General features: G+C 44.9%; 1 protein-coding gene across 1 annotated transcript; it reads left to right on the top strand.

The window, feature by feature from the left end:
• The first annotated feature begins 6,509 nt into the window (after positions 1 to 6,509).
• On the top strand, positions 6,510 to 45,782 carry LOC139266909 (uncharacterized). Its single transcript, XM_070884533.1, has 7 exons — positions 6,510 to 6,580; positions 16,856 to 17,047; positions 36,144 to 36,233; positions 38,350 to 38,432; positions 42,923 to 43,086; positions 43,651 to 43,761; positions 44,829 to 45,782. Exons 2-7 carry the CDS (start codon positions 16,923 to 16,925, stop codon positions 44,922 to 44,924), a joined length of 669 nt encoding a protein of 222 aa, XP_070740634.1. The 5' UTR covers positions 6,510 to 6,580; positions 16,856 to 16,922; the 3' UTR covers positions 44,925 to 45,782.
• The last annotated feature ends 26,307 nt before the right edge of the window (positions 45,783 to 72,089 follow it).

A 72,089-nucleotide genomic window follows, 5' to 3' on the forward strand; every position in this document is an offset into this window, starting at 1 on the left:
GCAATCGGGGTGAGCATTGTCCACATCTACACATCCTTAAGACCACTTAGCTGTGTTGAAGGGCATTGTATGTCCTAGCCAAACCATAGGGGTTTAGTCTGGGAAGGTTCTTTTCTTGTGCACTGTATATTATAGTTAGGCCATAGTAACGTGACACGGCAGGGGCTTGTTGGACAAGCCAGGGTTGTGCTTTTGTACTGTATTGCACCACTGTGTACTGTTTTACTAGTGGTGCAGTTGACTGCCCTAAGTGGAGAAAGTGCATCTGGGAGGGTGCTGTGCACCTCGAGTCTCAAGGCCGAGAGCGTGCAGAAACCAAGTGCAGGCAGCAGAAAGAGCGTACGGCAAACCAGTCCCACCCACCCCTTCCCTCAATGACTATCTGTCCCACCTGTGACAGAATCTGTGGCTCTCGTATTGGACAGTTCAACCACCAAAGAACTCACTTCAGGAGTGGAAGCAAGTCTTCTTCGATTCCGAGGGACTGCCTATGATGATGATGGTGCGGTTAAACTTTATTAAACACTATACTGTTGAGCCTGAAAAACGTTGTCCGTGCCAGATCTATCCATAGTAATCGCTATCGTCCAGAGCTTGTAGTCGGAGGTGTGTTTCAGTACGCCTGAGCAAACCACTTATATAATGCACATGGACTTCAGGAAAACCATTGACAAAATACGTGGGAGATTACAAGAGATTGAGGGTTATGGAATTAGGGAGAGGATAGAAAACTGATTATAAATTGTTTAGAAGGGAGAAAACCGAGCAGGAGTTAAGGTCAGATTTTCAGAGTGGGTTGTGGTGTCCCACGGCATTCAGTTCTTGGGCCATTTCATTTCTAAATCAATAATTTAGTAGAGGTCTGGAGGAACCGGTATTTAAATTTGAAGGCAATATTTAAATAGGAGGTATAGTTAATTATTTGGAAGATCAAAGGTAACTGCAAAGGGATATTGATAAGGTAGGAGAATGGCTAAAAAGTGGCAGATGGAATTCAATGTCAGTAGGCATGAGGTAATGCATTTATGTAAAAAGTAGCCGGAGTAATTATACTTTGAATGGAAGTAGGTCCAGTGCTGTGGAAGAGCAGTATAATTTGGGGGTACAGGTTTACAGAACATTAAAGGCAGTACCTAAGGTTGATAAGGCTGTGAAAAAAATCGAATAGAATTTTATGTTTTATCTTGAGGTATAGAAAATAAAATCTAAGAGGTAATGATGAGCCGAAATAAAATCTTAAGACCTCAGTTGGTGTACTGTGTGGAGTATTATAATCCACAGATTGAGGCTTTAGAGAAAATAGAATACAGAGTTGCTCGGACGGTGTTGTCCAATACATTAGCCATTAGCTACATGTGGTTAATTGGAAATGCAGATGTGGCTAATTGCATTTCTGATGAGTAAATTAAAACTAAGTAATCAATGCCATGTGATCTCAATACTCAGTTGCATGGTGTATGCATCTGTACTTTTAAGATTTTTGTGCATTTGCTGGTAAAATTGTAAGACAAAATGCAGAGTGTGCAAAATAATTATGGATGAGGGAGTCCATTAGGCCTATGTTAATTCATCTATCCAGAAATACCCTAATATACCCCCATTGCAGCATTCAATTGGATCTTAAATGATTCAACAGTTTTCACCTCCATTACCATACCAGAAGTCTATGTTTGATATCAGTCCTAAATTTGTCGTTCACTAGTTTGAACTTGTATCCCTTTGTCCTACACAGAAATTTACTTTAAATGAAACTTCTGGATCTACATTTTTCATAATGTTTACTATCTTATAAATCTTTATAACATGTTTTATGATGTCTCCTTTCAAGGCTGAAAAAGCCACGTTTCTCTATTGATTATGAGGGGGCTTGACAAGGTGGATGCAGAGAGGGTGTTTCCACTGATGGGGGAGACTAGAACTAGAGAGCATGATCTTAGAATAAGGGGCCGCCCATTTAAAACAGAGATGAGGAGAAATTTCTTCTCTGAGGCTTGTAAATCTGTGGAATTCGCTGCCTCAAAGAGCTGTGGAAGCTGGGACATTTGAATAAATTTAAGACAGAAATAGATAGTTTCTTAAACGATAAGGGAATAAGGGGTTATGGGGACCGGGCAGGGAAGTGGAGCTGAGTCCATGATCAGATCAGCCATGATCTTATTGAATGGCGGAGCAGGCTCGAGGGGCCGTATGGCCTACTCCTGCTCCTATTTCTTATGTTCTTATCTTTCCTCATAACTCAGACCTCTGGCACTCGGGAATAGCCTTGTGGCTCTTCTCTGCTCTGCCTCCAAGGCTTGAATGTCATCCTTTGTCTCAGGGACCAGAATTGGACATAGTACTCAAAGTGTGATCTGACTGGAGCACTGTACCGTTTAATCATATATTTTTTTAAACATTGTAATCTGCTTTGGTTATGTAGTTCAACATTCAACTGGCTACGTTGATGCTGTTCTGCATTGGTTGGATATGCTAAGTGTCGAGTCTACTTGTATTTTGAGTATGGATTGAGGTGTAGTTCAGATAATTTAGTCTGTATAGTTAATTTATATAGTTGATCTAATGTATATTTGTTGAATATACTAATGGATCTCCTATTGTGATCAGATGTCATAACCTACGATGTCTTTCTTACCTGTCTAGCATCTTTGTGTGGCTGCTTCTCTTTTCTGTTTTTCTGTCTCTTCTATTCTGCTTCTCTGTTTTTCTCTTTTCTCCCTTTTCATTCTCGTTCTCTCCCCCTCTCTCTTACCTTTTGGGTGACATTGCTTCATAGGAAAAGAAGCAGTCAATGGCAGGTACAGAGATAGATTTGGCCAAGGTCGCAGGCATGAGCTTAGTCACGCCTGCGGTATTCGCATTTGTTATTTATTAGAGGACATACTAGCAGAAGAATTGAACAGGAGTAGAACCCATACAGAACTTCACAAGTGGACATTCAACTTGGATATGATAAAAAAACAAAGTGTGGTTTATCACCCATACCTATAGATATTGCAAATCAGTCAAAGTCACATAAAAATATTGATTAGTGCTACAGAGCAATTATTTCTTATCATCTTATTTACGTGCCATTAACATTACTTTTCCTGAACCAATTGCTTTCCTTGGTGTGACATGTCCATGGTTCCAGCAGCTCAGGAGGCATCCTGGTCCATATAGAATTTGATCATCTCTGTCACATGTCAACTGTCATATTTTGTGATTTTTATTTACTTTTTTGTTTTCACAGAAAGGATTTGGAAATTAGTTATGTTGGTGTTGTTTCAAAACAGTGATTTCAGACAGGTTTAAAACACTACAGGCTGAAGCTACTTCGACAATAAACAAAGGGTATATTTGCTAATAGCCAAGCATTAAAGTTGTGCATTAAAGGTGAGCCACTTTGTGGAATGTCATAACTCACGGTCTACTTCAAACTGACTGTGAAAATCAATCGTCACATTCCACACCTATTAAGCCAGGATGACATTTACGCATTCTGATAACATCAAGAGATGGTTTCACAAAACCTACACTCTAAGGGGGAGGATAGATGGCTGGTATTACTGACAGGCTCAATGGTGAATCATTAAACGGGGAAAACGTTACAGACCCACTAGCTGAAAAACACAAAGCAAAGAAAAGCAACAGAGGTGCAGTCAGTCAGCTCATTAGATCGAGGGAGGTAGTCTGGCCTAATGAGGGGAAACTCTTTCATCTGAAGCCCAGAACCAGTCATAATCAGATGGCTGGTCAGAAAATGACAAGCAAGCCCATTAATATCAATAGTATGCCATTTTTAAAAAATATTTTTCTTGTTCTCAAGGAGTTGATCTCTTGGGACTCTCGAAAGAAAATGTGGTTTATATCTCAGTGAGATTTGATTACAAGTATTACTCTTGTATTTTCACTTGCTCCGTAAAATGGTTAACAATTTGTATCTAACCTTATCTTACTAAAGATTGTCAGTCTGTCTTCAGAAAGATTGGAGAAATGCCCGTTGAGGGCACATGTGAAAGACAGGATATCTCGTTCAAATCACACCCGTTACGATATTGCACAACTAGATATTGGGCAGTACATGCACACTCCTGATTCTTAAGATGCTTGACCCAGTTATGAAATGACCAGAACTGCTGTATCCAAGAGACTAAGGCAGATTTGAACTTGTAATCCCATCAGTCCCTATCAAATGCAGCTGGTCAACGTTTTGAGGGCTCGAGCGGTGCGTCTTCATTAATGGGCAAACATCTATGTGAACTGAGTCCTTGAACATCTCCCACCCAAGTCCTGCTACTAATGGAAATGGTTCTGACCTCTGCATGTGCCAAATTTGGCTCAGTCTTGAAACAGTCTTGCCTAAGCCATAAGGTTGTAGGTTCGAGCCACGCTGCAGAAACTTGAGCACGTAATGTAGGCTGACGCTTCAGTACAGTACTGAGGGAATGTTGTGCTCTCGCGGGTGCCATCTTTTGGGTGAGAGTGAAACCGAGGCCCCGTCTGCTCTCAGGTGGACGTAAAAGATCCAAAGACACTATTTGAATAAGAGCAGGGAAGTTCTCCTGATGTTCTGGCCAACATTTATCTCTCAACCAACACTCCCCAAAATGGCTAGTTATTCCATTGCTGTTTATGGGACCTTGCTTTGCATAGATTAGGTGCCGACTTTCCTTACATTACAACCTTTACTACATTTAAAAAGCACTTAATTGACTGAAGTGCATTGGAATCTCCAGAGTTCATGAATTGTGCTATCTAAATGCAAGTGCTTTTTTAAAAATTTTGCCTACTGTGGATTGGCATTCTTTCAAGAACAGGTAGGATGAATTTGTGCTGATATGACTGCGAGCCTTCCACTTATAGACATTGAAAACGTTACACCATGGTGTAAGCATTTTAATCCCTCAATTCACTGGTCTACGTGTGGTATTTAATCACTAAGGAACTGAAACCCAATTTTATTAGAATTTATGCACTTTACCTTTCTATTTATGGTCTTAGTACAGTTTATGGAAGCAGAATTGAAATGTTGCATTTTTCACCTCATAGTTAAACAGAGGATCTTATCTTGTGCTATCGAACTGTAAATACATTTCTTGCAGCAAAAACTGCTAATTTTGCAAGAAATGTTTGTGGTTTCTATTCTGAAATAACCTGATTGTCACGAGATATTGCCATTCTCTGTAACTATATAGATGGTTTGAACACACACAAAGTTATGTATTAAGCTGAAATATTGATATCGCTGCAAGCACTTAAAGGATGCTGTATTTTGCAACTAGGCTTAAACTAATAATTCACAGAACAAGATTTCAAATCTCACCATGAGAATTGAGAATCTGAAAATAAAAAGCTTGTGTGAAAGTGATCATGAAGCAGTCAGTTTGTTGTAAACTCCAACTGGTTGACTAATGTCTTCTAGAAAAGAAAACCTGCTGTCCTTACCCGGTCTGGCCTATATGTGACTCCAGTCCCACAACAATTTGATTGGCTGAAGTAGCCCACCAAGCCACTCAATCCACTCAGTTGTATCAAACAGCTACAAAAAATCTTCAGCGGTTCAAAAAGGTTCACCACCACTTTCTCATGGCAAATACGGAGGGGCAAATGAATGCCGGCATTGCCAGCAACATCTACATCATGAGAGAGCAATGAACATAAAATTGTAGAAATATCAATGTGCAAGAGGTCATTCGACCTATCATGTCTAAGCTCCCCCACCTGAAGCATCTATAATCTCATTTCCTTGCTCTTTCCCCATATTATTGTATATCTTTTCCCCAGTGTTTACCTAATTCCCCTTAAAGGTTATGGCTAGTTTGGCTTCAATAGAACTTATAATATTCATATGCTCCTAACACTTCCTGCTTTTTTTAAACTATTCTTCCCCGTCATGCTAATGTTGAGTAGCCATTAGAAATTATATTTTACTAATTGCTCTTTCAATCCCTTGTATAATTTTGAACAGTTCTCCTCGGGATCCTACAACGAATGCTATTTCCCTGCAACTGGAGATTCGTGTTTTAACTTGGGGCGAGGAATGAACAGGAACATCAATAAAACATAAGAGTGTACATTTCAGTATTTGGCCGATGAAATCAGTAAACTTCACCTGACGGGCGGACTCCGAATGCACTTATAGTGGGTTACCGAGGCTGTCTGGCTCGGAGTGCGGCATTGGAGACGTGTCTCTCTGACGTGGCTCGGCCCCCCGAACCAGTCGTGGGGCGAAACCATTGGATGAGAAAGGCGGGCGGCAAGGTCGCCACCTGCAGTCTGGGGAACGTGTCGTGCTGCTGGAGAGCGGCTGCGGTGCGCAACGCTGAATCCGAGTCTCACACACACACACACACACTTATTTGCATGAGTGTTCAGTTCCTGTTTAGCCTCCGCTGCGGACGGGAGATGTGGGTTAGTGATGTGATGCAGTGGCACTCGCGGCTCTGACCTGGGACAACTGCCCTGCGCCTGTCGCTGTTGAACTTCAAGCCCCGTGGGGTGCGCCGGATTTAGAGAGTTTTTTTAAAATAAGAGAGTGCTGCAAAGGCTGGACTGACTTTAAAAAAAACAAAATTCACATAATAAAAATATCCAGTGTTTGGTAAGTTGGCTCATTTCATATTCACTGTTCAATTTACCCTTTGCTCCAGGTCCAACTCTTTAGTGTCAGTGTTTACAGTAACTGGCCTTAAAAGTTGGCAGCTGGCTGATTTGAAAGGAGTTCTAAAGTTTTTATAAAGTGTGATTGTTTTTTATAAACTTCAGAAAGATTTTTCAGATAAACTTCTCTGGCACATTTTCTTATGTTTACTTTTATGGTTTCTTGTGATCTGTAATTAAGTTTATATTTGATGGGATTCTAATGAAAATATATGTGATGATCTGCCTTCCGAGACCAGAAATCCGTATCCCAGTTTATTTTGTATTTACAATTATTAGATATATTACATTTTCCATGTTCATGCTTCATTCCAAATAAAGCCCCAACCTCGGTCGTTCGAACCCAGTTCCTCATACTTGTGACTCCGCAGCTCACACACAGCAGGCCATGTTTTGGGATAAATCCCATCGTGTGTGTTGACATAGTAGTTTCAGTGGCCCCGCTACTGCTCCCGCTGTTTGGACCAAGCACCGCTTAACCGCTTTTGGCTGCAAACGAGTTTTCTCCGATTTAGGAGAACGGGCTGTTGTGCTGGTTCACTTACCGGCGCCAGAAAGTAAAAGGCTTTCTCATGAAACTTTTAAAGCAAGCGAGTAAAAGAGCCACCTTCACGTCTATTGCTGAAGCATCATGATGAACGCTCAGAAACAACTTTACTTCCTCCAGTCGCAGCTTGCAAACATGCTAAACTTTTAACACAGGATTATATAATGTATAACACAATATTATATAATATATTATATCATCCTGGAACAGAGAACTCCAAAAGCTCGCCCTCTCTTTTTTAGGCTATTTGAACTTTTAAAACTGGAAAATCATAAAAAGTTTGCATTATTACCTGCCCACATCCCAAAAAAGGCCCCTCCCCATATTTTGCTTTTTTCACTGGCAGACTACTCATTTCTCATTCAGCAGGAGGACAGCGAGGGAACAGTGTTCATTAGGAAACCACTCCATGGCCACAATCAGTGTTGCTTGCACCAGTCGGCTGAGTTTAGATGGACATTGTCAGACTTGCCTCATCCAGCGCTTCTCTTGCTATGGAATGCTTCATTTCTTGGCGCTGCTTCACCAGTCAGTGGGAACAAATCCTTGCAGTTAATTAGATGAGGGAGACTGTATTTAGGGCACACACATCCTTCACTTCAAGACTTAATGGTGTGTTATCGGTCATATTCGATTTGAACCCATAATCTTCTGACTCGGAGCCGAGAGTGCTACCCACTGAGATGATCGAACTGGGTCTCCTAACAAGAGAGTTACACAAACCCTTCCTCGGTTATGACCAGTCTGATTGATGTTCAGTGGTTTAAAAAAAAATCCTACGTCTGATTCTCCCCATTTCTAAGTTGTGTATTGCGCTGTGTTTGAATCTGAGTGATTGCCTCCCATCTGAATATTAAATGTGCATTGTAGAGAAGGATGAGCCATGCCAGTAATCTCAGTGGAAGTGTTATTAAGAAGGAAGATGATGTGAGTAGAAGTTGTGCTGCTGTTTTAGAAAATAAATGGGTGTTAAAAAATGGTTCTCGTCACAGTTCTGTTATCAATTCTATTGAATTGTGGGGGTGAAAAAGTGCAATGATGCACTGTCGAAGTTCAAAAACACCGCTCCGTGGAGTGGGTGGGCGCATATTTAGTTTCTTCCACTCTCTCGAGTTCCTGATCTCTCTCGTGTTGCTCTGGGGAGGTGCTGAGGAAGTCATAAGTATGCATTTCTCGACATGAAAGGAGAGGGGTATAATTTGTTATAGAAACACAAAAAATAGGTGCAGGAGTAGGCCATTCGGCCCTTCGAGCCTGCACCATCATTCAATAAGATCATGGCTGATCATTCACCTCAGTACCCCGTTCCTGCTTTCTCTCCATACCCCTTGATCCCTTTAGCTGTAAGGGCCGTATCTAAGTCCCCCTTGAATATATCCAATGAACTAGCATCAACAACTCTCTGCGGTAGGGATTTTCACAGGTTAGCAACTCTCTGAGTGAAGAAGTTTCTCCTCATCTCAGTCCTAAATGGCTTACCCCTTATCCTTAGACTGTGTCCCCTGGTTCTGGACTTCCCCAACATCATGAACATTCTTCCTGCATCTAACCTGTCCAGTCTCATCAGAATTTTCTATGTTTCTATGAGATCCCCTCTCATCCTTCTAAACTCCAGTGAATACAGGCCCAGTCGATCCAGTCTCTCCTCATATGTCAGTCCTGCCATCTCGGGAATCAGTCTGGTGAACCTTCACTGCACTCCCTTAGTAGCAAGAACGTCCTTCCTCAGATTAGGAGACCAAAACTGAACACAATATTCCAGGTGAGGCCCAACCAAGGCCCTGTACAATTGCAGTAAGACCTCCCTGCTCCTATACCCAAATCCCTTAGCTATGAAGGTCAACATGCCATTCGCCGCCTGCTGTACCTGCATGCCAACTTTCAATGACTGATGAACAATGACACCCAGGTCTCATTGCAACTCCTCTTTTCCTAACCTGCCGCCATTCAGATAATATTCTGCCTTCGTGTTTTTGCCCCCAAAGTGGATAACCTCACATTTATCCACATTATACTGCATCTGCCATGCATTTGCCCACTCACTTAACCTGTCCAAGTCACCCTGCAGCCTCTTGGTGTCCTCCTCACAGCTCACACTGCCACCTAGCTTAGTGTCATCTGCAAACATGGAGATATTACACTCAATTCCTTTGTCTAAATCATTGATGTATATTGTAAATAGCTGGGATCCCAGCACTGAGCCCTGTGGCAGCCCACTAGTCACTGCCTGCCATTCTGAAAAGGACCCTGACTCTCTGCTTCCTGTCTGCCAACCAGTTCTCTATCCACGTCAGTACATTACCCCCAATACCATGTGCTTTAATTTTGCACACCAAACTCTTGTGTGGGACCTTGTCAAAAGCCTTTTGAAAGTCCAAATACACCACATCCACTGGTTCTCCCTTGTCCACTCTACTAGTTATATCCTCAAAAAATTCCAGAAGATTTGTCAAGCATGATTTCCCTTTCATAAATCCATGCTGACTTGGACCGATCCTGTCACTGCTTTCCAAATGCGCTGCTATTTCATCTTTAATAATTGATTCCAACATTTTCCCCACTACTGATGTCAGGCTAACCAGTCTATAAATACCCGTTTTCTCTCTCCCTCCTTTTTTTTAAAAAGTGGTGTTACATTAGCTACCCTCCAGTACATAGGAACTGATCCAGAGTCGATAGACTGTTGGAAAATGATCACCAGTTCATCCACTATTTCTAGGGCCACTTCCTTAACTACTCAGGGATGCAGACGATCAGGCCCTGGGGATTTATCAGCCTTCAATCCCATCCATTTTCCTAACACTATTTCACAGTAAGGATTTCCTTCAGTAACTCCTTCTGACTAGGCCCTCGGTCCCCTAATACTTCCGGAAGGTTATTTGTGTCTTCCTTCGTGAAGACAGAACCAAAGTATTTGTTCAACTGCCATTTCTTTGTTCCCCATTATAAATTCACCTGAATCTGACTGCAAGGGATCTGCGTTTGTCTTCACTAATCTTTTTCTCTTCACATATCTATAGAAGCTTTTGCAGTCAGTTTTTATGTTCCCAGCAAGCTTCCTCTTATACTCTATTTTCCCCCTCCTAATTAAACCCTTTGTCCTCCTCTGCTGAATTCTAAATTTCTCTCAGTCCTTAGGTTTGCTGCTTTTTCTGGCCAATTTATATGCCCCTTCCTTGGATTTAACACTATCCTTAATTTCCCTTGTTAACCACGGTTGAGCCACCTTCCCCGTTTTATTTTTACTCCAGACAGGGATGTAAAATAGTTGAAGTTCATCCATGTGATCTTTAAATGTTTGCCATTGCTTATCCACCGTCAACCCTTTAGGTATCACTCGCCAGTCTATTCTAGCCAATTCATGTCTCATACCATCGAAGTTACCTTTCCTTAAGTTCTGGACCCTAGTTTCTGAATTAACAGTGTCATTCTCCATCGTAATAAAGAATTCTACCATATTATGGTCACTCTTGCCCAAGGGGCCTCGCACAACAAGATTGCTAATTAGTCCTTTCTCATTACACATCACCCAGTCTAGGATGGCCAGCCCTCTAGTAGGTCCCTCGACATATTGGTCGAGAAAACCATCCCTAATACACTCCAGGAAATTCTCCTCCACCGTATTGCTACCAGTTTGGTTAGCCCAATCTATATGTAGATAAAAGTCACCCATGATAACTGCTGTTCCTTTATTGCACGCATCCCTAATTTCTTGTTTGATGCTGTCCCCAACCTCACTACTACTGTTTGGTGGTCTGTATACAACTCCCACAAGCGTTTTCTGTCCTTTGGTATTCCGCAGCTCCACCCATACAGATTCCACATCATCCAATCTAATATCCTTCCTTACTATTGCGTTACTTTCCTCTTTAACCAGCAATGCTACCCCACCTCCTTTTCCTTTCTGTCTATCCTTCCTGAATGTTGAATATCCCTGGATGTTGAGTTCGCAGCCTTGATCACCCTGGAGCTATGTCTCCGTGATGCCAATTATATCTTATTCATTAATTGCTGCCTGTGCAGTTAATTCGTCCACCTTATTACAAATACTCCTCGCATTGAGGCACAGAGCCTTTTTCTTGGATTACTCTTCTACACCTGCCTGTTGATTCTTATCAGTACTAGTGGAGACCTACCAGTAGACTGGGAGAAAAAAATATGGGGAATAGTGTGTGTTTACACAAATTACTGAATTGTTGCAAACTACGAAGAGAGACCATAAAACTGACCAGTCACAATTCAAACAATAGTTTAAAGTTTGCATATCAGCAAGGAGCAAACATTTCTATGTGCCCTTTTAAAAGTTTTCATTAAATACAGTATTTGAATCGATTATTTAAAACCCAGTATCCATTCATTCTTTTTATTGCCTTATCCACTTGAAGTGCTACTTTTAATGTCCTGCTCTTTCGCAACACCCAGCTCTCCTCCATTCAAAGTATAATTATTACTTTTATTTTTTTACTAAAATATACCACCTCACATTTACTGACATTGAAATCCATCTGTAATTTTTCTGTTATTTCTAAGACCTTATCAGTATAGTTGCAGCTTCCTTTCTGCAAATTATTTATGCTTCCTATTTTAGTATTGTCTGCAAATTTGGATACCACTTCTAGCCCCAAATACAAATCATTGATGTACACAGTCAACAGAAGTGTTTCTAAAATAGAGCCTGATGACACTCTGCTACCAACTTCTAACCATTCTGAGAAACTGCCCTTAAACCCACAATAACTGATTTTAACTCAGCAGCATGAGACCCATGAGATTTTAACTCTTGTGCCTCATCTAAATGTGGGAAGGTGGACTACACTTCAAAAGCACCTCATTGGCTGCAAAGCGTTTTTTGATATCCTGAGAACATGAAAGACACTGTATAAATGCAAGTCCTTTCTTATTTCTTTCTTTATTAAAATGCTAAGCTCTTTTAATTTTAACATGATATTTCTGCTCTCTTAATGGGTCCGTGGGTAAATGCATATTCTGGTGTAGTGCTGAGACACCCAGATCAAGAAGACATCACTATCTATTACCTGTAGTGCTGAGTTGGACAAGTGAATCTTAGCTGGGGCTGTGGTGGAAACTGTATGGTCGGCCTTGGTGTCACTGAGCTAGAGAGGTGATCTTATCAAAACATATAAGATAATGAGGGTGGACAAGGTGAATGCAGAGAGGATATTTCCACTCATAGGGGAAACTAAAACTAGGGGACATAGTCTCAGAATAAGGGGCCGCCCATTACAACTGAGATGAGGAGGAATTTCTTCTCTGAGGGTTGTAAATCTGTGGAATTCTCTGCCCCAGAGCTATGGAGGCTGGGTCATTGAATATATTTAAGGTGGAGATAGACAGATTTTTGAGCAATAAGGGAATAAAGGGTTATGGGGAGCGGGCAGGGAAGTGGAGCTGAGTCCATGATCAGATCAGCCATGATCTTATTAAATGACGGAGCAGGCTCGAAGGGCAGGGTGGCCTACTCCTGCTCCTATTTCTTTTGTTCTTATCATGCATGGCTCCGCTCCTAATTGCTATTCAGTTGTCCTGGCTGAAAAGCATGCAGATGTGGACATTGGTATAGAAACATAGAAACATAGAAAATAGGTGCAGGAGCAGGCCATTCAGCCCTTCTAGCCTGCACCGCCATTCAATGAGTTCATGGCTGAACATGAAACTTCAGTACCCCCTTCCTGCTTTCTCGCCATAACCCTTGATCCCCCGAGTAGTAAGGACTTCATCTAACTCCCTTTTGAATATATTTAGTGAATTGGCCTCAACTACTTTCTGTGGTAGAGAATTCCACAGGTTCACCACTCTCTGGGTGAAGAAGTTTCTCCTCATCTCGGTCCTAAATGGCTTACCCCTTATCCTCAGACTGTGACCCCTGGTTCTGGACTTCCCCAACATTGGGAACATTCTTTCTGCATCTAACCTGTCTAAACCCGTCAGAATTTTAAACGTTTCTATGAGGTCCCCTCTCATTCTTCTGAACTCCAGTGAATACAAGCCCAATTGATCCAATCTTTCTTGATAGGTCAGTCCCGCCATCCCGGGAATCAGTCTGGTGAACCTTCGCTGCACTCCCTCAATAGCAAGAATGTCCTTCCTCAAGTTAGGAGACCAAAACTGTACACAATACTCCAGGTGTGGCCTCACCAAGGCCCTGTACAACTGTAGCAACACCTCCCTGCCCCTGTATTCAAATCCCCTCGCTATGAAGGCCAACATGCCATTTGCTTTCTTAACCGCCTGCTGTACCTGCATGCCAACCTTCAATGACTGATGTACCATGACACCCAGGTCTCGTTGCACCTTCCCTTTTCCTAATCTGTCACCATTCAGATAATAGTCTGTCTCTCTGTTTTTACCACCAAAGTGGATAACCTCACATTTATCCACATTATACTTCATCTGCCATGCATTTGCCCACTCACCTAACCTATCCAAGTCACTCTGCAGCCTAATAGCATCCTCCTCGCAGCTCACACTGCCACCCAACTTAGTATCATCCGCAAATTTGGAGATACTGCATTTAATCCCCTCGTCTAAATCATTAATGTACAATGTAAACAGCTGGGGCCCCAGCACAGAACCTTGCGGCACTCCACTAGTCACTGCCTGCCATTCTGAAAAGTACCCGTTTACTCCTACTCTTTGCTTCCTGTCTGACAACCAGTTCTCAATCCACGTCAGCACACTACCCCCAATCCCATGTGCTTTAACTTTGCACATTAATCTCTTGTGTGGGACCTTGTCGAAAGCCTTCTGAAAGTCCAAATATACCACATCAACTGGTTCTCCTTTGTCCACTTTACTGGAAACATCCTCAAAAAATTCCAGAAGATTTGTCAAGCATGATTTCCCTTTCACAAATCCATGCTGACTTGGACCTATCATGTCACCATTTTCCAGATGCACTGCTATGACATCCTTAATAATTGATTCCATCATTTTACCCACTACTGAGGTCAGGCTGACCGGTCTATAATTCCCTGTTTTCTCTCTCCCTCCTTTTTTAAAAAGTGGGGTTACATTGGCTACCCTCCACTCCATAGGAACTGATCCAGAGTCAATGGAATGTTGGAAAATGACTGTCAATGCATCCGCTATTTCCAAGGCCACCTCCTTAAGTACTCTAGGATGCAGGCCATCAGGCCCTGGGGATTTATCTGCCTTCAATCCCATCAATTTCCCCAACACAATTTCCCGACTAATAAAGATTTCCCTCAGTTCCTCTTCCTTACTAGACCCTCTGACCCCTTTTATATCCGGAAGGTTGTTTGTATCCTCCTTAGTGAATACCGAACCAAAGTACTTGTTCAATTGATCCGCCATTTCTTTGTTCCCCGTTATGACTTCCCCTGATTCTGACTGCAGGGGACCTACGTTTGTCTTCACCAACCTTTTTCTCTTTACATACCTATAGAAACTTTTGCAATCCGCCTTAATGTTCCCTGCAAGCTTCTTCTCGTACTCCATTTTCCCTGTCCTAATCAAACCCTTTGTCCTCCTCTGCTGAGTTCTAAATTTCTCCCAGTCCCCAGGTTCGCTGCTATTTCTGGCCAATTTGTATGCCACTTCCTTGGCTTTAATACTATCCCTGATTTCCCTAGATAGCCACGGTTGAGCCACCTTCCCCTTTTTATTTTTACGCCAGACAGGAATGTACAATTGTTGTACTTCATCCATGCGGTCTCTAAATGTCTGCCATTGCCCATCCACAGTCAACCCCCTAAGTATCATTCGCCAATCTATCCTAGCCAAATCTCGCCTCATACCTTCAAAGTTACCCTTCTTTAAGTTCTGGACCATGGTCTCTGAATTTACTGTTTCATTCTCCATCCTAATGCAGAATTCCACCATATTATGGTCACTCTTCCCCAAGGGGCCTCGCACAATGAGATTGCTAATTAATCCTCTCTCATTACACAACACCCAGTCTAAGATGGCCTCCCCCCTAGTTGGTTCCTCAACATATTGGTCTAGAAAACCATCCCTTATGCACTCCAGGAAATCCTCCTCCACCGTATTGCTTCCAGTTTGGCTAGCCCAATCTATGTGCATATTAAAGTCACCCATTATAACTGCTACACCTTTATTGCATGCACCCCTAATTTCCTGTTTGATGCCCTCCCCAACATCCCTATTACTGTTTGGACTATATTGAGATCGAGGAAGCACCTCGGGTCCTTTTTCTATGTTAAAAGCACCATATAAATGCAAGTTGTTATTATATTGAACTTGTCTGTAATGTTTAATACAGTTGAATAACCTGTAGGCACATACCGTCTAGGTTTATTTATGAAGTACGGCTATTTGGGCAAGATTTTACAGGGCTGCCAACACTCGTGGAAATTTAAGATTGGGATGGAATGAGGAAGAATAAAGTTATTTGTTGCATGGTTACCAAAATATAAAACTACTTGGCCGATGAGCAGCAATTTTCTCCAATTAAATATTGGGAAGACCGAAGCCTTTGTTTTCGGTCCATGCCACAAACTCCGTTCCCTAGCCACTGACTCCATCCCTCTCCCCAGCGTCTGTCTGAGGCTGAACCAGACTGTTTGCATCCTTGGTGTCATATTTGACCTGAAATGAGCTTTCGACCACATATCTGCAGCATAATTAAGACCGCCTAATTCCACCACCGTAACATCGCCCATCTCCACCCTTTCCTCAGCTCATCCGCTGCTGAAGCCCTCATACATGCCTTTGTTATCTCTAGACTTGATTATTCCAACGCATTCCTGGCTGGCCTCCCATATTCTACCCTACGTAAACTAGAGGTGATCCAAAACTTGGGTGCCCGTGTCCTAACTCGCACCAAGTCCCGCTCAGCCATCACCCCTGTGCTCGCTGACCTACATTGGCTTCCGGAAGCAACGTCTCGATTTCAAAATTTTCATCCTTGTTTTCAAATCCCTCCATGGCCTTGCCCATCCTATCTCTGTAATCTCCAGCTCCACAATCCCCAAGATGCCTGCACTCCTCTAATTCTGTCTTCTTGTGCATCCCTGATTATAATCGCCCAACCATTGGTGGCCATGCCTTCTGTTGCATAGGCCCCAATCTCTGGAACTTCAGCTCTCCTCTTTCAAGATGCTCCTTAAAATATACCACTTGGACCAAGCTTTTGGTCACCTGTGCTAATTTCTACTAATGTGGCTCAGTGTCAAATATTTATCTCTTAATACTCCTGCGAAGCACCATTTCACTGTTAAAGGTGCTATATAAATATATATATTGTTGTTGTTTCCATACTCCAATAACTGATTTACGCAATTGTATTGCTCTGTGTTGCTATCAGATATCAATACCCTAACATTGGGAACACTAAAACTCACAGGTTGAGTCACACCCAGCTACCTGGAAAAAAAGTCACGACACAACTGCTTTATCAATGCGCTATGATGCACCTCAATATAAGGCCCTTCATTTCTCGACAATTTTTAACATTTATTTATTTTGTTCATTTCCACAACACTTGTTTATGCCCATTTTGTATAAGTAGAACACCCAATGGGAGCTCATTGCCAGGTATTATATGGCTGAGTCTACTCGGTTGCTTAAAATAGTATCATGCTTGAAACCTGTGGTATCCTCTACATAATGTGAATTTCAAAAAAACATGTGCCATGTATTCAATAATATTTTGTTTTCAATTAACAGCAGTGCCAGTTGGTTATCTTCAATTCCTCCATACTGTTAATGAAAGGATAAGGAAGTTAACACTGGGATGCCTCAACTAACTGTAGCTGCTGCTCTGCAGATTGGTTTATTAATATCTGCACTTCCTGCACAGTATTTTTTATCCCGATGGTCTGGCAGTAATTCTACCCAGCGCATCCAAGCATCAAGAAGGTACTGTTGCACATTCATTTTCATATGGTTGGGGTATTTTTTTAGCAACATATGTCACTGCTGGGAAAGTGTCAGCACCAAACACTCCCAAGTCAGGCATAACCAGGTGAAAAGGCAATGTACCAACTCTCTGTGTCTGTGTTGGTTCTCGGGATACACTACAGTCAAATTTTATAGCTTCCAAAATGTGTTTTCAATCAAAATTGCTGCGGCCAGGCTTTCACCTTGCCACTGCTATTAACTGATGCAACGCTTGGTACTCTGGATTTAATGGCTCTTAAATGATTTGGTCCGCCCCAATATTCAGCAGAGTAACTTTTGAAAAGCAAAACATATGTACTTTGCTGCTGGGCCTTAGAAAATTCTGGCTGTGCTCTGATGTACTTACTGCCTTCCCACGATCCGCTAATTTTATCAGGTGTTGCATGGTTTTTATTATTTGACCATGGGTCAGTGCTTGGTGACCAGTGGGGATGGCTAAAGGACAAAAAGCAGCAAGGTCGTTCACCACTGGGACACAAAGGAACTGAACACATTCAACACTGCCTGTTTTTCTGGACACATTTACATGGAATCCTAGAATGATACAGCACAGGAGGCCATTTGGTCCATCTGCCTGTGCCAGCTCTTTGGGAGAGTGATCCAATTAATCTCATTCTCTTGCTCTTACCCCATAGCCCTGTAAATATTTTCCCTTCAAATATTTATCCAATTTTCTTTTGAATGCTACAATTGAATCTGCTTCCTCCATCCTTTCAGGCAGTACATTCCAGATCATAACAAGTCTCTGTGTTTAAAAAAAGCAATTTCCTCATGTCGGCTCCGGTTCTTTTGCCGATCACCTTAAATCTGTGTCCTCTGGTTACTAACCCTGGAAACAGTTTCTCCTTATTTACTCTCTCAAAATCATTTATGATTTTGAACAGCTCTATCAAATCTCCTCTTGACCTTCTCTGCTCTGAGGAGGACAAACCCCAGCTTCTGTAGTCTCTCCACATAACTGAAGGCCCTCATCCCTGGACACATTGTAGTAAATCTCTTGTATCATAACAAACACACATAGAAACATACAAAATAGGTGCAGCAGTCGACCATGCACCGCCATTCAATAAGATCATGGCTGATCATTCCCTCAGTACCCCTTTCCTGCTTTCTCTCCATACCCCTTGATCCCTTCAGCTGTAAGGGCCATATCCAGCTCCCTCTTGAATATATCCAATGAACTGGCATCAACAACTCTCTGCGATAGGGAATTCAGTCGTAAATGGCCTACCCCTTATCCTAAGACGGTGTCCCCTGGTTCTGGACTTCCCCAACATCGGGAACATTCTTCCCGCATCTAACCTGTCCAGTCCCATCAGAATCTTATATGTTTCCATGAGATTTCCTCTCATCCTTCTAAACTCCAATGTATAAAGGCCCAGTTGATCCATTCTCTCCTCATATGTCAGTCCAGCCGTCCCTGGAATCAGTTTGGTGACTCTTCGCTGCACTCCCTCATTAGCAAGAACGTCCTTCCTCAGATTAGGAGACCAAAACTGAACACAATATTCCAGGTGAGGCCTCAGCAAGGCCTTGTACAACTGCAGTAAGACCTCCCTGCTCCTATACTCAAATCCCCTAGCTATGAAGGCCAACATACCATTTGCCTTCTTCACCGCCTGCTGTACCTGCATGCCAACGTTCAATGACTGATGAACCATGACACCCAGGTCTCATTGCACCTCCCCTTTTCCTAATCTGCCGCCATTCAGATAATATTCTGCCTTCATGTTTTTGCCCCCAATGTGGATAACCTCACATTTATCCACATTATACTGCATCTGCCATGTATTTGCCCGCTCACCTAACCTGTCCAAGTCACCCTGCAGTCTCTTAGCATCCTCCTCACAGCTCACAGCGCCACCCAGTTTAGTGTCATCTGCAAACTTGGAGATATTAGGCTCAATTCCTTCATCTAAATCATTAATGTATATTGTAAAGAGCTGGGGTCCCAGCACTGAGCCCTGCGGCACCCCCACTAGTCACTGCCTGCCATTCTGAAAAGGACCCGTTTATCCCGACTCTCTGCTTCCTGTCTGCCAACCAGTTCTCTATCCACATCAGTACATTACCCCCAATACCACGTGCTTTGATTTTGCACACCAATCCCTTGTGTGGGACCTTGTCAAAAGCCTTTTGAAAGTCCAAATACACCATATCCACTGGTTCTCCCTTGTCCACTCTACTAGTTACATTCTCAAAAAATTCCAGAAGATTTATCAAGCATGTTTTCCCTTTCATAAATCTATGCTGACTTGGAGCGATCCTGTCACTGCTTTCCAAATGCGCTGCTACTTCATCTTTAATAATTGATTCCAACATTTTCCCCACTACTGATGTCAGGCTAACCAGTCTATAATTACCCGCTTTCTCTCTCCCTCCCTTTTTAAAAAGTGGTGTTACATTAGCTACCCTCCAGTCCATATGAACTGATCCAGAGTCGATAGACTGTTGGAAAATGATCACCAATGCATCCACTATTTCTATGGCCACTTCCTTAATTACTCTGGGATGCAGACGATCAGACCCCGGGGACTTATCGGCCTTCAATCCCATCAATTTCCCTAACACAATTTCCCACCTAATAAGGATATCCTTCAGCTCCTCCTTCTCACTAGACCCTCGGTCCCCTAGTACTTCCGGAAGGTTATTTGTGTCTTCCTTCGTGAAGACAGAACCAAAGTATTTGTTCAACTGGTCTGCCATTTTTTTGTTCCCCATTATAAATTCACCTGAATTTAACTGCAAGGGACCTATGTTTGTCTTCACTAATCTTTTTTTCTTCACATAGCTATAGAAGCTTTTGCAGTCAGTGTTTATGTTCCCGGCAAGCTTCCTCTCATACTTTATTTCCCCCCTTCTAATTAAACCCTTTGTCCTCCTCTGCTGAATTCTAAATTTCTCCCAGTCCTCAGGTTTGCTGCTTTTTCTGGCCAATTTATTTGCCTCTTCCTTGGATTTAACACTATCCCTAATTTCCCTTGTTAGCCACGGTTGAGCCACCTTCCCCGTTTTATTTTTACTCCAGACAGGGATGTACAATTGTTGAAGTTCATCCATGTGATCTTAAATGTTTGCCATTGCCTATCCACCGTCAACCCTTTAGGTATCATTTGCCAGTCTATTCTAGCTAATTCATGCCTCATACCATCGAAGTTACCTTTCCTTAAATTCAGGAATTAACTGTGTCACTCTCATCTTAATAAAGAATTCTACCATATTATGGTCACTCTTCTCCAAGGGGCCTCGCACAACAAGATTGCTAATTAATCCTTTCTCATTACACATCACCCAGTCTAGGATGGCCAGCCCTCTAGTTGGTTCCTCGACATATTGGTCTAGAAAACCATCCCTAATACACTCCAGGAAATCCTCCTCCACCGTATTGCTACCAGTTTGGATAGCCCAATCTATATGCCCATGATAACTGCTGTACCTTTTTTGCACGTGTCCCTAATTTCTTATTTGATGGTGTCCCCAACCTCACTACTACTGTTTGGTGGTCTGTACACAACTCCCACTAGAGTTTTCTGCCCTTTGGTATTCCACAGCTTCACCCATACCGATTCCACATCATGCAAGCTAATGTCCTTCCTTATTATTGCGTTAATTTCCTCTTTAACCAGCAACGCTACCCCACATCCTTTTCCTTTCTGTCTATCCTTCCTGAATGTTGAATACCCCTGGATGTTGGGTTCCCAGCCTTGGTCACCCTGGAGCCATGTCTCCGTGATGCCAATTATATCATACTCACTAATTCCTGCCTGTGCAGTTAATTCGTCCACCTTATTACGAATACTCCTCGCATTGAGGCACAAAGCCTTCAGGCTTGTCTTTTTAACACACTTTGCCCTTTTGGAATTTTGCTGTAACATGGCCCTTTTTGATTTTTGCCTTGGGTTTCTCTGCCCTCCACTTTTACTTTTTATCTTTCTATCTTTTGCTTCTGCCCCATTCTACTTCCCTCTGTCTCCCTGCATAGGTTCCTATCCCCCTGCCATATTAGTCTAACTCCTCCCCAGCAGCACGAGCAAACACTCCCCCTCAGACATTGGTTCCGGTCCTGCCCAGGTGCAGACCGTCCGGTTTGTACTGGTCCCACCTCCCCCAGAACCGGTTCCAATGTCCCAGGAATTTGAATCCCTCCCTTCTGCACCACTCCTCAAACCACGTATTCATCTGAGCTATCCTGTGATTCCTACTCTGACTAGCACATGGCACTGGTAGCAATCCTGAGATTACTACCATTGAGGTCCAATTTTTAATTTAACTCCTAGCTCCCTAAATTCATCTTGTAGGACCTCATCCTGTTTTTTTACCTATATCGTTGGTACCTATATGCACCATGACAACTGGGTGTTCACTCTCCCGCTCCAAAATGTCCTGCAACCGCTCCGAAACAGCCTTGACTCTTGCACCAGGGAGAACATAACATCCTGGACTCTTGGTTGTGGCCGCAGAAACGTCTATCTATTCCCCTTACAATAGAATCCCCTACCACTGTTGCTCTCCCACTCTTTTTCCTGCCCTCTTGTGCAGCAGAGCCACCCACGGTTCATGGACTTGGCTCCTGCTGCCTTCCCCGATGAGTTATCCCCCCCAACAATACCCAAAACGGTGTATCTGTTTTGGAGGGGGATGACCGCAGGGGACCTCTGCACTACCTTCCTTCCATTGCTCTTCCTGTTGGTCATCTATTCCCTATCTGTCTGTGTAACCTTTACCTGCGGTCTGACCAACTCACTAAACGTGCTATTCACGATCATATCTTCCCTAGTAAATCTCCTCCACCCTCTCAAAGGGCTTGACATTCTTCCTAATGTGTGGTGCCCAGGATTGAACACACTGTCCTGGATTTTTCTGCAATGATAATGGTGAGGCTATCAATGCTCGCCGTTATTACAGGGTAAATCTAATAGCAACTTCAGGCGTCCGCACATAGAATAGTTAAAGCACGGGAAAAAGCCATTCAGCCTGTCGAGCCCGTGCCGACTCTCAGATAGTCCCACTCCCCTGCCCTTTTCCCGTAGCCCTGCAAATTTGTTTCCTTCAGATACTTATCCAACTTCCTTTTGAAAGATGAAATTGAGTCTGCCTCCACCACCCTTTCAGGCAGTGCATTCGAGATCTTAACCACTCGTTGCGTAAAAAAGCTTTTTCTTACGTCGCCTTTGGTTCTTTCGCTAATCACCTTAAATCTGTGTCCTCTGGTTCTCGACCCTTCTGCCAATGGGAACAGTTTCTCTCTATATACTCTGTCCAGATCCCTCATGATGTTGAACACCTCTATCAAATCACCTCTCAATCTTCTCTGCTCCAAGGAGAACAACCCCAGCTTTTCCAATCTGTCCAAGTAACTGAAGTCCCTCATTCCTGGAATCATTCTCGTGAATCTTTTCTGCACCTTCTCAATGCCTTCATATCCTTCCTAAAGTGTAGTGCCCAGAATTGCACCACAATTAGAGGAATATAGAAAGTTAAGAAGCAAAATTAAAAAGGATATTAGGAATGCTAAGAGAGAGCACGAGAAATTCTTGGCCAGTAAAATTAAGGACAACCCTAAGATGTTCTATAAATATTAAGAGTAAGAGGGTAACTAAAGAAAGGGTAAGGCCTATTAGAGACCATGAGGGTAATTTTTGTGTGGAAGCGGAAGATGTTGGTTGGGTTCTTAACGAATACTTTGCATCTGTTTTCAAAAAGGAAAGGGGCAATGCAGATACTGCTATCGAGGAGGAGTGTGATATTCTGGATGAAATAAATATAGTGAGAGAGGAAGTGTTAAGGGGTTTAGCAGCTTTGAAAGTAGATAAGTCCCCAGGCCCGGATGAAATGCATCCCAGGCTGTTGAGCGCAGTAAAAGAGGAAATAGCAGAGGCCTTGACCATCATTTTCCAGTCCTCTTTGGATCTGAGCATGGTGCCAGAGGATTGGAGGACTGCTAATGTAGTATCCTTGTTTAAGAAGGGAGAAAGGGATAGGCCGAGTAATTACATGCCTGTCAGCATGGGAAAATTATTGGAAAAAATCCTGAAAGACATCTGCATTTGAAAAGGCAAGGATTAATTAGGGACAGTCAGCACGGATTTAAGGGAAGATCTTGTCTGACTAACCTGATTGAATTTTTTGAGGCGGTAACGATGAAGGTAGTGCGTATGATGTAGTATATATGGACTTTAGCAAAGCTTTTGATAAGGTCCCACATGGTAGACTGGTCATGAAGGTTAAAGCCCATGGGATACAGGGCAAAGTGTCAAGTTGGATCCAAAATTGGCTTGGAGGTAGGAAGCAAAGGGTAATAATTGATGCACGTTTTTATGACTGGAAGGATGTTTCCAGTGTGATTCTGCAGGGCTCAGTACTGGGTCCCTTGCTTTTTGTGGTATATATCAACGATTTAGATTTGAATATAGGGAGTATGATTAAGAAGTTTGCAGACAACACTAAAATTGGCTGTGTGGTTGATAATAAAGGGAAAAGTCATGGGCTGCAGGAGGATATCAATCTACTAGGCAGAGCAGTGGCAACTGGAACTTAATTCAGAGAAGTGTGAGGTGATGCACTTTGGGAGGGCTAATAAGGAGAGGGTATACACATTAAGCGGTTGGCTACTTAATAGTGTAGATGAACAAAGGGACCTTGGAATGCTTGTCCACAGATTCCTGAAAGTAACAGGCCAGGTGGATAAGATGGTGAAGAAGGCATTGGCCGAGGCATAGAATTTAAGAGCAGGGAGGTTATGCTTAACTGGTATAATACTTTGGTTAGGCCACAGCTGGAGTATTGCATGCAGTTCTGGTTACCGTATTATAGGAAGGACGTGATTGCACTAGAGAGTCCAGAGTGTTTAAAAAAAACAAGCCTGAAGGCTCTGTGTCTCAATGCGAGGAGAATTCGTAATAAGGTGGATGAATTAACTGCGCAGATAGCTGTTAACGGATATGATGTAATTGGGATTACGGAGACATGGCTCAAAAGTGACCAAGGCTGCGAACTCAACATTCAGGGGTATTCAATATTCAAGAAGGATAGACAGAAAGGAAAGAAAGTGGGGTAGCATTGCTGGTTAAAGAGTAGATTTTCGCAATAGTAAGAAAGGACATTAGCTTGGATGATGTGGAATCTGTATGGGTAGAGCTGCGGAATACCAAAGGGCAGAAAACGCTAGTGGGAGTTGTGTACAGATCACCAAACCGTAGTAGTGAGGTTGGGGATGACATCAAACAGGAAATTAGGGATGCGTGTAATAAAGGTACAGCAGTTATCATGGATGACTTTAATCTACATATAGATTGGGCTAACCAAACTGGTAGCAATACGGTGGAGGAGGATTTCCTAGAGTGTATAAGAGATGGTTTTCTAGACCAATATGTCGAGGAACCAACTAGAGCTGGCCATCCTAGACTGGGTGTTGTGTAATGAGAGGATTAATTAGCAATCTTGTTGTGCAAGGCCCCTTGGGGAAGAGTGACCATAATATAGTAGAATCCTTTATTAAGATGGAGAGTGACACAGTTAATTCAGAGATTCGGGTCCTGAACTTAAAGAAAGGTAACTTCGATGGTATGAGACGTGAATTGGCTAGGATAGACTGGTGAATGATACTTAAAGGGTTGACGGTGGATAGGCAATGGCAGAAATTTAAAGATCACATGGAAGAACTTCAACAATTGTAGGTCCCTGTCTGGCATAAAAATAAAACGGGGAAGTTGGCTCAACCATGGCTAACAAGGGAAATTAGGGATAGTGTTAAATCCAAGGAAGAGGCATATAAATTGGCCAGAAAAAGCAGCAAACCTGAGGACTGGGAGAAATTTAGAATTCAGCAGAGGAGGACAAAGGGTTTAATTTGGTGGGGGAAAATAGAGTTTGAGAGTAAGCATGCAGGGAACATAAAAACTGACTGCAAAAGCTTCTATAGATATGTGAAGAGAAAAAGATCAGTGAAGACTAATGTCAGAATCAGGTGAATTTATAATGGGGAACAAAGAAATGGCAGACCAGTTGAACAAATACTTTGGTTCTGTCTTCATGAAGGAAGATACCAATAACCTTCCAGAAATACTAGGGGACCGAGGGTCTCGCGAGAAGGAGGAACTGAAGGAAATCCTTATTAGTCAGGAAATTCTTATTAGTCAGGAAATTATGTCAGAAAAATTGATGGGATTGAAGGTCGATAAATCCCTGGGGCCTGATAGTCTGCATCCCAGAGTACTTAAGGAAGTGGCCCTAGAATTAGCGGATGTATTGGTGGTCATTTTCCAAAATTCTGGATCAGTTCCTATGGATTGGAGGGTAGCTAAAGTAACCTCACTTTTTAAAAAAGGAGGGAGGGAGAAAACAGGGAATTATAAACTGGTTAGCCTGACATCGGTAGTGGGGAAAATGTTGGAATCAATTATTAAAGATATAATAGCAGCGCATTTGGAAAGCAGTGACAGGATCTGTCCAAGTCAGCATGGATTTATGAAAGGGAAATCATGCTTGACAAATCTTCTAGAATTTTTTGAGGATGTAACTAGTAGAGTGGACAAGGGAGAACCAGTGGATGTGGTGTATTTGGACTTTCAAAAGGCTTTTGACAAGGTCCCACACAAGAGATTAGTGTGCAAAATTAAAGCTCATGGTATTGGGGGTAATGTACTGACGTGGATAGAGAACTGGTTGGCAGACAGGAAGCAAAGAGTAGGAATAAACGGGTCCTTTTCAGAATGGCAGGCAGTGACTAGTGGGGTACCACAAGGTTCAGTGCTGGGACCCCAGCTGTTTACAATATACATTAATGATTTAGATGAAGGAATTGAGTGTAATATCTTCAAGTTTGCAGATGACACTAAGCTGGGTGACATTGTGAGCTGTGAGGAGGATGCTAAGAGGCTGCAGGGTGACTTGGACAGGTTAGGTGATTGGGCAAATGCATGGCAGATGCAGTATAATATAGATAAATGTGAGCTTTTCCACTTTGGTGGCAAAAACAGGAAGGCAGAATATTATCTGAATGGTGACAGATTAGGAAAAGGGGAGGTGCAATGAGACCTGGGTGTCATGGTACATCAGTCATTTAAAGTTGGCATGCAGGTACAGCAGGCGGTGAATAAGGCAAATGGCATGTTGGCCTTCGTAGCTAGGGCATTTGAGTATAGGAACAGGGAGGTCTTACTGCAGTTGTACAGGACCTTGGTGAGGCCACACATTGAATATTGTGTACCGTTTTGGTCTCCTAATCTGAGGAAGGACATTCTTGCTATTGAGGGAGTGCAGCGAAGGTTCACCAGACTGATTCACGGGATGGCAGGACTGACATATGAAGAAAGACTGGATCGACTAGGCTAATATTCACTGGAATTTAGAAGAATGAGAGGGGATCTCATAGAAACATATAAAATTCTGATGGGATTGGACAGGTTAGATGCAGGAAGAATGATCCCGATGTTGGGGATGTCCAGAACCAGGGGTTAAGAATAAGGGGTAAGCCATTTAGGACCGAGATGAGGAGAAACTTCTTCACTCAGAGAGTTGTGAACCTGTGGAATTCTCTACCACAGAAAGTTGTTGAGGCCAGTTCGTTAGATATATTCAAAAGGGAGTTAGATGTGGCCCTTATTGCTAAAGGGATCAAGGGGTATGGAGAGAAAGCAGGAATGGTGTACTGAAGTTGCATGATCAGCCATGATCATATTGAATGGTGGTGCAGGCTCGAAGGGCCGAATAGCCTATTCCTGCACCTATTCTCTATGTTTCTTTGAGAGGGTGCAGAGGAGATTTACTAGGATGCTGCCTGGAATGGAGAATCTTAGTTATAAGGACAGATTGGTAGGCTGGGTTTGTTCTCATTGGAACAGAGGAGGTCGAGAGGAGACCTCACTGAGGTGTACAAAATATTGAGGGGCTTGGACATAGTAGATAGTAAGGGTCTATTTCCATTGGTGGAGGGGGTCTATTATGAGGGGGCATAGTTTTAAAGTGGTTGGTGGAAGGTTTAGAGGGGATTTGAGGGGGGAGCTTCTTTACGCAGTGGGTTGTGGGGATCTGGAACTCGCTGCCTGGAAGAGTGGTGGATGCAGAAATCCTAATCACTTTTAAGAGATGGTTGGATGGGCACTTAAAGTGCAATAACCTGCAGAGTTACGGACCTAGAGCTGGTATTTGGGATTAGACTGGATGACCTTTTGTTGGACGGAGCAGATATAATGGTAAGCTCTGCAGGGAATAGAATACGACCAGGGTGATCTCCTGGACTAATTTCGATCGCCTGGACGGGTCGGAGAGGAATTTTCCCAGATTTTTTCTCCCTAAATTGGCCTGGGTTTTTATCTGTTTTTTGCCTCTCCCAGGAGATCACATGGCTCCAGTTGGGGTGGGGTGTAGAATGTTTTACTATAAGGGGTGTCGCAGTTGTGGTGAGTTGGGCTGGGTGCTCTTTGCCTTTCCGTCATTGTTCATAGGTTTATATGTAACCTTTAGGGCTGCTGACCAAGGGCCGTGTGGCTCTGTGTCGTCTGGCATGGACACGATGGGCCGAAATGGCCTCCTCCTGCGCTGTAAATTTCTATGTTTCTTACTCCAGTTGGGGCTAAACCAGTGTTTTATAAAGGTTCATCATAATTTCCACACTTTTGTACTCTATACCTCTATTTATGTAAGTTAAATACGAAAATTCAGAAGTTGCTGCCAGAGATGTCCTGCTCCTCCATAGAGTGTGTTGTTGCAGTCATGGCTGATAGACTTGACATTGAAATCACTGTGATGTCATGTACTTAGGGTAATTACCCACTAGTTCCACACTAAAGATGGCTGAAAAAGTTAGGGCTGGTTCATTTCGGAGCAAGTGAGTTTTTGAGTTTTTAATTACTGCTGAACAACCTTTCTGGCCGTGAATAAATAATTTTCCAAGAGTGGAGTATCATTCTCAGAAGAAAATTAATCTTGCATATTTTAAAAAAAAAACACAAAATTAAAATAATTTTTTTTTAAATTCTGTTTGTCTCTTTTATGTTTTCCCCTCAATTCCATCCATATTTTCCAATTTTTATCACTTTCTGTACATAATTTAAATCTAATTTATATTTCTTGCTTTATGCTTCCTAATTAGGACTCTGTGGGGTCCAAATTGCCCCTTTCTAAAAGGCCCATTAGCGCCTCCGCCGTCGGTTAGGTGCGAACAGGGTGATAATGCCTTTTTGGCCGGGGGCAGGTGGTGGAAACGACCGCCCCTGGGATGGCGGTGGCGAAAGTGTTTTTTTGCCCGAGCGGCAGCGCACTCAGCGATGACATCATCACCGTGCATGCTGACTGTTTTATGCCCCGCAGGAGCAAGGTTGGTGTGGGTCGATGCCACCGACAGGTTTGTGGGTCACAGAGCTGGGGTGCCCCATGTGCCCTTAAAGGGGAGGGCCTTGTGTCGCGGCCGCCATCTTTTTTTTTGCAACCGACTGCAGTCGGCCTGATAATGGCGGCCACTGGTTCAGCCGGGCAACCAACTGGTTCAGCCTGGTACACCCTCTTGGGTGCCGGGCCACTAGCTCGGCCGAAACCCTCCCTGATGGCACAGTGGGTGCCTGAAAAGTGGCTGCAGAATTCACAGCGGCCCTCCCCTTTAAGGCAAATTACGATACCACCCCGCAGATTTTTTTGATTCAAAGACCGCAATTCCAGGACATTTAGTTCAAATTGTGCCAGGGCAATTTCGCCCCCCTGCATGTCTTTGTGAGGATTATTCAATCTGATTGGTTGAAGAGCCTCGCTGTTGCTTTACCTGTTCACAAATGCCACAGATCCCATGTCAAGGGGCGGCATACTGGAACATCTCCGCTGACAAGCCCGCGAAAAGTCTGTGGGCAGTGGTACGCAAAGTGAACGTCGGAATCCATTCCTTTGCTGCTGAGAGCAAAATCCGGGCCAGTACTCCAGCTGAGGCCTCATCAACCCGCTCCTTCACTTTATCAAAGAATTCGATCAAGTTAGTCAAACATGATATTGTAATTAACAAATCTGTGCTGACTTTCATTTATTAGCTCATACTTTAACAATCGCTAATTAATTTTGTCTCTGATAATTGTCTCTAATAGTTTCCCCACCACTGACGTTAGATGGATTGGCCTGTGGTTGCCGGGTTAATCCCCCTCCCCCTTTTCGAACAGTGGTGTAACATTTGCAATCCTCCAATCCTCTGGTACCACTCCCATATACAAGGAGGATTGGAAGATTGTGTCCTGAGCCTCCGCAATTTCCATCCTTACTTCCCACAGTAATCTAGGATGCATCCCATCCGGACCCGATGACTTTTCTACTTTGAAGACTGCCAATCGTTTTAATACTACCACTTTATCTATTTCTATCACTACTGCCTCTTTTACTGCTATATTGGCAGCATCCTCTTCTCTAGTGACGACAGATGCAAAGTTTTCATTTGGTACCTCAGCCATGCCTTCTGCTTCCACAAGACGATCTCCGTTTTGGTCTCTAATTGACCCACCCCTTTCTTTGACTATTTAACTATTTATGGGGGGGAAATTCGGCCGGGCCTCTGTTGCAGCGTTAATCCAGGTGGAGCGCATTGAAAAAGTTTGCGCCTCTTGCCCAGAAATTCGTCAGAATCAGTCGAAGAGCTGACAGGGAAGCTAAATCAGCCGTTGCACACCAGAGCTGGGGGAGGCGGGGACGATATTGAAAGTTTGGTTGGTACCTTTTGCGGCACCGAACTCCGATTCAGATCCCGGAAAAATCCGAGTCATAAAGGTGTGGTAAGCTAAGAGTGCCTGACCAGCTCCAGCTCCACTGTCTTCAGAATGTGAAAATGGAGGAGGAAGAAGACGCCAGCTATCTCCTTGCTTCTCACCCACCACCCTTGATGCCTTGCTGGAGGCAGTGGAATGTCGCTGGCATGCTCTCCAGCCTGGAGGGGGATGAAGGCCACTGCCTAGGGTTTTGATGAGGCTGTGGAGGTTGGTGGCACAGCACGTTTCAGCCCGGAATTCGGTGGCCACAACATCGACGCAATGTAGCAAAAATTCAACGACCTTACTAGCGACGTCTGGGTGAGTACCCTTTCCATTCACCTTCCAATGCCTTCATGTGAACCTCACTGTCTCACACAATGTAAAGACTTTGCAGTGCTTACCCCTTCTCTATGTCTACCAGACCATGCTCCTCCTTGCTGAAGCCAGCCTGAGACCTCTCTATCGCCTCACCAGACATGTCCTACTCATCATCTAGCTCCTGACTCAGTCTGAGCCCACCTATCAGCACCTTTCAACTCTTCATATGTGGTCACAAGCCTAAGCCTCATACTTGTAGTTGCTTGTGCCCCAGACCCACTGTTCACTCATCCACTGTGTGATGCCACGCAGGATGAAATGCAGATATGTATACTTCCTCATATTACTCACGAGTACCCTACTGCAGACAAACGCAGAACACCAGCACCTACACAGCCACTAACAACTTTTTGTTTTTGTCATTACACAATATGCATGAGCTGCATCGTAGGGGCGGAGGTGAGCCCGGACCTTGCTGAGGTGGAAGAGCGAGTGTCTGCCCTCAAGGGCGCTGCAGTCGTGGCAGTAGAGGGCGGAGAGGCAGAGCCACCGCTTGACAGTGACGGTATGTGAATGAGACGGGCATTTTGTGTGAGTCCCCTTAGCCTTGAGGCCACATGCTTACAACATGTTGCAACCAAAATAACGATGCCTCTACTTTTTGTCTTCCTGCCCCTCCCCAGCTGATAACCGCACTTCTGTTGCTTTGTGTTTACAGATGATGAGCCAGAAAAGCACCTGCCTGCCCATCAGCTGACATCTGCAGACGACGGGGAAGATGAGGAGGAGGTGGAGATCAGTGTGCCGGCACATTGCGATATGTCCTCATTGGGAGCGAGTTGGGAGACCACCTCAGTGGAAGAGGCCATCTTCCCAGAGTTGCATGAAGCTGAGGTTCCTGGCCCCAGTAGCCTACAGCAGCACGAGGGGAAGCTCGGGGGTCAGCTCCCTGGAGGGTAAGTCGGCCCATGAGCCCTGCTCACAGACAGGCAGATGAACATCTGGACTTGGAGGCTATGACCAGGGAGTCAATGTCGATGCACCGCGAGCTCATGGGTGCATTGGCGAGGATCTTGCCAAGCATGAATACACTTGCTTTCAGTGTGGTGGAGGCCACCTCAACCTTAGCATTTGAGTCTGGGAAGCCCATCCTTGGTAGATACCAATGGATGATGGACGCCACAAGTGACCATAAGGTCCAGGACATGCTGGCGCGGACCATGGCTGACGTGGCAGTAGCCATTGAAAGGCAGGCCGAGACCACGCAACACCTGCATTCTGCCACGTCATCCATGCATGGTGGCATCAATGCGCTGTGTGCTCTGATGCAGAGTCAAATTGATGCTATGCAAGCACTGACTGCTGCCATTGTGTCTGGGGCCCCATCAATCCAATGGGAAAGTAACGATGCCGAAGTAGGTCAGCTGTCTGTGCTCCAACAGATTGCTCTGGATGCTGAGGCTCTGCCCCGGGGGAGTGGCAGCCAGTTGGTCAAGATGGAACCTCTATCAGGAGGACATCATTCTGGCTCCCACCACTGCCATTTCACCTTTGCACACCAGCCATCCAAGACTGGTGCCGCCCATTCTCAGGCGGGGCTGTTGGGAAGTTTTAGCATCTGTTGTGTTTTTTGAACTGGCGGGTGCTCCATTTTATTTTATTGGAGGCTGGTGGGGTTGTTTGAGGCATGTTTGCCAAATAAAATGTTAGTTGAACCATTTCCTTCAGCCTCTGGTGTCTAACTGTTCAGTTGTGACGGAGCTGTGGCATTATTGTGGCACAATGCGCGGTCATTATTAGCTGCACCCCTCAGCTACCTCCATTTAAGCGAATGAGCCACCGCCGAATAGTCATGGCACTGCCAACATTGGCAGGTTGCCTCCTCCGTGGCTGCTGCTGGTCATCGTCGTGTTGCTGGACATTAGCGGTGTCACCAGACTCCTGTTCCTCCCCCCCACTCCTCCTCCTGAGTGGGGCCTGCGATCTTCATAGGCAAGGCATGGGCCCTCATGATGGCCAAGTTGTGCAGCCTGCAGCACACCACAATCAAAAGTGAGACCTATTGAGAGAAGTATTGAAGGCTGCCTCCAGGGTGGTCCAGGTATCGGAATCGCTGCTTCAGCAGCTCTATTGTCTGCTCTATAATGTTGCGGGTGGCAGTATGGCTCTCGTTGTAGCGTTCCTCCGGCTCTGTGGTGGGGTTGCAGAGGGGGGTCATTAGCCAGGTGGCCAGGCCATATCCCTTGTCCCCGAACTGTCAGCCTCGGCCTTGCCGGGGTGGCTGAAACCGTTAAGGCACGGTGTTCTCCCACAGGATAAAGGCATCATGTTTGTTTCCAGGATAACGAGCATTGACTGCAAGGATGCGCTGTGTGGTCGCACACCAGCTGCACATTTAGGGAATGGTATCCCTTTCTAATTCTGAAAACTTCTGCATTCTGGCATGATGCTCGCAAGACCACGTACGAGCAGTCAATTGCTCCTTGCATCCTCGGGAAGCCTGCTATCCTGGCAAACCCACATGCGTGCTCATCCTGCTTCTCCCTGGTCCTCTGGAAAATAATGAAGTCCATTCTGCGTGTGTAGAGAGCCTGTGTGACTTCGCCGATGGAGCAATGTGTTGCGAATTGAAAGACGCTGCATATGTCCCCTGATGCAGCCTGGAAGGAGCTGGAGGTATAGAAGGTGAGTGCCACTGTGACCTTGCGACGGGCAGCGCAGTCCTGGTGCCGATGTGAGGTTACAGGTCTGCCTGCAGGGGATGGCATATCGCTGTAACTACCTCTTTTCGGAAGCACAGCCTTCTGACACACTGCTCCTCGGATAGGTCCAGGTATGAGCATTGCCGCCGGTGAAAGCCGTGAGCGGTATGGCCTCAATAAATCTAGTGGCTCTCCTCCTGCGGCTGCCGGCATTGCCAACAGCCCTTCTCTGTTGACGCCGCCTTGCTGGAGCATGTAGAATGCAACGCTGGTGGGATAGAAATTCACCCATCAAAGTTTAGCAAATTACTTTTTCTAGCGCTGAACTGTTGTGTGTCTGCCGCTGCAAACTCAGGCTCACGCACCGTGCTCTGTGTAAACGTTGCAATGACTGTGACCTCCTCATCCCTTTTAGTAGCCACCAGTTAACGAATCTACTTGTACCGACTGTTTTTCCAGACGTTGTTATTGGCGGGCATTCAATGAGGTGCACGCACCAAATTTAGCGACCGGGGTGCAAGCATGCATGTTGCACCAAGATTGCGTCATGATCGGAGTTATCAGCAGCAGCCAGGCGCTACTGGTTTACACCCCCAGTGAGCCTCTAATGAATTTTCCATTGGGGCGCTAAAAGCTGTGGGCCCGGTCACTAAGCTCCAATGCTCAAATGAACGCTAACTGAGGCTATAGTCCGAACTGAAAATCCAGCCCAAAGTGTTTACGAACGGCTTTTGGGTTCCCTTTTATTTTAGCCACCAATCTTTTCTCATATTTTCTCTTTGCTCCTCTAATTCCCTTTTTTTGATCTCCTCTGCACTTTCTGTAATTCAGGTTGGTTCTCTACTGTATTCTGGATCGTATATTGTCAAAAGCCTCCTTTTTCTGTTACATTTTAACCTCTATCTTTAGTCATTCAGGGAGCTCTAGCTTTGGATGTCCTTCCTTTCCCCTCAAGGGAATGTGTCTACCTTGTATCCAAACCATCTCTTTGAAGGTCTCCCATTGTTCAATTACTGATTTGCCTACCAATTTTTGATTCAAATCCACCTGGGCCAGATCCCTTTTCAACTCTGTGAAGTTAGTCTGCCTCCAATTAAGTATTTTTAGGCTTGATTGTACCTTGTTCTTTTCCCCATAACTATTCCAAACCTGATGATGATAAGGTCACTGTTCCCCAAATGCTCTTCTACTGAAACATGCTCCACTTGCCCCACTTAATTCCCCAGGACTAGATCCAGCCCTGCTTCCTTCCTCATTGGGCTGGAAACACACAGATCAAGAAAGTTCTCTTGTACACATTTCATGAATTCTTTCCTCTCTTTGTCCTTTACATTATCACTATCCTAGGCTATATTAGGAGTTAGAGAGGCAAAGAGGGAGTTCCAGAGCCTCGGGCCCAAGCAGCTGAAGGCACGGCCACCAATGGGTTGAGCAGTTATAATCAGGGATACTCACAAGGGCAGAATTTAAGGAGCGCAGACAACTCGCAGGGTTGTGAGGCTGAAAGAGGTTAGAGATAGGGAAAGGCGAGGCCTTGGAGGGATTTGTAAACAAGGATGAGAATTTTGAAATTGAGGCATTGCTTAATCGGGAGCCAATGTCAGCGAGCACAGGGGTGATGGGTGAGCATGACTTGGTGTGAGTTGGGACACGGGCTGCCGACTTTTGGATGACCTATAGGCCTAGTCTACTCAATCTCTCCTCATAGGACAATTCCCCATCCCAGGAATCAGTCTGGTGAATTTTCGTTGCACGCCCTCTATGACAAATATATTCTCAGATAAGAAGACCAAAACTGTATACTCCAGAAACTCCAAAACTCCAGGTGTGGTCTCTTCCAAAAGGGCGAGAGAGTGGGGCGGTGGGATTGTTTTGGGTAGGCCTAGCAAATGGCTGGCACAGCCTTTGTGGGCCAAATAGCCGCCTTCTGTGCTGTAAACTATTGTGCTGCTAAAGTACTGTTTCTATTTGTTTGTCGTGCTGATGGATGAATAAAGAAGGAAATGAAAGGTGCTCCTTTGTCTTTAGTGTATCCAACATGAAGTACACGACAGTATGCTGTCATTGTGCCAAGTTGGTGCCCTACTTCACTTTGTGATTGGGGAAGTAAAATATATTTGAGTAAGCATTTAAGAAAAAACATAGCCAAATTTTAAAAGTTAGTGTACAAGTTCTGTTACAGCAAACTTGGTCGTGCTGACAGCTGTGAAAGCAAAATGCAACATTTTTCTTTTGTGTAGTGTAGCTGAAACATGACATCCAACGGAAAGTTGTGAGCAGATTTAAATGTTAGCCATTGCCAGAATTATGTTAATGAGGCATGTTTATGAAGCTCTAATTTTCTGTCAGCATTTGTGCGATATGCCCTTATAATTCCCAATTAAACCGGCTGTGTAAGTGACAGCACTGCAAAATGCATGTTAATCATTTTTTTTTCCTGAAATAAGATTCCCATGAAATGTAATAAATACTGGTTTATTTAATTTATTTCTTATAAATGTATTCCCAACCGCCATTGGTTGAAAAATGTAGGAATTCAAATGTGTGTGAACAATTTGAATGTGGTTGCTGGTTCTGTATTGGTTTGCAGGCATAATACACAGAAGAGTCACTGAGAGTTTAGATATCTACTACAGTACTAACATCCAGGTTGCGATCTAATAGGCTGAAAATCTATGAGATTATAAGTGAACATCATAATCATTGAACCATTCCATCGCTAGATTCATTGTATTTCTGATTATGAATGAGATAACTATCAACGGTGTCCAAAGGATTTATTTTGTTTCTTGTAAATATATTCACTACCGCCATTGGTTGAAAAATGTAAGAATTCAAATGTGTGTGAACAATTTGAATGTGCTATTTGCTGTCCGTGCTTGCTGTATGGTATTATTATTGTTTTCTGGGGTCACATATCCTTTCTTAGTTGAAATGCCAGGAAGGCTGAGGGAGTGGGATAGAATAATTTGCTTCTCCTGTGGAGAATTACTACTACTCCAGGGCATAGGTGAGATTAGTTGTGGTGTGGGGAACTGTTGGCCTGAATCGGCATACTACCACTCTGCCATAGCGTGGTGTGCACTATGTTACTATGGAACCTAATGATTTATAAAAATTAAGATGTGCATTGTTACATGATGTATGGAAAGTCATTTCCCAGCATACCACACGTTTGCAAGACTACACATAAGAATTTACTTTGAGTTTCATGTATCAGGGCCTGTTCACAAATATGTAGCTCGTCTGCATTTCTCTCTCTCTTTTCTCCCACACCTTTAATATGTTGAATCTTTCTAATTCCTTTTTAAAAAGGTTACTCAATAATTGGAACCAATTCAGAAGATCTTACTTAAATTTACAAGCATGGAAGGACTGGCTAAAAGAATGGAGTTTAAGCGACAGGTATGATATTGAGCAATCCAACTGGCATGAGCGCCTAAACACTATTATTGACAGCACATAATCTAAATTCATTCAGGAAGATAGTTGTGTGTACTTATCTCTCCTTAGACTTATCTATAGCTTTGTCCTCTTCATTTACATGCTGCCCCTTGGTGACATCATCTGCATGGGATCAGCTCCGATATGTAAGCTGTACTCCATCACCACTTCCCTTGACCCCGCGACTGCTTATCCGACATCCAGCCTTGGATGAGCAGGAACGTTCTTAGTTTTGATCTCCCCAATGTTGAATTTATCATCTGCAGCCCCTGCCACAAACCCTTCTTGGCCACCGTCCCAGGCTCAAGCAGACCACTAACAGCCTCGGCATTCTCTTCGATCCTAGCCTAGAAATTCTGGTTGCTTGAGAGCCAGCCTTGCAGATCTGACAGGAATTCAGAGCAGTTTGACCAGAGGTTTAAAGGATATAAACTTACTTTTGTGATGCTCCCTTGCTGGTGGACTTGATTTCTTAATAGCAAAGTCGCTCTGGGATTGATTGCGGTTTGAATACGGCAAAGTGAAGCCCACATTTAGCCCTCTACAGTGAGTGAGCCTGCATTACGCAAGCATACTTATTACTGGCCATACAGGAAGCACTGCTGTGGGATTTCCGGAGCAGCCCAGGATCCCACCAGTCAGGCTCATAAAAGTGACATCAAGATGGGAGTTGGAAGAAGTGCCCCAGATCCAATTGCTCTTCTGACACACACAAACGGGTGGAAACTGGTTCCATGCTATTTCTCCCAGAAAGATTGATTTCCATCCCTAAAACAGGGGATTTTCTAGTCTCCTGAGCTCAGTTTCGGATCCTATAATCCTCTCGGCCACAAAGACTGCTTACTACTATCTTCACAACATTTCCTACTTCTGCCACTGAAACTTCATGTGTCTTCATCATCCTCCAGACTATCATACTCCATTGATCTCCTTTTTGGTCTCTCTTCCTCCACCCTCCATAAATTCAAACTTGTCCAAATCTCTGGCATATATATCCAGTCCCATAATAAGTCATGCATCAAACTGTTCCCCTGACCTTCACTGGCTCCCTATTCCCCAGTACATTCAATTTTAAATCCTTGTTCTCAGCTTTAAATCCATTCATGGCCTCACCCCATCTTGGTTCTGAAACCTCTTCCAGCTCTATATCCCCTCCTCCTGCCCCAAACACTCCATTCATCTGAATCTGGACTTTTGTGCAGCCCTCCCCAACCCCCATTCATTCCTTCATTGGTGGCACAGCCTTCAGCTACTTGGGTCCTACTGTTTGCAATTCCCTCCCTAAATCTCTCCACATCTCCACTTCTTCTCCTTTAAAAACCTGAAAACGCATCTCGTTGACCAATCCTTTGGTCGCCCCTCTTAAGCCTTCTATTCCTGGCCCAAGCTCCATTTTCCTAGCACTTCTCTGAAGCATCTTGGGATGTTCTTCGTGTTACAGGTGCAATATAAATGTAATTTATTCTGGTTACTGTCTCTTTGGTCACTCTACTTGCTCTATTTTATGCTTCCAAATTGCTTATTGGAGGGACTCAAGGATTTAAAGATTGGGACAAGGATTTTAAGTTTAATGTATTTGGTAGTAGGGAGCCAATTTAGGTTAGTGAGGACAGGGTGATACATGACTTGGTATGGGACTAGTCATGTGCCAGAGTTTTGAGCAAGTTGGAGTTTATGGAGGATGAACAATATTTTCAGTGGTGATATGGTGCATAGCTGCTGCCTTACTGTTGCAGAGAACTAACTATAACCACATGCTATCACTGGGCACTAGTTTGCATAATGTTTTACAAGTTACTTCATTTAAATTAATGCAACTGCAAACCATAACTGGAGAAAAGTTACTCCTGAAATGAAATGGAACAAAATGCACCTCAAGAAGAAAACAACTAAAATTAACAAGTTGGCGGGACAAGTAACTGTTGAATCGTTTTGCTTCTTCTCACCTAAGCTGGGAAGTAACTTCCTCCTTATGAGTTGGGTACTGGAATTTTTCAGCTCTTCCCAATGCATGTAGTTTTATTAATTGGAGTAAGAGTTTTCCAGGAAATCTCATCTGTTCTCTGATGTTCTGCAGATCTATCCAGAATGAAGATCCTCTTGGAGAGTCCCCAGCAGTAGAAGTTTTTCTATTGAAAGAGAAGGAAGGATACTTTGCAGGTACCTGGGGACATAAGAATGTAGAGCACCAGAAAAGAACAAATATTTAGTCTCAGAGCTCAAAACATACATGATTTACTCTCATCTGTTATACACCCTAATCACTTTTGCCAAAATAAAAATACAGCTCCTTCTTGAATTCACTGATACTTCTTCTCACTGGGCAGTCTATCCCACCTATTCATCACTTTTGTGTGCAATAGCTAAACTTAAACTATCTGTTCACCCTCACTGTTGTGAATTTGAGTCCACGGCTCCTGGTCACACAAACAACTTGACATAAAGTGAACCCTAATTTCCAAGGATTAGATTTCTTGGAATCTCTTTGTTGCTCCAGCTTGGGTGTCTAATCCATGATATAAATTGAGCAGCCCTTCTCTGTAACTTCTCCAAAGCCAGAGTGTAGTATGGCGAACACACAAAGATCTATAAACTCTTAAGATCTTATTTACAGGTAGGTGCTTTGGGCTGTACTATCTCAGTGCTGCTCTATTATCAGCTTTGTGGTGTTTAAGAAAATTCTCCGTTTGAGCTGAAAACGATAGTTTTCACACTTAAATGAACAAGAGCCAATGTGCATCTTGTTTGGCTAAAAATACCAATTTTATTAACATTTGATGTTGGTGCTAGTGATCATAATTCAGTAAGATTTAGGGTAGTTATGGAAACGGACAAAGGTGAACCAAGAATAAATGTTCTTAATTAGGGTAAAGCCAATTTTATTGAGCTGAGATGGGATTTGGCCAAAGTGGACTGGAAATGGCTACTTGATGGTAAGTCAGTGTCAGAGCATTGGGAGACATTCAAGAAAGAGATCCTGAGGGTACAGAGCAAGTATGTTCCCTTTAAAAAAAAAAGGGTGGGACTAACAAATCTAGAGCCCCCTGGATGTTGAGGGACATACAGGGTAAGATTTAAAAAAAAGGAAACTTATGACAGATACCGAGGACTCAATACTGCAGAAACATAAGAACATAAGAATTAGGAACAGGAGTAGGCCATCTAGCCCCTCGAGCCTGCTCCGCCATTCAACAAGATCATGGCTGATCTGGCCATGGACTCAGCTCCACTTACCCGCCCGCTCCCCGTAACCCTTAATTCCCTTATTGATTAAAAATCTATCTATCTGTGATTTGAATACATTCAATGAGCTAGCCTCAACTGCTTCCTTGGGCAGAGAATTCCACAGATTCACAACCCTCTGGGAGAAGAAATTCCTTCTCAACTCAGTTTTAAATTGGCTCCCCCGTATTTTGAGGCTGTGCCCCCTAGTTCTATTCTCCCCAACCAGTGGAAACAATCTCTCTGCCTCGATCTTGTCTATCCCTTTCATTATTTTAAATGTTTCTATAAGATCACCCCTCATCCTTCTGAACACCAACGAGTAAAGACCCAGTCTACTCAATCTATCATCATAGGGTAACCCCCTCATCTCCAGAATCAGCCTAGTGAATCGTCTCTGTACCCCCTCCAAAGCTAGTATATCCTTCCTTAGGTAAGGTGACCAAAACTGCACGCAGTACTCCAGGTGCGGCCTCACCAATACCCTGTACAGTTGCAGAAGGACCTCCCTGCTTTTGTACTCCATCCCTCTCGCAATGAAGGCTAACATTCCATTCGCCTTCCTGATTACCTGCTGCACCTGCAAACTAACTTTTTGGGATTCATACCAAAAAAAAGGAAAAAAAGGGCCTTGTAAATGTCTGGTGTGTCACCCAGGTCGGGTGGCACGATTTAATGTTTTATGTTTTGTAGGTAGACTCTAAAAGAGTTTCATGCACAAGGACCCCCAGGTCCCTCTACATCTCAGCATGTTGTAATTTCTCCCCATTCAAATAATATTCCCTTTTACTGTTTTATTCCCCCCAAGATGGATGACCTCGCATTTTCCGACATTGTATTCCATCTGCCAAACCTCAGCCCATTCGCTTAACCTATCAAAATCTCTTTGCAGCCTCTCTGTCCTCTACACAACCCGCTTTCCCACTAATCTTTGTGTCATCTGCAAATTTTGTTACACTACACTCTGTCCCCTCTTCCAGGTCATCTATGTATATTGTAAACAGTTGTGGTCCCAGCACCGATCCCTGTGGCACACCACTAACCACCGATTTCCAACCCGAAAAGGACCCATTTATCCTGACTCTCTGCTTTCTGTTAGCCAGCCAATTCTCGATCCATGCTAATACATTTCCTCTGACTCCGTATACCTTAATCTTCTGCAGTAACCTTTTGTGTGGCACCTTATCGAATGCCTTTTGGAAATCTAAATACACCACATCCATCGGTACACCTCTATCCACCATGCTCGTTATATCCTCAAACACGAGAGCAGTATAAAAAGTGCAGAGATGCAATTAAAAAAGGTATCAGGAAAGCAAAGAGAGAGCTTGAAAGAATGTTGGCAATTAAAATCAGGGAAAGCCCTGATACATTAAGAGTAAGAGGATAACTAGAGAAAGAGTGGAGCCAATTAGAGACCACAAAGGAAATCTGTGTGTGGAGGCGGAAGATGTGGATATGATTCTTCGTGAATACTTTGCATCTGTGTTCACAAAAGAGAGGGGCAATGTAGACTTTGCAATGAAGGAGGAGGAGTGTGAAATATTAGACAGGATAAACATAGTGATAGAAAGTATCAAGGGGCTTAGCAGCTTTGAATATGGATAAATCCCCAGGCCCAAATGAAATGTATCCCAGGCTGTTAAGAAAAGCAAAAGAGGAAATAGCAGAGGCTCTGACCATTATTTTCCAGTCCTCGCTGGCTACAGGTGTGGTGCCAGAGGACTGGAGGACTGTTAATGTTGTACCTTTGTTTAAAAAGGGAGAAAGGGATAGACCGAGTAATTACAGGCCAGTCAGCCTAACCTCGGTGGTGGGAAAATTATTGGAAAAAATCCTGAGGGACAGGATAAATCTTAATTTGAAAAGACATGAATTAATCAAGGACAGTCAGCATGGAATTGCTAAGAGAAGGTCATGTCTGACTAACTTGATTGCATTTTTTGAAGAGGTATCTAGGAGGGTCGATGAGGGCAGTGCATATGATGTAGTGTATATGGATTTTAGCAAAGCTTTTGATAAGGTCCCACATGGCAGACTGGTCACGAAAATAATAGCTCATGGGATCCAGGGCAAAGTGGCAAGTTGGATCCAAAATTGGTTCAGAAGCAGGAAGCAAAGGGTAATGGTTGATGAGTGTTTTTGTGACTAGAAGGCTATATCCAGTGGGGTTCCGCAGGGCTCAGTGCTGGGTCCCTTGCTTTTTGTGGTATATATCAATGACTTGGACTTAAATGTTGGGGGTATGATTAAGAAATTTGCAGAAGACACTAAAATAGGCAGTGTGGTTGATAATGAAGAAGAAAGCTGCGGACTGCAGGAAGATATCAATGTACTGGTCAGGTGGGCAGAACAGTGGCAAATGGAATTCAATCCAGATAAGTGAGGTAATGCACTTGGGGAGGTCTAACAAGGCAAAAGAAATACAAATTAAATGGTACGACACTAAAAAGCGTAGAAGAACAAAGGGACCTTGGAATGCAGGTCCACAGATCCCTGAAGATAGCGGGCTAGGTAGATAAGTTGGTTAAGGAGGCATATGGAATACTTGCACTTTATTAGTCGAGGCATGGAATACAAGAGCAAGGAGGTTATGCTTGAACTGAATAAAACACTTGTTAGGCTGCAGCTGGAGTACTGTGTGCAGTTCTGGTCACCACATTACAGGAAAGATGTGATTGCACTGGAAAGGGTGCAGAGGAGATTTAGAAGAATGTTGCCTGAACTGGAGAAGTTTGGCTATGAGGATAGATTGGAAATACTGGGTCTGTTTTCTTTGGAAAAGAGGAGGCTAAGGGGAGACCTGATTGAGGTGTGTAAAATTGAGAGGGCTGGATAGAGTGGATAGGAAAGACCTGTTTCTCTGGGCAGAGGAGTCTACAACCAGGGGGCATAGGTTTAAAGTAATTGGGAGGTTTAGAGGAGATATGAGGGGACATTTCTTCACCCAGAGGGTTGTGGGGGTCTGGAACTCACTGCCTGAAAGGGTGGTAGAGGCACTTAAAATGCCATAACCTACAGGGCTACGGACCAAGAGCTGGAAAGTGGGTTTAGACTGGATAGCGCGGACATGATGGCCTCCTTCTGTGCAGTAAATTTCTATGATTCTCTGATCTAAGAACAAGACTATTTAGAAGGTGGGGGAACTGAATAATAGCGAGTTACCATAATATTCTTTCACCTCCGAGGCTAGGAATTGAATCCAGCCCAAACTGATAGGAGGAAGGTCTGCTTTCCACTCTACTGTGCTACCCAATCTCCCCAAATTACAGGCTTTAATAAAATTGCATCGAAAGATATTTGAAGTAACAGTTTGAAATGTAAGCTGGTGAATGAACGATATTCTCACTGAGAGAATTTTTCAAAGGCTCCAAATGAAATCCCGGTACATACTTGTTAAAGATGCTATTTTCTACTTGTTTTATTAGGCTCACTTGAGCCTCGCTCTCCAAGGCCACTATCTGTCAAATACAGAGTAGGACAGGTCTTCAGACACAAGCAGGATGGATATCTCGGTGTGATTGTAGGCTGGGATGAGAATGCAAGAGGCCCAGAAGATTGGATTAATGAACGATATCCTTCAACCATGCAGGTATGAGAGTGATGCACAAAAGAAACTTTATAGAATTAGCTGGCATCTCTTGTGAGACCTGTTACCGTATTGTTCATTTCTCGTTGCTAAGACATTACATGTTAGCAGCAGAAAAGCAGTGCACGAAAACAAAAACTTGCAAGGAGCTTTTTTGGTTTAACTTTACATGTATTTTATCTCAAACTCACTGAATTCTATCCCTAAAGTTGAATTTGGTCTAGCCTGTTATCGACGCCCAGTATATTCATGGTTCTATAGACAAATGGAAAGTGCCTTGCTGGCAGTGCATTGTTAGAATTGAGGGATGTTTTTTAAATCCAAGCCAAATAGCTCTGATGTATATTTTGCTTTAGGATTTTCTTGGGAAGGGCAATAATAGCTTAAGGAATATTCTCCACATCTTTTTCGGGGTTTCTTTGTGCCACTTTGGAATTGGCCATTGAGAACCACAGGAGCAATCTCTGCTTATGTTCTGCCAGAACTTTTTCAATTATGCATCTGCCGAATGCTTTATTTTTGTTTGCTTAGTTACACAACCACTGATTGTTATATTTTTGTCTGTAGGATTTGAAATATACTCCTCATTATAAGGTTCTGGTTCACACAACTGATGGAAGAAATCCAGCAACAGCCTACATTCCAGAGAAAGACATTGTCATATTAACAGATGTACAGGTATGTGTTTGCGTGTGGAGTGGGAATAGATTTGAGGGCAAGATGCTGTATAAAAGCTGAAGTGGCGAAGACTTAGATTCATTTTTTTCTGCAATGCGTTTGGGGCACAGTTCAACCCCCAATTACTACAAACTTTGATCCTAAAATGATGTATAGAAGTAGTTAAACATTAAAGTGTCCATTTGGTCATGGTCTGGAGAGCCTATTTTAATGTTTCAGATTGGATGGGGTGAGTTTGATCAAACGACTGTCATTCAAGATTTAGATCAAATGACTGTGTTCCCATATTGAAGATAATTTATAAGAAAAAAAACTTTGTGTACATATATGGGAAGGAAATCTGGTAATCTATCGAGTAGAATGCTGTATCTTAGTGTCTCAGTAAAGGAGAAGGAAAACCCCGGGGCAAAAATTTGAGCACAACACAAAAAGGCAAACTGAACGATATGCATCACTTGTGGAAGTGATTGCTTTGTACCAGTCTGGATGCCAATCTGGAGGTATCTGACCTTGTTAAAGTACAAGTGAATGGAGTTAATTCAGGATGGAAGCAGGTAAGTCTTGTAACTTCCATCATTCGAGATACCTGGGTGTCTGTTGAGCAATCTTGAAATGCTGGGCTTCAATGTTTGGGGGAAAAAAGGACATCTAATTATCATATTCCTCCAACCTACTGTTAGTATGGCCTTCAGATTTTTCTTCTTCCCACTTGTTTCCTTCTATTCCTTCCCAGGAAGCATTGACCCCCCCCATTGCTGGGATACAGTTCCAGAGTATTTCTCCCAAGTACCCATTTGTCACAGGCGAGCTTTGATAGAGTGTGTTGCTAGTCTATACAGCTGCAACTGAAGCCCAATCCTGCCTTCACCCAACATCCACATATGCAGAGGGGCTATTGGATAGTAATTGAGGGTGGAAGCTGTGGCAGGTGTATGCCCCCCTAACCTAGGAACTTTTAAGATTATTTGCAAAACCTGTACCACTCTCCAAGCTGAGGCTTCAGATTTTTTATCCAAACTACATTTGTTCACTGAATGCTGATCAACTTTGCACATTGTTATTTGTAGGTGTACCACCCTCTGTTAGTATCTTACTTCAGCATGTTTGATGGAGCCCAGTACATAATGATGCCATGGCTGACAGAAGTCTACCCTCATGATTGAATGGAGGTCAACTGCCAAATGATGTCGGAAAATATTTTGCTCAAGGAGAATTAAAGCCTTTAAATCCATGAAGGTCCTGAATGTATGATGTGTTTAAAATGTCATGCCAAACCATTTAAAGAAAGTTTAAAAATATTACCATTACAGCACATATTTGTGTATATTTGAAAAGTGAAATAATTGCAAAATACTTCAATCACTATATAAAAATCAAGTGTATGTTTTCTACATATTTTTTAAGAAAATTATTCAAAACATATCTTCCTTGTGTATTGGGCAAGTTTCTAGCCTGCCTAATACACAAGATTCCTGTTACCAGTGACAGATGATAAGGTCAAACTATTATAATAATTCACTGACAGTTAGATTATAGAGTGAGAGAAAAATCAAAGGGACAGGGTAATGTGTACTTCAGCAGTAGTAATTTACAGAATGTCTTTACTATCTCCATACCAAGAAAAATATGGTGTTAAATAAGAAAAAATAAAGTTGAAGCTTCCATTATTTTTATATGGGGGTAGGAATTGACTTTGACTTTATGCTGTAATACATTGAAAACCATGGGGTGGTGGTATACCCATCTTGATCTCCTTGAGTTATAGCTCTGGAGTTTCTTTAGTTTAAATAAAAGTTCAGAAGCTTCTCCATTGTGCACCGTTGAATGCCAAAAAAATTCCAGTTTTGGTGTAGGGTCTGCGATGAGTTAGAAGAAGCAGTTGGAGTGCTTCAATTGGCCTTCTGGGCTGAGAAGGGGAAATAGCAGCCAGGGTTCCCATTGTTGATTGCTGGAAAGTGCACATGTGTAGAAGCTGGGCATGAACAGAGTCAGGCTCAGCCCCCCATGGTGTAATACCTGACCCACCCTCACTTTCCAGGCTCACATGTGAAGGCTGGGCGTTTTGGTGAGGTGTTGTTCAGAATTAATGGGCCCAAGTTTCGGCATCAGGTGAAAATGGCGCACCTCCAAGACTTACGTGACCTGCCTGGGCTCGCAGGTGCATTTTGCTGCAATTCTCCGGTCCTCCTGGATCGTGGCGCAGTGCAGTCTTCCTGGGGCGGAGCAAGCTGCAGGTGGGCGGGGCTAAGCCCCTGCGTGTCTGAAGACTGCCGGCTTCGTTGCGCGTGCGCGTTGCAACGTGCGCACCTGCGCAATGGCTCAGCGGGGTGTTTTTCCCCAGTCTGTTTCAGAATGGTGTGGGTACTGGAGAGGGATGGAGGAGCGTAGAAAGAGGGCACTGGGGAGGTGATCGGTGGGGGAGAAAATGGGGAGGTGATCGGTGGGGGAGAAAATGGGGAGGTGATCGGTGGGGGAGAAAATGGGGAGGGCTGGAGAAGCATGGGAAGGGATGGAGGAGCGAGGCAAGGGATGGAGGAGCGAGGCAAGGGATGGAGGAGTGTGGGTTGGGGGGGGCACTCGAAATGATCGAAGGGCCGGAGGAGAGAGCAGGGGTGCCTCCATCCAGCCTCTCTCTCTTCTCCACCCCCCCCCCCCCTGGGTTCAGCTCCCCACATTCCACCCCACAGCCCCCCCTGCGTTCAGCCACACCTCCCCCCGCCACCCCCCCACACACCCGCACCACCTCACACCATCCCTGCCACCACACCCCACCCCCCCCACACACGCCCCCCCACTTCCCCCAACACCCCCCCACCCACCCCCCACACACACACACACACCCCATCCCCCCCCCACACACACACACACCCCCATCCCCCCCACACACACACACCCCCACACACACACCCCCACACACACACCCCCACACACACACCCCCACACACACACCCCCACACACACACCCCCACACACACACACCCCCACACACACACCCCCACACACACACCCCCACACACACACCCCCACACACACACGCCCCCACACACACGCCCCCACACACACACCCCCACACACACACACACACAAACCCTCACCAACCCCCCCACCCCACACCACCCCAAACCACCCCCCCTCCCACACGCACCTTACCCCCCCCCCCCCCCAATGTCCCCACACACACCCCACCCCTCACTGTCAGATACAGAGAGAGAGATACTGACAGAAACACCTTCCCTTCACATAAAGGTAGGACTTCTATTTTTTTTATTTTTTATTGATTGGTTGCTTATTACTTTGGTCTTGGAGCTTTAGATGCAGGGTTCTTTCTATTTTTTATTAATTAATTGCTTATTACTTTTTGTGCTTCGTAAATGTACTGCTTTGTTTTGTGCTTACTGCTTTAAATGTATTTTGCTTCTTTAATGTTGTTATGAAGGTGTTTATGGAAAATCCTCTAACTTCCCTCCCCCCATGTTGTGATGTTGATGTGTGTTTAATGCTTCCCCCCCCCCCCCCCCTTGTCTCTGGCTGTGCCTGCACTAAACTTAACTCTAGGTAAAGTTTTTCAGAACTTACAAAAATGGATAATTACTCCATCCTAAATTAGTTTGTAGTAAGTTTTCACTGCCGAAACTTGCAAAAAAGGCCTGAGTGGCTGGACATACCCCCTTTTGAAAAATAAATACCTTACCTAAAGCCAACCTAAACTAACTCACTAGAACTGGAGCAAACTATTATCCTAGAATTGCAATTTCTAACATACTCCAAACTAAACTAGTTGCTCCAAAAAACTAGGAGCAACTCCACCCGAAACTTGGGCCCAATGAAGGGTAATTTGATCAGACTGAGGCTGTCCTGTTTGTATCACTGGGTATGCGCCTTCTGCCCTTTCAATTCCATCCTCTACCCCCCTGGCTGTTGCCTCGGGCTGAGCCAAACATTGGAACCTGTTTGACCCCATGAAGAGCTTCAAACCCCACATGCAGTCCATCACAAATACCATCTATTTCTATCTCAGTAATATTGTCACCACTATCTATCTCTACTTCATTACTACTGCTACTGAAAGTCATGTACGCCTTTGTCACTTCCAGGTCTTTCCTTACCAATACTCTCCTGGCAGGCATCCTGAGCTCCATCGGCACAATCTCCCAACTCATCCTAAACTTTACTCAAGTTCTATCCTGTCACCTATTATCCCATCCTCATCAATGGCACCCTGACCCCAGTGTATTAATTTCATAGGAACATCAAAAATATAACAGAAAAGACTCTAGTCCATCCTGACCAAAAATTAATTACACCCAATCACACATTGCATAAATATTTATTTCATTTTTCCATCATTTTTTCTATACTTTCTGCCTCCCTGAAAAGTCCATTTGACACCACCCTCTGTGTAAAGCAGTTAAGATCAAAATAAATGTAAATCGCCTCTCTTTTAAGCTTGATCCCGTGTCCCTTCGTTTCAAAGTTTTTGGAAATCTTAAATAGATTATCAGGGTTTAATTGATCTCTTCCCTTAAGAACCTTGATGCTTGAATATTATCTCCCCCGAGCCTTCTCTTCAGTGTAAACAATTCCAGTGTTTTCAACTTCTCTTCGTAGATCAGATGTCTTGCGCTGGATATCAGTTTGTTATACAATTTTGCACGACTTCCAATTTCTAAATATTGTTGCTGTGGTAAGGTGGCCAGAACTGTACACTCTGTTCTAGGTGTGGCTGTGCCAATACTTGCACAAATTCATTGTCATCTCCTGGGATTTGTGCTCTATTCTTTTGGTTATACATTCCAAGATACAGTTTTCTTTACTTACTGTTGTCACACACTGCAATGTTAGTTTCATCATTTTGATATTAGCTATTCTTTAGTACTCTCAGATACTTCTCTGATGTTGTGTCTGTAATCTAGAGGCATTTAGTTTATATTCGCTGTTTATTTCCCTTCATCTAGACACCTAACCTTGCATTTGCCAATATTAAAAGTCATTTGCTACTCATCAGTCCACGTTTCCAGATCGCTTTGTATTTAGTTTGGCTGTTCCCTATTGTGTACCTCCTTTCTCCCAGTTGGTGTCATTTGCAAATTTAAGGCAAGTTTGTTTCTGTAACTGACTCCAAATCATTTATATAAACTGTAAACAACAATAGTTTCAGCAATGATCTCTGTGGCACCCTGCTAGTGATCCGTTGCCATTGTCGATTCTGGAATACCTGTACTACAAATCTCCTGTCACCCTCTACCCCACTAGTGCTGGCAGCGGCTTCACTTATTGGGCCTCACCACTGCGGAATTCTCTCCCTAAACCTCTCTCCATTGCCACATCTTTCTCAATATCAAAAGACTCCTGAAAACCTATTTCTCTGACCATGCCTTTGATCACCTGCCCTTACTGTTTTCCTGCCTCCTGCTTCATTCTATTCTCATTTCCAAGTGCACTGGACTGCTTTGTTATTTTAAAGTTGAAACATAAATACAAGTTGTTGCTGTCTTGGCCCAGATCAACTAACTCAGCACAGAGTGTGGTTCGAGTTTGGGATCTTCCTGGTCTGCATGGCTCACCTCGTCTGTGTAAACCTGCCCAGCCATCGGGAAAGCTTTATTTTAAGAGCCTTCTGCCCTCTAGTTCCCCAATACCCAGCACCCCCTTTGAACAAGGAAGTAGATGGGTGACCTGCTGCTAGTATCACTATGACCTGGCTGCCAGGAGTTGTGCAAGAATGCCAGTAAATCAGCTCTCTTCCAGATATTTCCCCTCCCTGTACGACGGCATCTGATATCCTGCACTCTCCCCACCTCCCCACCCCCCAAAACCACCACCACCACCACCACCACCAACAGTATGCACCTGAGAGTGTGAGATGAGTGAACTTTTGGAATTAAACCCACATCCGTTATTACTACCTTTGAGCTTTTTAAAATGATATATTGTTAGCCACATTGCTTAACAGGGCCCTACTTGAACATACAAATTCAAGTATCATGTATAATAGATACAATCATACTAGGACCAGGCACCAGGAAATCCAAATCTAAGCTGTTTCTACTTGTATGCTCAAAACATGCAATGATTGTTCTACATTTGTGGTCAGTAAACTAATCAAATGTACCTTTAATGCTCCAAATACTTGATATGTTAAGAAATATGCAATCTTTCCCCTTGTCCTTTGGATTTCAACATGAAACAGTACTGTAGTTTATTTTTTTAAACATTGCATAAATTCTGTACCATTGCTTTTACATCACCCCTCATTAAAAACAGTTTCACAAGCTGTGTGTAGATGACTATTGTAATAAGCATTGTCTGAGAACATTTTATTCCCTTCATGAATAAAGGAAATGTCAAAACTAGCTATTAATATGTAATTTGTTTTGCATGTTCAATGGACTTTGTGTAAGATGAGATGGTTAAAAATATTGGGGGTGGAATATTTGACAAATTTTATGTTGATGGGTCCGTTCGAGTAATCTTTCATGATGGCAATAAAATCAAACCTGAGGTCATTGCTCTTATTATGTCAATCATTCTTAACTCCATTTCATTAGTCTTGAGTTTTACTGGGCTGTTTTTCTTCAGGTCAGAACAGTCTCTGCTCACTAATGTAAACCATCAGGAGCTCGCATGTCAGTGGCCCTGAATTCACGGCCCATATGGACGCATACATAGAAACATATAAATTTACAGCGCAGAAGGAGGCCATTTCGGCCTATTGTGTCCATGCTGGCCGACAAAGAGCCACACGGCCCTCGGTCAGCAGCCCTGAAGATTACATATAAACCTATGAACAATGGCGGACAGGTAAAGAGCATCCGGTCCAACCAGTCCACCCACACAACTGCGATACCCCATGTATTGCAACATTTTACGCTCCACCCCACCCGGAGCCATGCGATCTCCTGGGAGATGCAAAAAAACATTAAAAGCCCAGCGCAATTGGGGAAAAAATCTGGGAAAATTCCTTTCTGACCCATCCAGGCGATCGAAACTAGTCCAGGAGATCACTCTGGCTGTATTAGATTCCCTGAAGTACTTACCATCGTATCTGCACCAGCCAACAAGAGGTTATCCAGTCTAATCCCACTTACCAGCTCTAGGTCCATAACCCTGCAGGTTTTAAATGTGGTGAGGGTTTCTGCCTCTACGACCTTTCCAGGCAGTGTGTTCCAGACCCCCACAACTCTCTGCGTGAAGAAGCTTCCCCTCAAATCCCCTCTAAATCTTCCATCAACCACCTTAAACCTATGTCCCCTCATAATTGATTCCCCCCAACCAAGGGAAATAGGCCCTTACTATCCACTATGTGCAGACCCCTCAAAATTTTATACACATCAATAAGGTCTCCCCTCAGCCTCCTCTGTTCCAAGGAGAACAAACCCAGCCTAATCAATCTGTCCTCATAGCTAAGATTCTCCATTCCAGGCAGCATCCTAGTAAATCTCCTCTGCACTCTCTCCAGTGCAATCACGTCCTTCCTATAATGCGGCGACCAGAACTGCACGCAGTATTCCAGCTTGGCCTAACTAGTGTATTATATAATTTAAGCATAACCTCCTGTTCTTGTATTCTATGCCTCGGCCAATAAAGGCAAGCATTCCATATGCCTTCTTAACCACCTTATCTACCTGGCTTGCTACTTTCAAGGATCTGTGTACAAGCACTCCAAGGTCCCTTTGTTCATCAACACTTCTAAGTGGCCTTTTAATGTGTATATCCTTTATTAGCCATCCCCAAGTGCATTACCTCTCACTTCTCCGAATTAAATTTCATTTGCCACTGCTCTGCCCACCTGACCAGCAGATTGATATCCTCCTGCAGTCCATGACTTTCCTCTTCATTATCAACCACACAGCCAATTTTAGTGTAATCTGAAAACTTAATCATACCCCCTATATTCAAATCTAGATCATTGATGCATACCACAAAAAGCAAGGAACCCAGTACTGAGCCCTGCGGAACCCACAGGTAACATCCTTCCAGTCACAAAAACACCCTCAACCATTACCCTTTGCTTCCTACCTCTAAGCCAATTTTGGATCCAACTTGCCACTTTGCCCTGGATCCCATAGGCTTTTACCTTCGTGACCAGTCTACCATGTGGGACTTTATCAAAAGCTTTGCTAAAGTCCATAAACACTACATTGTACGCACTACCCTCATCGACCCTCCTGGTTACCTCCTCGAAAAACTCAATTGGGTTAGTCAAACACGATTTTCCCTTAACAAATCCGTGCTGACCGTCCCTAATTAATCTATGCCTTTCTAAATGTAGATTTATCCTGTCCTTCAGGATTTTTTCCAATAATTTTCCCACCACTGAGATTAGGCAAACAGGCCTGTAATTACTCAGCCTATCCCTTTCTCCCTTCTTAAACAAGGGTACCACATTACCAATCCTCCGGCACCTCGGGAGCTTGAGCTAAATTAAAAAGTAGGACCTCAAAGGTAGCAATCTCAGTAGTCAGAGTAGAAATAGCAGGATAGTTAAGATGAATACGTAGCTTGAGGAATTGTGCAAAAGGGAGGGATTCAAATTCCTGGGACATTGGAACCTGTTCTGTGGGAGGTGGGACCAGTACAAACGGGACGGTCTGCACCTGGGCAGGACAGGAACCAATATCCTAGGGGGAGCGTTTGTTAGTGCTGTTGGGGAGGGTTTAAACTAATATGGTAGGGGGATGGGACTCGATACAGGGAGACAGAGGGAAGTAAAATGGGAGCAGAAGCAAAAGGTAGAAAGGAGATAAGGAAAAGTGGAGGGCAGAGAAATCAAAGCCAAAAATCAAAAAGGGCCACATGACAACATAATTCTAAAAGGACAAAGAGTGTTAAAAAACAAGCCTGAAGGCTCTGTGTCTCAATGCGAGGAGCATTCGTAATAAGGTGGATGAATTAACTGCGCAGATAGCAGTTAACAGATATGATGTAATTGGGATTACAGAGACATGGCACCAGGGTGACCATGGCTGGGAACTCAATGTCCAGGGGTATTCAATCTTCAGGAAAGATAGACAGAAAGGAAAAGGAGGTGGGGTAGCGTTGCTGGTTAAAGAGGAGATTAACGCAATAGTAAGGAAGGACATTAGCTTGGATGATGTGGAATCTGTATGGGTAGAGCTGCGGAACACCAAAGGGCAGAAAACGCTAGTGGGAGTTGTGTACAGACCACCAAACAGTAGAAGTGAGATTGGGGATGGCATTAAAAAGGAAATTACGGATGCATGCAATAAAGGTACAGAAGTTATCATGGGTGACTTATCTACATATAGATTGGGCTAACCAAACTGGTAGCAATATGGTGAAGAAGGATTTCCTGGAGTGTATAAGGGATGGTTTTCTAGACCAATATGTCGAGGAACCTACTGGAGAGCTGGTCATCCTAGACTGGGTGTTATGTAATGAGAGAGGATTAATTAGCAATCTTGTTGTGCGAGGCCCCTTGGGGAAGAGTGACCATAATATGGTAGAATTCTTTATTAAGATGGAGAGTGACAGTGTTAATTCAGAGATAGGGTCCTGAACTTAAGGAAAGGTAACTTCGATGGTATGAGGCGTGATTTGGCTAGAATAGACTGGCAAAGGATACTTAAAGGGCTGACGGTGGATAAGCAATGGCAGACATTTAAGGATCACATGGATGAACTTCAACAATTGTACATCCCTGTCTGGAGTAAAAATAAAACAGGGAAGGTGCCTCAACCGTAGCTAACAAGGGAAATTAGGGATAGTGTTAAATCCAAGGAAGAGGCATATAAATGGGCCAGAAAAAGCAGCAAACCTGCGGACTGGGAGAAATTTAGAATTCAGCAGAGGAGGACAAAGGGTTTAATTAGGAGGGGGAAAATAAGAGTCAGAGTAAGCTTGCAGGGAACATAAAAACTGACCGCAAAAGCTTCTATAGATATGTGAAGAGAAAAAGAGTAGTGAAAACAAATGTAGGTTCCTTGCAGTCAGAATCAGGTGAATTTATAATGGAGAACAAAGAAATGGCAGACCAATTGAACAAATACTTTGGTTCTGTCTTCACTAAGGAAGACACAAATAACCTTCCAGAAATACTAGGGGACCGAGGGTCTAGCGAGAAGGAGGAACTGAAGGAAATCCTTATTAGTCAGGAAATTGTGTCAGAGAAATTGATGGGATTGAAGGTCGATAAATCCCTGGGGCCTGATAGTTTGCATCCCAGAGTACTTAAGGAAGTGGCCCTAGAATTAGCGGATGCATTGGTGGTCATTTTCCAACATTCTGGATCAGTTCCTATGGATTGGAGGGTAGCTAATGTAACCCCACTTTTTAAAAAAGGAGGGAGGGAGAAAACAGGGAATTATAAACTGGTTAGCCTGAAATGGGGAAAATGTTGGAATCAATTATTAAAGATGTAATAGCAGTGCATTTGGAAAGCAGTGACAGGATCAGTCCAAGTCAGCATGGATTTATGAAAAGGAAATCATGCTTGATAAATCTTCTAGAATTTTTTGAGGATGTAACTAGTAGAGTGGATAAGGGAGAACCAGTGGATGTGGTGTATTTGGACTTTCAAAAGCTTTTGACAAGGTCCCACACAAGAGATTAGTATGCAAAATTAAAGCACATGGTATTGGGGGTAATGTATTGACTTGGATAGGGAACTGGTTGCCAAAGAGGAAGCAAACAGGTCCTTTTTAGAATGGCAGGCAGTGACTAGTGGGGTATCGCAAGGTTCAGTGCTGGGACCCCAGCTATTTACAATATACATTGATGATTTAGATGAAGGAATTGAATGTAATATCTCCAAGTTTGCAGATGACACTAAGCTGGGTGGCAGTGTGAGCTGTGAGGAGGATGCTAAGAGGCTGCAGGTTGACTTGGACAGGTTAGGTGAGTGGGCAAATGCATGGCAGATTCAGTATAATGTAGATAAATGTGAGGTTATCCACTTTGGTGTCAAAAACAGGAAGGCAGAATATTATCGGAATGGTGACAGATTAGAAAAAGGGGAGGTGCAACAAGACCTGGGTGGCATGGTACATCAGTCATTGAAAGTTGGCATGCAGGTACAGCAGGCAGTGAAGAAGGCAAATGGCATGTTTACCTTCATAGCAAGAGGATTTGAGTATAGGAGCAGGGAGGTCTTACTGCAGTTGTACAGGGCCTTGGTGAGGGCACACCTTGAATATTGTGTACAGTTTTGGTCTCCTAATCTGAGGAAGGACATTCTTGCTGTTGAGGGTGTGCAGCGAAGGTTCACCAGACTGATTCCCGGGATGGCAGGACTGACATATGAAGAAAGACTGGATCGACAAGGCTTATATTCACTGGAATTTAGAAGAATGAGAGGTGATCTCATAGTGAAATATAAAATTCTGACAGGATTGGACAGGTTAGATGCAGGAAGAATGTTCCTGATGTTGGGGAAGTCCAGAACCAGGGGTCACAGTCTAAGGATAAGGGGAAAGCCATTTAGGACCGAGATGAGGAGAAACTTCTTCACTCAGAGAATTGTGAACCTGTGGAATTCCCTACCACAGAAAGTTGTTGAGGCCAGTTCATTAGATATATTCAAAAGGGAGTTAGATGTGGCCCTTGCGGCTAAAGGGATCAAGGGGTATGGAGAGAAAGCAAGAATGGGATACTCAAGTTGCATGATCGTATTGAATGGTGTTGCAGGCTCGAAGGGCCGAATAGCCTACTCCTGCACCTATTTTCTTTGTTTCTATGCCTGAATCCAAAGAGGACTGGAAAATGATGGTCAAGGCCTCTGCTATTTCCTCTTTTGCTTCGCTCAACAGCCTGGGATGGATTTCATCCGGGCCTGGGGACTTATTCACTTTCAAAGCTGCTGAACCCCTTAATACCTCCTCTCTCACTATGTTTATTTCATCCAGAATTTCACACACCTCCTCGATAGCAGTATCTGCATTGCCCCTTTCCTTTGTGAAAACAGACACAAAGTATTCATTAAGAACCATACCCACATCTTCTGCCTCCACACCCACATCTTCTGCCTCCACACACACATTACCCTCATGGTCTCTAATGGCCCTACCCTTTCTTTACTTCTTTACTTTCTTTCTTTACTCCTCTTGCTCTTAATATATTTATAGAACATATTTGGGTTTTCCTTGATTTTACTTGGCAAGAATTTTTCATGCTCTCAGCATTCCTAATATCCTTTTTAATTTAATCTCTGAACTTTCTATATTCCTCCAGAGATTCTACAGTATTTAGCCATTGATATATGACATGAGCTTCCCTTTTATTCTTTTTCCTCCCTTGTAAGTCCCTAGATATCCAGGGGGCTCTAGAATTGTTATCCCCAACCATTTTCTTTAAGGGTACATATTTGGCCTGAGCTCTCCGGATCTCCTCCGTGAATGCCTCCCACTGTTCTGACACTGATTTACCTACAAGTAGCTGTTTCCAATCCACTGTGGGCAAATCACTTCTCAACTTAGCTAAGTTAGCTTTTCCCCAATTTGGGACTTTTATTCCTGGTCTATCCTTGTCCTTATCCATAACTACCTTGAATCCGACTGAATTATGGTCACTGGCACTCAGGGGCATCAGTGGGAGTGCTCTCCCACTGATGCCCCTTCCACGCCCAGCTTCATTCCCCAAAACTAAATCCAGAACCACTCGCTTCCGTCTTGGGCTTGTTGCATACTGACCAAAACGTTCTCTTGAATGCATTTTAGGAATTCCACACCCTCTATACTCTTCACACTATATTTGTCCCAATCAATATTAGGATAGTTGAAATCCCCTACTATTACTGCCCTATGGTTTTAGGACTTCACAGAAATTTGCCTACATATTGGCTCTTCTATCTCCCTCCCACTGTTTAGTGTTCTATAATAGACGCCCAGCAGTGTGATCGCCCCTTTTTTATTTTTCAGTTTGACCCATATGGCCTCAATTGATGATCCCTCTAACATATCATCCCTCCTTACAGCTGTAATAGTTTCTATAATCAATACCACCACCCCCCCCTCCCCCCCACCACCACCTTTTTATCCCCTCTCTGCCCTGTCTAAAAATCCTGCAACCAAAAATATTGAGTTGCCAAACTTGCCCCTCTTTGAGCCCTGTCTCTGTAATGGCTATAATGGTCATACTCCCAAGTGTCTATCTGTGCTCTCAGCTCATCTGCCTTATTCGCTATATTCCTTGCATTGAAGTATATACCATTTAGCACAGGAAGACCTTTTTTACTACTTACTAACCCTTGTTTCCTCTGTCTTACAGATTCACTCTCTACATTCTTGCTTTCCAATTTCAGGTTAATTCCTTCCCTATTGAATTTGTTCTCAGGTTCCCATCCCCCTGTCAAGCTAGTTTAAACTTTCCCCAACAGCACTAGCAAAACTCCCCGCGAGGATATTGCTCCCGGCGCTGTTGAGGTGTAACCCGTCCAGTTTGTACAGGTCCCATCTCCCCCAGAAGTGGTCCCAATGCCTCAAGAATTTAAAGCCCTCCCTCCTGCTCTCCAGCCACGCGTTCATCCTCTCTATCCTTCTATTCTTGTACAGATTAGCATGTCGCACCAGTAGTGACCTGGAGATTACTACCTCTGAGGTCCTATCCTTTAATTTTTTTCCTAGCTCCCTAAATTCTGCCTGCAGGACCTCATCCCCACTTCTACCTATGTCATTGGTCACGATATGGACCACGACCTCTGGCTGTTCACCCTCTCCTCCCAGAATGCCCTGCGTCCGTTCTGTGACATCCTTGACCCTGGCACCAGGGAGGCACAAAACCATCCTGAAATCACGTCTATTGGCGCAGAAACGCCTCTCTATACCTCTAACTATAGAATCCCTACCACTACAGCTCTTTTATTCTTTGTACCTCCCCCCTGTGCAGCTGAGCCACCCGTGGTACCTTGGACTTAGCTTTGGTTGCACTCCCCATTGCCCTCACCGGTGCTCAGAAGAGAATATCGGTTGGAAAGCGAGATGGACTCTGGGGGCGTGGGGACTCCTGCACTACCTGCCTAGCATTCTTCCTCCGTCTGGTGGTCACCCACTTCCCCTCTGCCTGCACGCTTTTAAGCTGCAGGGTGATCACCTCCTGAAACATGCTATCCACGTATTTCTCAGCCTCGCGGATGCAGCGTAGTGACTCCATCCGCAGCTCAAGCTCCGAAACGTGGAGCTTGAGTAGTTGATACACGGTTGTTCATGCTGCATGAAGCGTCCAGGACCTCCCACATGCCACAGGACATGCACTCCACAGGACTGAGCTGCCCTGCCATCCCTCTAATTAGACTTATCTGTTATAAAAGAGAGAAAGATACTTAGCAATCAACCAGCCAATCACTTACCTGCCTGGATGATGGCTGTGAGCGGACAGAGGTCGGAAATGCAGTTTGGAGCCGAATCCGAAATCAGCGGGGCGCAGGGAAGTAGCGCACTTGGCAGCGGGAGGCCCAGTGTTCGGCGAGGAGTGGGAGGCCCAGAGGTTGGCGACAACACACCAACTTCCTGTAGGCATCACATATTAGCACGCGTCCGTAGGGGTCATACAAGTTCTGGGTTTAGGCATGCGAAGCGCATGCGCCTAAACCCTGAACTTGCGATCTGTCAAGAACCCTCTTTGAATGGGTGGCCCATTATTCTAAGATCATGCCCTCTAGTTCTAGTCTCCCCCTTCAGTGGAAACATCCCCTCTGAATCCACCTTGTCAAGCCCCCTCATAATCTTATACGTTTCGATAAGATCACCTCTCATTCTTCTGAATTCCAATGAGTAGAGGCCCAACCTACTCAACCTTTCCTCATAAGTCAACCTGCCCATCCCCGGAATCAACCTAGTGAACCTTCCCTGAACTGCCTCCAAAACAAGTATATCCTTTCGTAAATATGGAAACCAAAACTGCATGCAGTTTTCCAGGTGTGGCCTCACCAATACCTTATAAAGCTGTAGCAAGACTTCCTTGCTTTTGTACTCCATCCCCTTTGCAATAAAGGCCAAGATACCATTGGCCTTCCTGATCACTTGCTGTACCTGCATACTATCCTTTTGTGTTTCATGCACAAGTACCCCCAGGTCCCGCTGTACTGCGGCACTTTGCAATCTTTCTCCATTTAAATAATAAGTTGCTCTTTGACAGTCTCTGTCACAGGTGGGGCAGACGGTGGTTGGAGGGACGGGTGGGTGGGGTGCTTGGGTTGCCGTGCGCTCCTTCCACTGTTTATACTTGGCTTCCGCGTGCTCCCGGCTAAGTCACTCGAGGTGTTCGGCCCCTTCCCGAATGCTTCTCCATTTTGAGCGGTTTTGAGCCAGGAATTCCCAGGCGTTGGTGGGGATGTTGCACTTTTTCAAGAGGCTTTGAGGGTGGCCTTGAAGTGTTTCCTCTGCCCACCACGGGCTCACTTGCCGTGTCGGAGTTCTGAGTAGAGTGCTTGTTTTGGGAGTCTGGTATCGGGCATGCGGACGATGTGGCCCGTTTATCGGAGCTGATCGAGTGAGGTCAATGCTGGGGATGTTGGCCTGAGCGAGAACACTGATGTTGGTGTGCCTATCCTGTCAATGGATTTGCAGGATCTTGCAGAGGAAGTGTTGGTAGTACTTCTCCAGTGCTTTGAGATGTCTGCTGTACATAGTCAATGTCTGTGAAGCATATAGGAGGGCAGGTATCACTACTGCTCTGTAGACCATGAGCTTGGTGCCGGGTTTGAGGTCCTGGTCTTCAAACACCCTCTTCCTCAGGCGACCGAAGGCTGAACTGGCACACTGAAGGCAGTGTTGGACTCTCTGTTTTATGTTAGTTAGTCAATCCTCTATGTTCAGTTCAGAATAACTCCACGAGACCGTGTTGTAAGCTCAAGCCATTGTGACCTTAGTCTCTTTAATATAACTCCAAAGTGAGGCAGCAACGTGGTGGCCTGCCTTTTATACCTGCTTGCACCAGGGCACACAGGTGACCCATAGGTCTCCCACAGGTGTGCCCTCTAGTGGCAAGTCTTACACACACGTGAGGTTCACATATGTAACATTACTTCCCCCCAAAGTCTTGAGTACAAGTTATTTACAGGTTGAGGCGATCTGGCGGTCTGCGTTCCCTGGTTGATCACCTGAGTTGACATTCTGGCATGAGTGAATTGGTCGGGTCATCGCTGCACGGCAGCTCGGCTGGTCTGCTCGGACTGTCGGACAAGGTGGGTTCATTCCTGTGGTCGACAGCGAGGTCAATTGCTGGTTGAGTGTGTATTGGTGGATCATAGATGCTGGGATCTTCCTCAAACTGTTCTTGGTAGTCCGTGAATCGCAATTTGGTCTGATCCAGGTGCTTGCTGCACGTTTGCCCATTCAACAATTTCACAACAAACACTTTATTCCCCTCCTTGGCTAAGACAGTGCCAGCAATCCACTTGGGACCATGACCGTAATTTAGAACAAACACCGGATCATTGACTTCAATGTCACGCGAGGCCGCCGTGCGATCGTGGTACACGTTATGCCTGTGCCGTCGGGTTTCTACGTGATCATTGAGGTCCGGGTGGACTAAGGAGAGCCTGGTTTTGAGTGCTCTCTTCATTAACAATTCTGCAGGGGGAACCCCGGTGAGCGAGTGGAGGTGCGTCCGGTAGCTGAGCAGGACCCTAAATAATCGGGTCTGCAAGGAGCCGTCCGTTATGCGTCTCAAGCTTTGCTTGATGGTTTGGACTGCCCATTCCGCTTGGCCGTTGGATGAGGGCTTAAATGGGGCAGACCTGACATGCTTGATGCCATTGCGGGTCATGAACTCGTTGAATTCCGAGCTGGTGAAACATGATCCACTGTCACAGACAAGGACGTCGGGCAAACCATGGGTGGCGAACATGGCCCTGAGGCTTTCAATGGTGGTAGTGGACGTACATGATGGCATTATTATACATTCAATCCATTTTGAGTAAGCGTCCACTGCTACTAGAAACATCTTCCCCAGAAAGGGGCTAGCAAAATCCACGTGGACCCTGGACCACGGTTTGGAGGGCCATGACCACAGACTCAGTGAGGTCTCCCTGGGTGTGTTGCTCAGCTGTGAGCCAGTGTCGCATTGGTGTACGCATGACTCTAATTCGGAGTCAATGCTGGGCCACCAGACGTGCAACCTGGCGATAGCCTTCATCATGACTATGCCTGGGTGGGCACTGTGTAGGTTGTGTATAAACGTTTCCCTGCCTTTTTTGGGCAAAATCACGTGATTCCCCCAATCCGACTGGACTGACAGTTCATCCTTGCGTCGGTGAAAAGGCTTAACTTCCTCTTGCATTTCCCCGGGAACCCCCGACCAACTCCCATTGAGGATGCATCTTTTTACTAGTGATACTTGGCTAGTCCAGAGCCTGATCTGGCGAGCCGTGACAGGACCCCTCGCTCTCGAAAGCATCCATTACCAGAAGCAATTCTGTGGGCTGCGCCATTTTCACCCCAGTGGCAACCGACTGAGGGCGTCAGTGTCGTTCTCTGTGCCTGGTCTGCGGTGGATTAAATAGTATACGCAGACAATGTTGGTGCCCATCTTTGGATGCGGGACAAAGCATTGGTGTTGATACCTTTGCTTTCTGAGAACAGTGAAGTAAACAGTTTGTGGTCGGTTTCGAGCTCAAACCAGAGACCAAATAGATATTGGTGCATCTTCTTAACCCTGAATACACAAGCCAATGCTTCTTTCTCAACCATACTGTAGGCTCTTTCAGCCTTGAATAAACTTCTGGACCCATATGCAACCGGTTGCAGTTTGCCTGACACATGTGCTTGCTGTAACACACAACCGACCCCGTACGATGACGCATCACATGCTAGTACTAAATGTTTACATGGGTCATACAATACAAGTAATTTGTTAGAGCAGAGCAGGTTTCTGGCCTTGTTAAAGGCTGTTTCTTGAGATTTACCCCAAACCCAATCATCACCCTTGCGTAGCAATAAATGCAAGGGTTCCAGCAAAATGCTCAACCCCGGTAGAAAGTTGCCAAAGTAGTTGAGGAGTCCCAGGAACGAATGTAGCACCGTCACATTCTGTGGTCTGGGTGCATTCTTGATGGCCTCCGTCTTGGAGTCCATGGGTCTGATGCCGTCCGCTGCAATTTTTCTCCCCAGAAATTCGACCTCTGGCAACAGAAAAACACACTTGGAGCCTTTCAGCCTGAGTCCCACTCCAGTCGCTTTAGAACCTCTTCCAGGTTGTGCAAGTGTTCGGTGGTGTTTCGACCAGTAATCAAGATGTCATCTTGGAACACCACTGTACATGGAACCAATTTCAGCAGACTCTCCATGTTCCTCTGGAAGTTGGCCACCACAGAGTGAATCCCAAAGGGGCATCTGTGATACACGAAAGGTCCTTTGTGCGTGATCATGCACGTCAACTTCTTTGACGGTTCAGCCAGCTCCTGTGTCAATGCGTAGGTTAGGTCTAGCTTGGTGAACGACTTTCCCCCTGCTAGTGTTGTGAATAAGTCTCCGCTTTGGGTAGCGGGTACTGGTCCTGTAGCGAGACTCGGTTGATCGTCACCTTGTAGACTGGGCAGATTCTGACCCTTACATCACTCTTTAGAACCGACATGATTGGACTGGCCCACTTATTGAACTCGACTGGTGATATGATTCCCTCTCGTTGAAGTCTGTCCAGCTCGATTTCGACTTTCTCTCGCATCATACATGGGACTGCTCGGGCCTTGTGATGAACGGGCCGTGCCCCAGGAACAAGGTGGATCTGCACTTTGGCACCTGTGAAGTTGTCGATGCCTGGATCAAATAGCACCGGGAATTTGGTTAGCACCTGGGCGCACGGGCCATCATCCACCGAGGACAGTGCTTTGATGTCGTCCTAGTTCCACCGGATCTTGCCAAGCCAGCTCCTGCCGAACAGCGTCAGGCCATCGCCTGGTACAATCCGAAGTGATAAATCATGCACCATTCCTGTTATATCTTGGATAAGGAATCAGACTAGAGACTGCAAGCTCAAAGTAACTGTGACCATAGTCCTTTATTACAGATCTCAGAGTGCCTCTCCAGCCTGTTAGGCCTCCTTACATACAGGTGCTCCCAAGGGATTGTGGGATCCCTTGGCAATCCAGGGGATAAGCCCTCTGGTGGTTATACATGGTAATTACAGGTTTACATACATAACACCCGCCCCCCCCCACCCCCACAGCCAAAGTCAGTAGTGTAACTATTTACATTGTGAGTCGATCTGGGGCCTTTCTTTCCCTGGTTGATCATGTTGGTGCAAATGCAGGTGTTGGTGAGTCGTTTGTTGGGTCTTCGCTGGGCTGCTGTGCAGCTGGCCTTGCTGGACTGCTGGGGGTGGTGAATCTTGCTGGGCTGCTGCGGGTGATGGGATCTGCTTCGTGGTCAACCACTGGGTCAGTTGCCACTTGTGTGTGTGTTGGCGGGTCGAAAAGGCTAGAGTCTATTGTGGGTTGTTCTGGATAGTCCGTAAATCTGAGTTTGGTTTGGTCCAAGTGTTTTCTGCAGGTGAGTCCATTTGCGAGTTTGACCACAAACACCCTACTCCCCTCTTTGCCCAAAACAGTGCCTGCAACCCACTTGGGACCTTGTCCATAGTTCAACACAAATACAGGATCATTTACTTCAATTTCGCGTGACACAGTTGCGCAATCATGATATGTATTCTGTTGAAGCCGCCTGCTCTCTACCTGTTCGTGTAGATCAGGATGGACTAACGAGAGCCTTGTCTTAAATGCCCTTTTCATGAGCAGTTCAGCAGGAGGGACCCCAGTGAGCGAGTGGGGTCTTCTGCGGTAACTAAGCAAGACTCGGGATAAGTGAGTCTGCAGTGAGCCTTCAGTTACCCTTTTCAAGCTCTGCTTGATTGTTTGAACTGCTCGTTCTGCCTGACCGTTGGACACTGGCTTAAACGGGGCAGACGTGACATGTTTGACCCCATTGCGGGTCATGAATACTTTAAATTTGGCACTGCTAAAGCACGGCCCATTGTCACTTACAAGGACATCAGGCAGACCGTGCGTGGCAAACATGGCCCAGAGGCTTTCAATGGTGGCAGCGGACGTGCTTGCTGACATTATCACACATTCAATCCACTTGGAGTAAGCATCTACAACCACTAAAAACATTTTTCCTAAGAATGGGCCTGCATAGTCGACATGAACCCTAGACCACGGTTTAGAGGGCCAATACCATAAACTTAGTGGTGCCTCCCTGGGTGCATTGCTTAACTGGGAACATGTATTACATCTGTGCATACAGGACTCGAAGTCTGCATTGATATCAGGCTACCACACGTGGGATCTGGCTATCGCTTTCATCATTACAATGCCTGGGTGGGTACTGTGGAGATCACGAATGAAAGTGACCCTGCCCTTTTTTGGCACAATTACCTAATTACCCCATAGGAGGCAGTCTGGCTGTATAGACATTTCATCTTGGTACCACTGGTACGGCTTTATTTCTTCCTGCATCTCTAACGGGACATTAGACCAACTCCCGTGGAGCACACAGCTTTTCACTAGCAATAATAAGGGGTCCTGGCTTGTCCAGGTTTTGATCTGCCAGGCAGTGACGGGTGATTGCTCACTCTCAAATGCTTCCATAACCATGGCTAGATCTGCGGGCTGCGCCATTTCCACCCCCATGGTGGGCAATGGCAACCTACTGAGAGCATCGGCGCAGTTTTCTGTGCCTGGCCTGTGGCGAATGGCGTAGTTGTATGCGGACAACGTGAGGGCTCATCTCTGGATGCAGGCCGATGCATTCGTATTTGTTGTGTATGGAGAAAGAGTCAGACTGAACACTGTGAGCTCAAAGTAAAGTGTGACCGTAGTCTTTTATTGCATGTCTCCAGAATGCCTCTCCAATCTGTGAAGCCTCCTTAAATACCTGTGCTCCCAAGGGATTATGGGATCCCTTGGGGCACCAGGGGATGAGCCCTCTGGTGGCTGTACAGAGTAAATACAAGTCCACATATATAACAACACTCCCCCACCAAAGTCAATAGTGCAACTATTTACAATGTGAGTCGAGCTGGGGCCCTTCTTGCCCTGGTTGATCGTCTCGGTGTGAAAGCTGGTGTTGTTGAATCATTTGTTGGGCCCTCACTGGGCTGCTGTGCAGCTGGCCTTGCTGGGCTGCCTGGTGTGTTGGGCCCTGCTGGGCTGCTGTGGATGATGGGTTCTGCTTTGTGGTCAACCGTGGTGCCGATTGCTACTGATCTTTGCGGCGCTGGAACGGCTTTATCTCTTCCTGCATTTCCACTGGGACACTGGACCAGCTCCCGTGAAGCGCACAGCTTTTGACTAGAGATAATAAGGGGTCCTGGCTTGTCCATGTTTTGATCTGCCGGGCAGTGACGGGTGATTGCTCATTCTCATATGCTTCCATAACCATGGCTAGATCTGTGGGCTGCGCCATTTCCACCCCCGTGGTGGGCAATGGCAGCCTACTGAGAGCATCGGCGCAGTTTTCTGTGCCTGGCCTGTGGCGGATGGCATAGTTGTATACAAACAACGTGATCGCCCATCTCTGGATGTGGGCCGATGCGTTGGTATTTATATCTTTACTCTTGGAAAACAGGAATATGAGTGGCTTATGGTCAGTTTCTAATTCGAATTTTAGCCCAACAGGTATTGATGCATTTTCTTTACCCCATAGACACACGCTAACGCTTCTTTTTCAATCATGCCATAGGCTCTCTCGGCCTTAGACAGACTCCTGGATGCATAAGCAACCGATTGCAGTTTTCCAAAATCATTAGCATGTTGCAATACACACCCGACGCCATATGACAACACATCACATGCTAGTACCAAACGTTTACATGGATCATACAACACAAGCAATTTGTTTGAGCATAACAATTTTCTCGCTTTTACAAAGGCATTTTCTTGGCATTTGCCCCAAACCCATTCACCCCCTTTTCGTAGTAAGACATGTAATGGTTCTAGCAGTGTGCTGAGACCCGGTAAGACGTTACCAAAGTAGTTCAAGAGTCCCAGAAATTACCGCAGTTCCATCACGTTCTGCGGCCTTGGTGCATTCTCGATTGCCTCCGTCTTCACGTTGATGCCGTCCACCACAATCCTTCTTCCCAAGAACTCCACTTCAGGCGCCAGGAAAATGCACTTCGAGCATTTTAACCTGAACCCCACATGGTTGAGTCGACTAAGAACCTCCTCCAGGTTCTGCAGGTGCTCGACTGTGTTCCGACCTGTGACCAAGATGTTGTCATGGAAGACCACGGTGTGCGGGACCGACTTCAGGAAACTTTCCATGTTCCTCTGAAATATCGCCGCCGCTGATCGGATTCCAAACGGGCATCTGTTATAAACAAAAATACTTTTGTGCGTGTTGATGCAGGTGAGGGCCTTCGATGATTCCTCCAGTTCCTGCGTCATGTAGGCTGAAGTCAGATCCAGCTTCGTGAATGTCTTTCCTCCCTCCAGCATTGCAAAGAGGTCGTCGGCCTTTGGTAGTGGGTATTGGTCCTGCAGGGAGAAACGATTGATAGTTACTTTGTAATCGCCACAGATTCTGATGGTGCTGTCTCCCTTGAGGATTGGGACAATAGGACTGGCCCACTCACTGAACTTGATTGGTGAAATGATGCCCCCTCGTTGCAGCCAGTCTGGCTCGATCTCTACCCTTTCTCTCATCATGTACGGTACTGCTGTCGCCTTGTGATGGATGGGTCGCGTCCCCGGAATTAGGTGGATCTGCACTTTTGCTCCTTGGAATTTCCCGATGCCTGGTTCGAACAGCGAAGAAAATTTGTTTAAGACCTGGGCACACGAAGTGTCATCAGCTGGCGACAGCGCTCGGACGTCGTCCCAGTTCCAGCGTATCTTTCCCAGCCAGCTCCTGCCGAGCAGCGAGGGAGCATCGCCCGGTGCGACCCAGAGTGGTAGCTTGTGCACCACTCCATCATAGGAGACCTTTACGGTAGCATTGGCAATTACAGGAATCAGTTCTTCAGTGTAAGTTCTTAGTTTCGTGCGAACTGGAGTTAAGACTGGCCTTGAGGCCTTGTTGCACCACAACCTTTCGAAAGTCTTTTTGCCCATGATGGACTGGCTCGCGCCCATGGCCAGCTCCATTGACACCGGGAGTCCATTTAGTTCAACATTCAACATTATCGGGGGACAATTCGTGGTGAATATGTGCACCCCATGTACCTCTCCCTCCTCGGTCTGAGGCTCTGGTTCATCGTGATTAACTGCAGATCTGTCCTCCTCTGCAGCATGGTAATTTTCAGGTTTAGCAGGCCTAGCAGCTCACCTGCACACTTGTTGAAGGTGTCCCATTGTTCCACAGCCCTTGCAAACATACTCTTTGAATCAGCATGAATGGAAACGATGATCACCCCCGCAGCGCCAACAAGTTGTTAATGGCCTTGCATTCATCACCCTTGATGGTGGACTCTGAGTCATCTGCGGACGTGCAGCTGCAGGTATGTGTGACCTGCCCTGTACATTACGATTCGAAAACAACATCACTTTGTTCACAGTACTTGTAGCAGCACTTGTGTGCTGAGAGATTTGCTTCATATTGTCACTGGTGGCAATGAACACCTGGGCTATCGCTATGGCCTTACTTAAGGTTGGGGTCTCTACAGTCAAAAGTTTGCAAAGTATGGTTTCGTGGCCAATGCCAAGTACGAAAAAGTCTCTGAACATGTGCTCCAAATGTCCTTCAAATTCGCAATGTCTTGCAAGGTGTCTTAGCTCGGTGACATAACTCGCCACTTCCTGGCCTTCAGACCTTTTGTAGGTGTAGAACCGGTACCTCACCATCAGAATGTTTTCCTTCAGGTTCAAATGCTCTCGGACCAGTGTGCACAAATCCTCATACGATTTCTCCATGGGTTTCGCTGGAGTGAGCAGATTCTTCATGAGATCATACGTTGGTGCCCCACAGACGGTGAGGAGGATCGCCCTTCGTTTGGCAGCGCTCTCTTCCCCATCTAGCTCGTTGGCCACAAAGTATTGGTCGAGTCGCTCCACAAAAGTTTCCCAATCATCTCCCACCAAAAATTTCTCCAGGATGCCCATTGTTCTCTGCATCTTTGAATTCGCTATCTGTATCTCGTTGCCAGTTGTTGTGTATGGAGAAAGAGTCAGACTGAACACTGTGAGTTCAAAGTAAAGTGTGACCTTAGTCTTTTATTGCAGGTCTCCAGAGTGCCTCTCCAACCTGTGAAGCCTCCTTAAATACCTGTGCTCCCAAGGGATTATGGGATCCCTTGGGACTCCAGGGGATGAGCCCTCTGGTGGCTGCACAGAGTAAATACAAGTCCACATATATAACAGTAATTATCCCATTATTTTCAGAAAAGAGGGATATAAGAAGCTTATGGTCGGTTTCCAATTCAAATTTGAGCCCGAACAGATATTTATGCATTTTCTTTACCCCGTAAACACACGCTAATACTTCTTTTTCGATCATACTGTAGGCCCTCTCAGCATTAGACAGACTTCTGGATGCATAAGCAACCGGTTGCAATTTCCCAATTCATTAGCGTGTTGCAGTACCCCCATACAACGACGCATCACATGCTAGTACCAAACGTTTACATGAATCGTACAACACAAGCAATTTGTTTGAACATAACAGCTTCCTAGCTTTCTCAAAGGCATTTTCTTGGCTTTTACCCCATACCCATTCATCTCCTTTACTGCAGGGGTTCTAACAATGTGCTAAGACCTGGTAAGAAGTTACCAAAATAGTTCAGGAGTCCTAGAAACGACCGCAGATCCATCACGTTCTGTGGTCTTGGTGCATTTTTTATTGCCTCCGTCTTCGATCGGTGAGCCTGATGCCATCCACCGCGATTCTTCTGCCAGGAACTCCACTTCTGGTTCCAGTAAAATGCACTTTGAGCTTTTTAGCCTGAGCCCCACATGATTAAGCCGACTAAGAACCTCCTCCAGGTTCTCCAGATGCTAGACGGTGTCCCGACCTGTAACCAAGATGTCGTCCTGGAAGACCTCGGTGCACGGGACCGACTTCAGCAAGCTTTCCATGTTTCTCTGGAATATCACCGCAGCTGATCGGATCCCAAACGGGCATCTGTTTAAACGAAAAGACCTTTGTGCGTGTTGATGCAGGTGAGGCCTCTCGAAGATTCCTCCAGTTCCTGCGTCATGTAGGCCAAGGTCAAGTCCAGCTTCGTGAACATTTTCCCTCCTGCCAGTGTCGCAAATAGGTCGTCTGCCTTTGGTAGCGGGTATTGATCCTGCAGCGAGAAACGATTGATGGTTACTTTGTAATCATCACAGATTCTGACGGTGCCGTCTCCTTTGAGGACTGGAACAATTGGACTGGCCCACTCATTGAATTCGATCGGCGAAATGATGCCCTCTCATTGCAGCCTGTCCAGCTCGATCTCCACCCTCTCTCTCATCATGTAAGGTACCACTCTTGCCTTGTGATGGATCGGTCGCATCCCCGGAATCAAATGGATCTGCACTTTTGCTCCTTGGAGCTTCCCGATGCCTGGTTCGAACAGCGAGGGGAAGTTGCTTAGGACCTGGGCACATGAGGTGTCATCGACGGACGAAAGTGCTCGGACGTCATCCCAGTTCCAGCTTATCTTTCCCAGCCAGCTCCTGCTGAACAGTGTCGGGCCATTGCCCGGTACCACCCAGAGTGGTAAATCATGCAGCGCTCCACCGTAGGAGACCTTTATGGTAGCACTGCCAATTACGGGAATCAGTTCCTTTGTGTACGTTCTCAGTTTGGTACGAATGGGCTGGCCTTGAAGCCTTGTTTCACCACAACTTATCAAAAGTCTTTTTACTCATTATGGACTGGCTTGCACCTGTGTACAGCTCCATGGACACCGGGAGTCCATTTAATTCAACCGTCAGCATTATCGGGGGACACTTTGTGGTAACTGTGTTCACCCCATATACCTCTGCCTCCTCGGTCTGAGGCTCTGGTTTGTCATGATCCATTGTGGATCTGTCCTCCTCTGCAACATGGTGGTTTGCAGGATTAGCAGGGTTTGCAGCTCGCCTGCACATACGTTGGAGGTGTCCCATTGTTCCACAGCCCTTACAAACGTACCCTTGGAAGCGGCATGAATGGAAACGATGATCACCCCTACAGCGCTAACAAGGCGTCAATTGCTTTGTATTCACCACCCTTGATGGCAGACTCTGAGTCATCTGCGAACATGCAGCTACAGGCGTGTAAGTCCTGCCATGTACATTTTGATTTGAAAACAATATTACTTTGTTCACAGTACTTGCAGCAGCACTAGTGTGCTGGGAAATTTGTTTGGTATTGTCACTGGTGGAGATAAATGCCTGGGCTATCTCAAGTATGGGCCTCGTGTGCATTTATACTGTATAGTAAGTTCATATCATTGGCGACGAGAAACTGGGATTTAAACCACGTGAGCATGGCCACTAACAGCACAGACGAGAGGTACTGTGTTGGTGATGATTGGGACGATTTTATTGAGAGACTACAGCAAAGTTTTGTCGCTAAGGAATGGCTGGGACAGGATTCGGCCGACAAACGCAGGGCTCATCTCCTGACGGTTTGTGGATCCAGAACGTACTCCCTGATGAAGGACCTTCTAGCGCCAGAGAAGCCGGCGGACAAGACTTTTGAAGAGCTCAGTAAGTTGATCGGGGAACACCTTAAACCAGCGAGCAGCATGCACATGGTTGGGGTCTCTCCAGTCAAAAGTTTGCGAAGTATTACTTCATGGCCAATGCCAAGTACAAAGAAGTCCCTGAGCATATGCTCCAAGTGTCCTTCAAATTCGCAATGTCCTGCAAGGCGCCTTAGTTCGGTGACTCAGCTTGCCACTTCCTGGCCTTCAGACCTCTTGTACGTGTAGAACCGATAACTCGCCATCAGAACGCTTTCCTTCGGATTTAGATGCTCTCAGACCAGTGTGCACAACTCATCGTATGCCTTGTCTGTGGGTTTTGCTGGAGCGAGCAGATTTTTCATGAGGCAATATGTTGGTGCCCCCCAAATGGTGAGGAGGATCGTCCTTCGTTTGGCAGCCTCAAAATACGGGGGAGTCAATTTAAAACCGAGTTGAGAAGGAATTTCTTCTCCCAGAGGGTTGTGAATCTGTGGAATTCTCTGGCCAAGGAAACAGTTGAGGCTAGCTCATTGAATGTATTCAAGTCACGGATAGATAGATTTTTAACCAATAAGGGAATTAAGGGTTACAGGGAGCGGGCGGGTAAGTGGAGCTGAGTCCACGGCCAGATTAGCCATGATCTTGTTGAATGGCGGAGCAGGCTCGAGGGGCTAGATGGCCTACTCCTGTTCTTAATTCTTATGTTCTTATGTTCCTTCCAGCCCGTTGGCCACGAAGTATTGGTCAAGTCGCTCCACGAAGGTTTTCCAATTATCTCCCTCTGAAAATTTCTCCAGGATGCCCACAGGTCTCTGCATTGTTGTGTTGGGGTTCGTCATCTATATCTCGTCGCCAGTTGTTATGTCTTGGATAACAGGCTCGAGGGGTTAGATGGCCTACTCCTGTTCCTAATTCTTTTGATAAGGAGTCGACTAGGTACTGCAAGCTCAAAGTAAGTGTGACCATAGTCCTTTATTACAGATCTCAGAGTGCCTCTCCAGCCTGTGAGGGCTCCTTATATACAGGTTTCAAGGGATTATGGGGTCCCTTGGGACTCCAGGGGATACGCCCTCTGGTGGTTAGACATGGTAATTATAGGTTTACATACATAACAATTCTTCATACGATACTTTCACTGCCGCACTACCGATAACATGTCTTGAGTTCTTTGGTGTAAGTGTGCAGTGTAGTGTGAATCGGGCTCAGTTTTGACCTCTGTGTCTTGTTTCTCCATAATTTCTCAAAGGCCTTCTGGCTCATAATCGATTGACTCACTTCCGTGTCCAATTCCATGGAGACTGGAATGCCGTTAAGTTTGACTTTCAACATTATCGGAGGGCTTTTGGTAGTGAAGCTGTGTATTCCATACACTTCCTTCTCATCCTCTGGTTGAGTTGCCTCTCCTGCTCGTTCAGCGTTATCCGCGCTGGATTGATCGCTCTCTGCTGACTGCCACGTGGTGAGTCCGAGGTCGCTTGCACACATTATTCCACAGCCCTTGCACACATAGTGCTTGAATCGACATTGATGGGCTGTGTGACTGCCCCCGCAGCGCCAACATGGTGTTAATGGATTCACATTAGCACTCCCCAGCGGCCTCTGAGTCACCCTGGGCCAGGCCTCTGTAGCTGTGTGGGCCCTACCATGTACAGTCCTGCCTGCTGAAGGCATTATTTTAAGTACAGTACTTGCCGGTGAGCTTCGATTCTGTGAAGATATCTGTTTCGTGTTGTCCTTCGTGGATGTGAAAGCTTGGGCTATCATGATGTCCCTGCTCAGAT

Source organism: Pristiophorus japonicus, chromosome 7 (genome assembly GCF_044704955.1).
Source record: "Pristiophorus japonicus isolate sPriJap1 chromosome 7, sPriJap1.hap1, whole genome shotgun sequence".
NCBI classification, from domain to species: Eukaryota; Metazoa; Chordata; class Chondrichthyes; family Pristiophoridae; genus Pristiophorus; species Pristiophorus japonicus.

Coding starts and splice junctions, on each gene's coding strand:
- LOC139266909 (XM_070884533.1), top strand. CDS start 16,923: ATGCCTCAACTAACTGTAGCTGCTGCTCTGCAGATTGGTTTATTAATA. Junction 36,234..38,349: donor GAATGGAGTTTAAGCGACAG/GTATGATATTGA, acceptor GATGTTCTGCAG/ATCTATCCAGAATGAAGATC. Junction 43,762..44,828: donor TCATATTAACAGATGTACAG/GTATGTGTTTGC, acceptor TGTTATTTGTAG/GTGTACCACCCTCTGTTAGT.